Genomic DNA, 72,089 nt, shown 5'->3' with positions numbered 1-72,089 from the left:
GATGAATTTGCCTATGACTCAGTGCTAGTGTTTTGTCAACCATCTTGTGTACATCACTGCCATGTATTTTGTTTTCATGTTTGGTGGCTGTAGCATGTTCATTTCGTTGCATTTAGATGCCTACTTGCTGCAAATCGCAGACCGGTGTCGTATCTTAAAACGCTTGCCATTTCCAAACCGTAGCTCCGATTCCTATGATCTTTATATCGTTTTCAAGCGATTTCATCCCCTCTATCCAGTGGCACACTTGGTTTTCCAAGTTGATGCCAGGTTCATGCATTTCCTGTCATATCTTGCATTTTGCATCCCGCATCGCATCCCGCATAGCATATTGTCATTTCATCATATTGCTTGGTCTTGCCCGTGGTTGATTGTATCCTTGTTGCTTGTTTGTCTTGTTGGGTAGAGCCGGGAGACGAGTTTGCTACCGAGGAGCCCGTTGAGTTTGCTTGTGAGGATCCAGTCAACTCTGACAACTGTGCGGGCAAGATGATCATACCCTCGAAATCACTACTATCTTTGCTATGCTAGTTTGCTCGCTCTTTTGCTTTGCCAATGCTACGATGCCTACCTTTTGCTTGTCAGCCTCCCAATTGCCATGTTGAACCTCTAACCCACCATTGTCCTAGCAAACCATTGATTGGCTATGTTACCGCCTTGCTCAGCCCTTCTTATAGCGTTGTTAGTTGCAGGTGAAGATTGGAGCCGTTCCTTGTTGGAACATTTATTTACTTGTTGGGATATCATTATATTGCTATGTTATCTTAATGCATCTATATACTTGGTAAAGGGTGGAAGGCTCGGCCTCTCGCCTAGTGTTTTGTTCCACTCTTGCCGCCCTAGTTTCCGTCATATCGGTGTTATGTTCCCGGATTGTTGCGTCCCTTACACGGTTGGGCTATAATGGGAACCCCTTGATAGTTCGTCTTGATTAAAGCTTTTCCAGCAATGCCCAACATTGGTTTTACCATTTGCCACCTAGCCTCTTTTCCCTTGGGTTTCCGGAGCCCGAGGGTCATCGTATTTTAGCCCCCCCCCCTTGGGCCAGTGCTCCCTCTGAGTGTTGGTCCGAACTGAGCTGCCTGCGGGGCCACCTCGGGGAAACTTGAGGGTTGGTTTTACTCGTAGCTAGTCTCATCTGAGTGTGCCCTGAGAAAGAGATATGTGCAGCTCCTATCGGGATTTGTCGGCACATTCGGGCGGTGTTGCTGGACTTGTTTTAACCTGTCGAATCATCTTGTTGTACCAAGATACCGAGTCTGATCGGTGTGTCTTGGGTGGAGGTCTATTCCTTCGTTGACTATGAGAGCTTGTTATGGGCTAAGTTGGGACCCCCCTGCAGGGATTGATCTTTCGAAAGCCGTGCCCGCGGTTATGGGCGGATGGGAATTTGTTAATGTCCGGTTGTAGATTACTTGAATTAAACTTAATTAAAATGAACCAACCGTGTGTGTTACCGTGATGGCCCCTTCTCGGCGGAGTCCGGGAAGTGGACACGGTGTTGGAGTTATGCTTGCGCAGGATGTTCTTTTAGCTTCTTGCTCGTGCTTCGCCTTCTCTTCTCGCTCTCTTTTGCGTATAAGTTAGCCACCACATATGCTAGTCGCTTGCTGCAGCTCCACACATATTGGCCTTATCCATTCCTATGAGCTTAAATAGTTTTGATCGCGTGGGTGTGAGATTGCTGAGTCCCTGTGGCTCACAGATACTACAACTCCAGATGCAGGTCCAGGTGTTTCTGCTCCAGTTGACGACTACGAGCTCCAGTGGGAGTTCGACGAGGACTCTCAGCGATACTACGTATCTTTTCCGGATGATCAGTAGTGGTGCCTAGTTGGGGTTATCGATTCAGGACCTTGTCGCATGTTGGGTTCTTTTCTATTTTGGCGCCGTAGTCGGGCCATGAGTGTTTGTTTGATGGATGTTATTTATGTACTCTGATGTGACGTGGCGAGTGTAAGCCAACTATGTTATCTCCCCCTTTTATTATATATTACATGGGATGTTGTAATGATTGCCTGACTTGCGACATTGCTTTCAATGCGGTTATGCCTCTAAGTCGTGCCTCGACACGTGGGAGCTATAGCCGCATCGAGGGCGTTACAAAGTCCTGGACGTCTGCCCGGGCCGTCGGCCAATAAAAGCCTGTACGGAAGGCCTTGCTTACAAGGGACCGAGCTGCAGCATGATGACTGCCGAGTCCAGCATGAATTTCAGCCAGGAGGTTCCGCCCTTCCTCTTTGGAGATGCACCTTTGAAAGACTCCGATAGTGCTTTTCTTATAAAGCTCTCCCTCATGGACTTTATAGGCTTTAGATCGCCGCACTATGCAGCGTGCCTCATTTTGGTCCTCAGGGAGTTCCTGCCTAGTAAGGTAGGCGAGGAATGGTTCTGTCCACGGAGCGATGATGGCCATTATTACGTGGGCTAAAGGTGTTATTTCATTGGCAGAGCCTCCAATTATGTCAGAGTGTTCGGTGTCGGGCAGTGCAGTTGGGTCCGGGCTGTTATTGCCGGGTTCCCCTTCCCATACTACGGATGGCTTGAACAGCCTTTCCAGGTAGATGTTGGGGGCGACTACATCACGTTTTGCGCCGATGCGTGCCAGGACATCTGCCGCCTGATTATTTTCCTGGGCTATATGGTGAAATTCGAGCCCTTCGAACCGAGCTGACATTTTTAGGATGGTGTTGCGATAAGCTCCCATTTTTGGATCCTTGGCATCAATGTCTCCATTTATTTGGGATATTGTGAGGTTCGAGTCCCCACGCACCTCTAGGCGTTGAATGCCCATGGATACTGCCATCCGGAGACCATGTAAAAGGGCCTCATATTCGGCTGCGTTGTTGGAGTCTGTGTACATTATCTGGAGTACATATTGAACTGTGTCTCCTGTGGGGGACGTCAAAACGACGCCAACCCCTAGACCGGCCAACATTTTGGAGCCGTCGAAGTGCATGACGCAGTTTGAATATGTGTCGTACTCTTTAGGGAGTTCAGCCTCCGTCCATTCTGCGATGAAGTCGGCCAAAACTTGCGACTTGATAGCTCGCCGTGGCTTGTAAGTTATGTCGAACGGGAGGAGATCAATGGCCCATTTTGCAATCCGGCCCGTCGCGTCGCGGTTGTTTATAATATTGTTAAGTGGCACTTCTGAGGCTATTGTTATTGAACACTCTTGAAAGTAGTGTCGCAGCTTCCGGGATGCCATAAATACCGCGTACGCAATCTTTTGATAATGTGGGTACCGTGACTTGCACGGAGTAAGGACAGTGGACACATAGTAGAACGGCTTTTGAAGGGGGAATTTGTGTCCGTCCGTTTCTCGTTCGACGACGAGCACTGCGCTTACGACCTGATGGGTTGCTGCAATGTATGATAGCCTTGGTTCGCCAATGTTTGGCGCGGCCAGGACTGGGTTTGTTGCCGAGATGGCTTTTATTTCATCGAGTTTGGCAGTGGCTGCATCCGTCCACTCAAAGTGTTCGGTGCGCCGAAGGAGGCGGTAAAGGGGTAGGGCCTTTTCTCCTAAGCGGGAGATAAAGCAGCTTAGAGCCGCCACGCATCCGGTTAATTTTTTTATTTTTTTGAGGTCCTTCGGGATATCCAATTGTGACAGAGCTCGGATCTTGGCTGGATTTGCTTCAATTCCTCTACCAGATACAGTGAAGCCCAAGAGCTTTCCGGCTGGAATGCCCAAAACGCATTTTTCCGGGTTGAGCTTGATGTCGTATGTTCGGAGGTTATCGAATGTTAGCCTTAAGTCATCTACTAGAGATTCGACATGCCTTGTTTTAACGACCACATCATCTACGTATGCCTCCACTGTTTTGCCGATCTGGTTTGCCAGACATGTCTGAATCATGTGCTGATATGTTGCGTCGGTGTTTTTGAGCCCGAAGGGCATTGTGTTGAAGCAGAATGGGCCGTATGGTGTGATGAATGCCGTTGCGGCTTGGTCTGACTTTGCCATCTTTATTTGATGGTAGCCGGAGTATGCATCAAGGAAACACAATGAATCGTGTCCTGCGGTAGCATCGATAATTTGATCGATGCGGGGGAGAGGGAAGGGATCCTTTGGGCAAGCCTTGTTAAGGTCTTTGAAATCAACGCACAGGCGCCAGGATTTGTCCTTCTTTGGTACCATCACCAGGTTTGCTAGTCAGTCCGGGTGTTTTATATCTTTGATGAATCCGGCCTCCAATAGCTTGGCTAGTTCCTCTCCCATGGCCTGTCTCTTAGGTTCGGAAAAATGCCGAAGAGCCTGTTTGACTGGCTTGAATCCTTTCAGGATATTTAAGTTGTGGTCAGCCAGCCTGCGTGGGATTCCTGGCATGTCTGAAGGGTGCCAGGCGAAAATGCCCCAGTTCTCTCGTAGGAACTCTCGCAGTGCGGCGTCTACATCAGGGTTTAACTGTGCCCCAATGGAAGCTGTTTTACTGGGGTCCGTTGGATGGACCTGGAATTTGACTATTTCGTCCGCCGGTTTAAAGGAGGTGGACTTGGATCTTTTATCGAGTATCACATCGTCCCTATTCACCATGGAGCGCAGCGCAGTCAGTTCCTCAGCCGCTAGGGCTTCGAATAGTGCCTCGAGGGCCAGTGCGGCTGTCTTGTTTTCGGCGCGGAGTGCTATGTCCGGGTCACTAGCGAGAGTGATGATTCCGTTAGGCCCGGGCATCTTGAGCTTCATGTACCCGTAATGGGGTATTGCTTGGAAGACTGTAAACGCTTCCCGCCCTAGACGAGCGTGATATCCGCTACTGAACGGGGCCACCTGGAACGTGACCTCTTCGGACCTGTAATTATCCGGCGTGCCGAACACCACATGTAGTGTGATTTTTCCTATACAGCGCGCTTCCCGACTGGGGATTATTCCTCTAAAGGTTGTGCTGCTTCGCTCAATGCGGTTCCAGTCTATTTCCATTTTTTGAAGGGTTTCCTCATAAATGAGGTTCAATCCGCTGCTGCCATCCATGAGTACCTTGGTAAGACGAAAGTTGTCCACTATTGGACTGAGGACCAATGTGGTTGGTGCTCGGGCTGTTCGGAATTTAGGTTCATCACTGGCGTAAAAAGTAATAGCCGTGTCACTCCATGGGTTTATTGTTGCTACTTGGTAGACTTCGGCACGGCTGCGGAGTGTTCTTTTTCGCATATTATTTCATGCGAAAGTCTCGAAGACTGTTAATACCGTACTGGTTTCTCTGGGGTGGCTTTCTGTGGCTTCTGGAATTAGAAGATCTTCGCCAATTTTTGCCACCTGCCGGAGTATCCAACATGCTCTAAGGCTGTGAGTTGGTGTGGTGCCCTCTGCACTGTGAATTTTACAGGGTCCATTAAGCCATCCTTCCAGTACGGTTCCGTGCCCTGTAGAGGGCTTTTGCTTTTTGGTATTGAACCCGGCTGTCTAGCGATGATGCACCCTTTTATTTCGGACTGGATTTGTATTCAGGGCCGGATTGTCCCAAAATTTTATTTTGTTTTTCTAGGTGCTTTCCATCGCACAGTACTTTCGTACTATGGACGCCAAGTGAGTGAAGCGTGTAATATCACGGCACTTATGGCGTTGAGGATTCCCTTGTCCGTGCAATTATTGCAGAAGAATGAAATTGCGTCTTCCTCGCGGCAGTCCTTTATCCTGTTCATAACCAGGAGGAATCTAGCCCGGTAGTGATGTACTGTTTCTTCGGGCTCTTGCCTAATTTGGGATAGATCGCTTATGTACGGGTGGGTGGGTCGAGTCAAATCCGAAACCTCACCCAATCTGAGACCCAGGGGCCAAGGAGTTTTCAAACTCGGAAGTTCGGATTCTTGGATGCTGTCCAATGAATCTAGCCCGTCGCCTGACTTTAAGTTCAGGTCTTGAGTGAAGTCCTCCCCTCCGCGGGTATCCGGCTTGGAGGGATCGGGAATCCGGACATAGCTAGTTCTTAAGATAGATGAAGAGTCGCCGCACTGTCCCTCTACCACAGCAACGTGATGGGTGACCTGGGGAGAGTTAATCTCTCTCAGATCGGGTTTAGGCCCAATCTGGTCGTAATCCGTAGCGACTCCCAGGGCGGCGATGCGATCCAAGAGCTCGTTTAGGGAAGAGAGCTCCATTGGATCTAGCTGCTCGGCGAATTCCGAGCTAACGTGAAGATTGCTTTCGATGACTCGAGAGATCATCATCGGCGCAGCAGCCGAACAGGCGGTCATAAGGAAACCACCTAGCCGGAGAGTTTGGCCGACAGCCAAAGCTCCCTTAGCAACGGTGCTGTCTTTAAAGATGGGATGAGGCATCCTTCCTGATGGCGACGGCACAGAGGAACTCTCAATGAAAGCACCAATGTCGGTGTCAAAACCGGCGGATCTCGGTTAGGGGGTCCCGAACTGTGCGTCTAGGCCGGATGGTAACAGGAGGCAGGGGACACGATGTTTTACCCAGGTTCAGGCCCTCTTGATGGAGGTAAAACCCTACGTCCTACTTGATTAATATTGATGATATGGGTAGTACAAGAGTAGATCTACCACGAGATCAAGGAGGCTAAACCCTAGAAGCTAGCCTATGGTATGATTGTCGTTCCTACGGACTAAAACCCTCCGGTTTATATAGACACCGGAGAGGGCTAGGGTTACACAGAGTCGGTTACAATGATAGGAGATCTACATATTCGTATCGCCAAGCTTCCCTTCAACGCCAAGGAAAGTCCCTCCCGGACACGGGACCAAGTCTTCAATCTTGTATCTTCATAGTCCAGGAGTCCGGCCGAAGGTATAGCCCGGCTATCCGGACACCCCCTAATCCAGGACTCCCTCAGTCAGGATAACTCGTACTAGATGTTCCCCTTCAAAATGGCCAATTGTTGGCGCCCTTCCCGCTCATTATTTGGGGAGAGGCCCATGGCCTGTATAAATAGGGCTAGACATCACAAGCAGAGAGACATCGATCGATCTAGGGAGAGAGAGAGAGAGAGAGAGGCGACTGGACTCACCCAAACAGTTCATCGCACCAGCTCAAGAACACCTCTCGCGAGGCTGTTCTTCTCTTGTACTATTCATCATCAGCCCCTGAGGCAATCCACCACACCACGCACTGGAGTAGGGTATTACACCACAACGGTGGCCCAAACCAGTATAAACCTCGTGTCCCTTGTGTTGTTCGTTGTTTCCAGCTTAGATCACACGAGGGGATCGGACGTAGATCGGTAGGGGAGAGATCTCCGCGCGCACCCTAGTGTTCGAACCTCAAGGGTCTGCCGGAACCCAAAATCTGACATTTGGTGCGCCAGGTAGGGGTGCGCCGGAATCTTTCTTCCGCTTTTCGTGTGTGATCTTCCGTCGTGTCCATGGCTGACGCTCATCGGGCTCGCGCCGAGCTCCGGGCTGCTCTCGCCACCCGCGTCACCCAGACAGCGCCCGTCGGCGGTCGCCCTCATCGTTCCCCGTCGCTTGCCGCCAACGCCGCCACCGGTCCGGCGGGGAACGAGAAGCAGGCCTTGTCCTAGCATCCTTCGGTATGGCGGGAGGGCCACACCGCTACACCATCGCTGACTCCAGTTGCTTCATCGTCCCACCCCTATCGCGCCCCCGCAGACGCGCACGCCGCGCTGCTCCTGGCAAGGGAGCTCCTGCACTACCGCCCCGTCGATGACCTCTACGAGGACTGGCTCGCCTGCATCACCGAGCTCGTCAGCACAGCAGGGGGCTCCCCCTTGCCGTCCTTCTCACTGCCTCGCCCTCCATTCCACGCGGGAGGCGAGGATCAGGAGGTGCCTCCACCACCTCCTCGCCAAGAAGGCGCCCCAGCTCCAAGGCGCGCAGCCCCAAGGCCAGATCCCCCATGTCCGGCACCGGCACAGCAAGAAAGGAGCTGCCAAGAGATCCCTCGTCCTCGAGAAGGTGCTTGCGCGCTCCCAGCACCGGCGTGCCAAGATCACGTCCCTGCACCTCCACACCAACACCCCGCTCTGCTCCAAGCGACGGCACGCGGCAATCCCCAAGAGCAAGCACAGTACCAGCAAAGGGCACTGGTGGCCACAGCCGGCTGCCGCGCCCTCACCCCCGAGATATGTGGCGTCGCATGGCTAGGAAAGTTCAAGGCTGACCTGCCCCCTCGCTATGATGGCATGGCGGACCCCGCGGAGTTCCTGCAGCTCTACGAGCTGTGCATCGAAGCCGCCAACAGAGACGAAAGGGTCATGGCGAATTGGTTTCCCATGGCGCTCAAGGTCGGGGCCCGCACTTGGCTCCTGAACCTGGCTCCTGGCACGATCTCCTCCTGGGACGAGATGCGCGCTCGCTTCATCGCCAACTTCTAGGGCACTCACGACCGGCCCCCGGGCATGAGCGATCTGCGTCGCATCAAGCAGCAGCAAGGGGAAACCCTGCAGAAATACATCCAGTGCTTCAACAACACTCGCCTCAAGATCCCCAAGGTGACTGAAGAAGCCATCATCTCGGCCTTGTCCGATGGCGTACGCGACATCAAGATGAAGGAGGAGCTAGGAATCCACGAAGACCTGTGCACATCCCTGGAGTTGTTCAACTTGGCGACCAAGTGAGCCAGGGATGAGGAAGGGCGCCTTTCCCTCCTCGAACTCCCGGCTGCCGACCCAGAAGAGAAGAAGCCCAAGGCCAAGGACGTCAAGTGCAAGGGGGCTGCCGTGCTTGCAGCGGAACCAGACACCAAGCGAGGCAGGGATCAGCACGAGTCATCCAAGGGCAGCCGGTACTGCGTGTACCATGACCTCCAAACCCACAAGACCAACGAATGTCAAGAGCTCAGGGCCGTGAGAGATCGACGTGCCAGCCGACGCCCCGAGCGCAACGATAGGGGCTATGGCTGAGGAGGAGGAAGAGGTGGCGGACGATGGGAAGACCGTGGCCCTCGCCAAGGGTGGCGTGACCGACCTCGCGAGGATCGCTGGCAGGACCAGCCTCGCAAGGGAGGCTGGAGAGATCAGCCTCGTGAGGATCGCCCGCATGGCAATGCAGGCCTTCCTCCTCTGCCTCCACCGCCAAGGAGGAACGAAGACCAACATCAAGACGAGGGGGCTGGGGGCTTCCAGGAGCAGCGCGTGATCGCTTGAATCTTGGGTGGCGTGCAGGCCCCAGCCTCACAGCGCATCTTCAAGCAGTTTGCTCGCGAGGTGAATGCAGTCCTCCCCAAACTTGAGGCCACGCGCCCACTCAGGTGGTCTGCGTGCGCTATCATGTTCAGCTTAGCGGATCATCTCAAGTGCGCGGCAACGGCCGGAGTCCTCCCGATGCTTTGCTCCCCGGTCATCAGCAACGTGCAGGTCACCAGGACCCTCATTAATGGCGGAGCAGGACTCAACGTCCTATCCGTCGAGACGTTCGGCAATCTCCAAGTGCCGTACGATCAGCTTCAGCCAACCAAAGCCCTTCTCAGGAGTCACTGACGGTTCCACTGTTCAATAGGGCAGGTTTGCCTTCCAGTCACCTTCGAGCAGCGCAACAACTACCGCACCGAGCTCATCGACTTCGACGTCGCCCACATCCGTCTGCCGTATAACGCCATCCTCGGGTACCCAGCCCTGGCCAAGTTCATGGCAGTGACTCACCATGGATACATTGTCCTCAAGATGCCAGTAAGCGGCGGAGTGATCACTGTACCCTATGAAGAAAGGGACGCAGTGTGTTCACTTCAGCGCGCGTTCCAAGCCATAGCAATCGAAGACCCAGACCACAGGAACGGAAGACTTCCTGAGGCGACCCTTCAGAAGAAGAAGGTTTCTCCTGGCCCAAGCCACAAGGAGGCAGGCACCTTCGGAGGTGTTGCGTCAGGATCCGCGCCCAATCAGGGAGCGCCACCCTCTCTCGCATAGGAAGGCGCGCCTGGCGCCCTCCTCAGGCAGTGCTCGGGGGCTCTTTCTTGGAGAGCCACCGATCTTTCCAAGGTCGCGAGGGAGGCACTCGGGCACCACTTGGAGGGGTGCTTTCAGGCATGTTTCCCTCAGGAAGGTACAAGGCACAGAAGACCAAACCCTCAGGAGTTCATCTCAAGAAACACCCAGGAGCTGCAGGAGTCAAGAGTCATGCGCGGCAGCCGCCGCTTACCCACCGTGGCCCCACATCTAGGCGAGGATGGTGGGCCGCGCGTCTGCATCGACGTGCCAGGGCTCAACCGAGTCGTGTCTCAGGAGCGCCTCTGGCCTTCGCGCGTGGGGCGTTGCGAAGGTCCACCCCACAACTACGTTCGCATGCCTTTCGGCCTGCCGAACGTGGTCGCCGCTCATCAGCGCCTGCTGAGGAGCATTCTGGAGGCTCAGGAAGTCAGGCATCATGCGGTCCTAGCAGAGATGGAGATGGCCCTCGGAGACCCACATGCGCCTCCGGAGCCTCCTGGGCCTGGGGGCTCGTGAGGGTCGACGTCATCATCGAGCATCGCCCACTTCTTCAACATCACTTCGTCTTCAACGGCACCATGTGACATCTTTCTAAGTTCCGTTTTTAGCTAGGAGGGCCCACAGGGCCACATCATTCCCAGGTTGCGTGCGTCCGTCCCTGCGGCATGTATTCGTTTTGCTTATGCTCTTTGCTTACCTTGTTGGGGCGCCCCTCGGGCTGCATCACCCCCGAGCTGCTCGGGCCTGGCCCAGCGGCGTTGCTTTTCCCGCATGTGATTAAAATGAATTTCCTCCTGCATGCTTAATGTATCCGACCTAATCGCCTGCTTGATTGATTCCCACCTATGGAGCCGCTCGCTCTGGCACGACATTTGCGCATGGGTCCGTCCCTGCAACACCGATAAATCTGAGTGGTCGAGCTCTAGCCGCTGCAGCCCCGCAAGGCGCCACCTCACTAGGCCCTCAGTGCCCCAATCACTTCGCCGGAGCGACCAAAGGTTGGCTGGCAACCGTAACTAGAGGTCTTGTTTCTCTTCATGGTTGGTGTGCAGGACCTACTCCAAGAGCAATGCTAGGGACGTCGCGAGCTGCCTCTCCCTCTCTCCGGCACGGACCGCTTGCATGTTAAAAGGGGGCGCCTGAGCATCGGTCCTCATGGGCTCCTACTGGCTCTCCAGCCCTCACCCCCTGGCCTTGACCCACGGCATCGCAACCTGTCATACCAACGGCGGCTGAGCTCGCTCGAGGGTCGAGACCTGGGGACGTAGAGCATTAAGGAAAGTGCGCGGGAGCGGGAAGAAGCTCGCGAGGACCTAACCCAGCAGCGCCTTAGCTGCCACCACTCGGGCCGGGCGCTTCATTGAGGAACTACACCAAACTCAAGAGATAAGTCATGCCCTTACAAGAGTTGGAGCAACGCAGCGCAAAACCCTCGCCCAGTGCGGCTCTGTCATGGCGATGTTGCCTTCCTTTCTCGCCCAACGAGGGTTGCTTGAGTGCTAAAGGGGACCTCCCGAGCATCGCGACTCGGGGGCTCTTACCAGACCTCGGGCCGCTCACCTCCTGGCCTTGACCATGAAATTGCGACCTGGCATACCAGCGACGGCTGAAGCCTGCATGGGGATTGGGACCTGTCAGCGTAGAGCGCCAAGTCCTCGTGAGGATAGAAAGGGGGAGCTGAGCCGAGACAGGACAAGCACCTCGCATTGATTCATATTAAGACATAATGTTCGCAAAAGACATGGCAGGCGCCTTACATACCCCCACGGGGTGTTGCTTCGATTCCTCGCAGGGAACAAGAGTACTAATCCTAAGGAACGCTAATCGCCCGCACCTCCGTAGGGGAAGCCATCATCAACAGTGGGCCGCTCATCATCAGCGCCAACCCCATCCAGATCAGTGGCATCGGCGGCTGGACGCAGCTGCCCTGCTCCGAGCACGGCGCGAGCTCGGGGGCTCATAGCTGTCGTCGCTCGTCTCCGAAGTCGCGAGGAGCCCAGGGGAGCCGCTGGATTCCCCAGCTCCTCCGCTACCACCTGAGGAGCTGCTGGAGGGCCGATGGGCGGGCCAAGTCCTTACCGGTTCGTCGCCCCTGCCGCTCTCCCTGGGGCAGCACTCCAGCCGGCGTCCTTCAGCATCGAAGTCCTTGAAGAACATCAAGGAGGCGCCGTCATATTCAAGATGAATTATGAGGGCACCTACCGTCCGGTAGACCCGGGCAATTTCTCCCCAGACCCGGGTCATGAAAACCTTGCCCGGAGCGACAACCGCGAACTTCACTCCGGTCGCAAGGGTACTGTAGTCGGCGTGCTGCAGCCAGAGCTCCAGAGCCCCACTCGGCGGCATCTCGAAGGCGAAGGAAGGAGGGAGGCGGATCCAAAAGGTTGGACGCATGGCGACGTGGAGCACGAGCTCGCGAGAGGAGCGCTCGGCGTGGACTCGAGGAGGAACGACGCGCACCACCGTGACTCGCCAGCGTCGACGGCGGCACCATCGATGTCTCTCGACACCTTCTCCCCTAGGACCCACGACGCGGGCATGCAAGTGTAGTGGAAACCCTGGCGGCGGCCGCTCGTACCAGGGCCTCGGTGCCTCTTGCTGAGCACCCTCATCTCAGTGGCAGAGGACAAGCCGCTTCTTCGGTGGAAGTGGGTCAGGACCCTCTTGGGGGGCCTTTCCCTTCTCCTCTGCGGAGAGCCGGCGGATTGGTACCATTGGCGTAAGGGGGAGCAAGAACAAGGAAGAAGAAGGAAAGGTGCAACAGGAAAGGATGGACTCAAGGGGCTCACGCAGCCCCATACTTATAGCCGGAGGAGGCCAACCACCGAGCACCACGATTGCAGGTAATCATGACCGTTTCCTCTGCATGTAGGGACTTGTCAAGTCGTGGAGTTGAAGAGGAGTCGTGGGGAAGCGTAGACGCCCACGACCAATCAATCGCCACGCGACGCCCAAGGCCGCAGGCTCTTGGGGCCCACGGCGCTTCGCGCTTGCCCCTTCGCTCCCCTGCTATGCCAAGCCCGGGCGTGCCTTGGGCCCGGGGGCTACTGTCGGCGTTCTGGGAATGGGGGTCCCTAGACTTGCATGCCTGCTGCCTATGGCGTGGCTCAAGTGGGGGCCCAGCGCGGCCCATCTTCATCAACTCAAACTCAAGACCCTCGCGAGGGGCCAAGCGTCGTGGGGCGGACGACAGAAATCTTCCTCAGAGGCCGCTTCATCATGCAGGCTCGCGAGGAGGCGGAGAGATCAATGCAGGGGTACCTTGCGAGGAGCCCATGATGCAAGCCAGGACGATCGAGACCAGGCGGGCGCCGGCCTGCGCAGTGTCCTTGTTTCCACTTTGGTGCAAAGGGGGCAAGCACGGGCAAAGGCATCAGGCAAAGGTTACCATTCTGGTGCAACGATACCAAGACCAGCAGAGCGGCAGGATGGAGGTCACCATGGAGCCCAAGACGGCGTCATCACCAGTACTTTTGGCTGCCGAACACCACTTTTGGTCAGGATAACTCGAACTAGATGTTCCCCTTCAAAATGGCCAATTGTTGGCGCCCTTCCCGCTCATTATTTGGGGAGAGGCCCAGGGCCTCTAAAATAGGGCTAGCCATCACAAGCAGAGAGACATCAATCGATCTACGGAGAGAGAGAGGCAACTGAACTCACCCAAATAGTTCATCGCACCAGCTCAAGAACACCTCTTGCGAGGATGTTCTTCTCTTGCACTATTCATCATCAGCCCCTGAGGCAATCCACCACACCACACACTAGAGTAGGGTATTACACTACAACGGTGGCCCGAACCAGTATAAACCTCGTGTCCCTTGTGTTGTGCATTGTTTCCAGCTTAGATCACGCGAGGGGATCGAACGTAGATCGGTAGGGTAGAGATCTCCGCACGCACCCCAGTGTTCGAACCTCAAGGGTCTGACAGAACCCAAAATCCGACAGCCTCGACTCCCATTCGGGTGGACCAACGGCGTTCCGACAAAACCTATCTACTGCCATGGCACTCTCCCGGCCAGTCCGATTGTCGGTGTTCTGGGAACAGGGGTCTCTAGACTTGCCTGCCTGCGGCCCACGGCGTGGCTGAGCTAGCAGGTCTGTACGGCCCATCTTCATCGACGAGGTATTCAAGACCCTCGCGAGGGGCCAAGCCTCGCGAGGCAGACGACACAAGACCTCCTTAGGAGCGGCCTCGCCAGGCAGGCTCGCGAGGGGCAGAGAGATCAAGGCAAGGCAAACCTCGCGAGGTCCGCGTGACGTGAGCCATGACGGTCGAGACTAGGTGGGCGCCAGGCGGGCACCAGCGCGCGCAGCATCCTTGCTTCCTCTTTTGGTGCCAAGGGGGCAAACCCAGGCGCGCAGTATCAAGGCATCAAGCAAAGATTTCCATATCAGCGCACGAGACCAAGACCAGCAGGACGACAAGACGGAGGTCACCATGGAGCCCAAGACAGCGTCACCACCAGAGCCTTTTGCAGGCGAAGACTACTTTTGTCAGGATAAGTTGTACTAGTTGTCCCCTTTCAAATTGGCTGTTGTTGGCTCCCTTCCCGGTCAATATTCGGGGAGAGGACTAGGGCCTATATAAGTACAGCTAGCCACCACAGTAGGGGGGAGAGAAAAGAAGGACGACGGGGGAAGAACTAATTCAGAGGCATCTCACCCACACAAGTTCGCCAAGCACAAGAACACCTCAACCTCAGGAGGTTGTTCTTCCCCTTGTACTGTTCGTCATCAGCCCAAGAGGCAATCCACCACCACCACATTGGAGTAGGGTATTACACCACAACGGTGGCCCGAACTAGTAGAAATCTTGTGTCTTTGTCTTGTGAGTTCGTCGAGTTCATCCGCGAGATCTTAACGAGCTTGGGCGTGGATCGATAGGGAGAAAACCTTTGCGTGCACCCTAGTGTTCGAACCTCGAGGGTTTTGCCGGAACCCGTGATCCGACATTTGGCGTGCGAGGTAGGGGTGCGCCGGAGTCTCTTCCCCGCCAATCGACCCGCCGATGCTCTGCAGCCCCGATGTCCGGCGACCCAAGGGCCCACTCCGACCGCTGGGCAGCCTGGCCAGCCCAGGCGGTGCCACCTGCCCATGAAGACCTCAACCCCGCGCTCCAGGCGGCACGAGCACCGCCTAACGCTGCGGGGCGCTGGCGGCGCGGCCAGGCGTCATCCACCCTCACTCCACGACAAGAGCGAGCCGCTGCAAGGGCCGCAAGCAACGCTGCAGCAACGACACCATACACCCGGCGGGAGCAGGCGAGCATGCGGGCCGCGCTCACGGTGGCGTGGGTGTCTCTGCGGTGCCGGCTGATGGAGAGCGGCCGTGACGCACTGCAGGAACATGTCGCTGAGCTGTTGGATGCGACAACATCTAGAGCGCCGCCTTTCTGCTATCTGCTCCCTTCCCGGGCTGCTACTGGACCTCACGACGGGCCTCGCTACAACCACGCACCCTCGGGTGCGTCTGGGGGCTTCATTGACGCCAGGACGGCCGGCGGCGCTGGGGGCCCCATTGCCCCCACGCCGCCTCCGATGAGCATGGGCACGAGCGTTGCCCCCCATGGCCTCAGTGACGTGGACCAGGGGTACACGCCGGAGGACGACCACAGCTCGTTCCTCGGGCCAGGATGGGAGGAGGAGGCGTTAGGAGCTGAAGCCTTCCAGGAGCCGCCGGAGAGCCCCGCCGGCCGCGCCATTGACGACAGATACAGGGTACCATTAATCCCTCGGGGCAAGCTTACTCTAAACATGAGTCATAGATGAACCAGGTCACGGCGCCAAACGATGGTTTCGGCAAGGCAATGCCCGCCCCGATGGGAGAGACCCGCTGGGGGCTGCATGGACGGGACCAAGAGCAAGGCCCCTCCCTGTGTCGCACGGAGCAAGGCAGCGCCTGGAGGTAGGCCCTCTGCCGGGGTGGCAACGACGACCTTTCCCCCGGTAGAGGACCCATGGTCGCCGAGGGTGCCGCTGGCGTCCCCTCTGCCCTCGTTGGGTCGTCCTGGTTTCCAGTCATCCCACCGGTGGTAGGGGGTGGCGCAAGGCGGGGCCCTCGTCAGGCAATACGAAGTAAGGCTCACGCCTGTCAAGATCGTCGCCCATGACACTCTCATGTAATAATGACTGGGGCTATACACGCCCCAGAGCCTCAGGAGAGCCGCCCTCGGGCCTCGGGGGCTCCCTCCCACACCGAGTGGCAGCACTTAGCTCCGTGCTGGTGAGAAGACGTCGAATACTAGACTAGGCGCCGGACGCGGCCATTTGCTTTGGATCTCTTTTCTATAACCCTGCCATCTGGATTTGGATTTAAGTTGAAGTTGAATTTTATTTGATGCATGCGGGGGGATGCCTTTTCTCGTTCGAGCTATTTCTCGTAGTGTTGTTCTTGCCTTATTTCGGAGTTCGTGCCACTCGCTCCCCCCTCGCGGGCCCCTGCGAGCCAGGCTGGGCATGAAGCACACGAGCCACACACGCGCCAAGCCATGGCTGGCGCTTGCTTATCATGCGGCCCCCTCGCGCGTGTCGACGAACTCATCAGGAGCTCCTCAAAAACCCACAATCTCTCGGGCCGGTTTTGGGCTCGTCCAAGCTAAGGTAAACCGCAACAAAAACCTTGCCCTGACAGGCGTAAGCTCGTGAAGACGCATAGTCAATTTAGCACGGAAGGATAAAAGCTACCATTGTTTACATGAGGGGCTCCCCCTCTCAAAATGCTCTTACAGTCATCCAGGGCCACAACCAAGTTTTTACAGGGTAAACGGCAGGGGAACGAGGAATCAGCCGAATATGTCGCTCGCCGCGTCTCCCATATCATCTTTTGATGCACCGCTGGCGTCGATGTCTCCATCATTGGTGTCACCTCCACCTTCACTGGCACCGGCGTCGCCGTCGTCAACCACGACGCCTTCGTCAGCCATGACCACTACCCCGTCGCCGTCAAAAGTGAAGGCCCTGACCAGCGCATCCACATTGTCTTCAAGCCCTCAGTGCCCCAATCACCTCTCCGGAGCGACCAAAGGTTGGCTGGCAACCGTAACTAGAGGTCTTGTTTCTCTTCATGGTTGGTGTGCAGGACCTACTCCAAGAGCAATGCTAGGGACGTCGCGAGCTGCCTCTCCCTCTCTCCGGCACGGACCGCTTGCATGTTAAAAGGGGGGCGCCTGAGCATCGGTCCTCATGGGCTCCTACTGGCTCTCCAGCCCTCACCCCCTGGCCTTGACCCACGGCATCGCAACCTGTCATACCAACGGCGGCTGAGCTCGCTCGAGGGTCGGGACCTGAGGACGTAGAGCATTAAGGAAAGTGCGCGGGAGCGGGAAGAAGCTCGCGAGGACCTAACCCAGCAGCGCCTTAGCTGCCACCACTCGGGCTGGGCGCTTCATTGAGGAACTACACCAAACTCAAGAGATAAGTCATGCAATTACAAGAGTTGGACCAACGCAGCGCAAAACCCTCGCCCAGTGCGGCTCTGTCATGGCGATGTTGCCTTCCTTTCTCGCCCAGCGAGGGCTGCTTGAGTGCTAAAGGGGACCTCCCGAGCATCACGACTCGGGGGCTCTTACCAGACCTCGGGCCGCTCACCTCCTGGCCTTGACCATGAAATCGCGACCTGGCATACCAGCGACGGCTGAAGCCTGCATGGGGATTGGGACCTGTTAGCGTAGAGCGCCAAGTCCTCGTGAGGATAGAAAGGGGGAGCTGAGCCGAGACAGGACAAGCACCTCACATTGATTCATATTAAGACATAATGTTCGCAAAAGACATGGCAGGCGCCTTACATACCCCCACGGGGTGTTGCTTCGATTCCTCGCAGGGAACAAGAGTACTAATCCTAAGGAACGCTAATCGCCCGCACCTCCATAGGGGACGCCATCATCAACAGTGGGCCGCTCATCATCAGCGCCAACCCCATCCAGATCAGTGGCATCGGCGGCTGGACGCAGCTGCCCTGCTCCGAGCACGGCGCGAGCTCGGGGGCTCATAGCTGTCGTCGCTCATCTCCGAAGTCGCGAGGAGCCCGGGGGAGCCGCTGGATTCCCTAGCTACTCCGCTACCACCTGAGGAGCTGCTGGAGGGCCGATGGGCAGGCCAAATCCTTGCCGGTTCGTCGCCCCTACCGCTCTCCCTGGGGCAGCACTCCAGCCGGCGTCCTTCAGCATCGAAGTCCTTGAAGAACATCAAGGAGGCGCCGTCGTATTCAAGATGAATTACGAGGGCACCTACCGTCCGGCAGACCCGGGCAATTTCTCCCCAGACCCGGGTCATGAAAACCTTGCCCGGAGCGACAACCGCAACCTTCGCTCCGGTCGCAAGGGTACTGTAGTCGGCGTGCTGTAGCAAGAGCTCCATAGCCCCGCTCGGCGGCATCTCGAAGGCGAAGGAAGGAGGGAGGCGGATCCAAAAGCTTGGACGCATGGCGACATGGAGCACGAGCTCGCGAGAGGAGCGCTCGGCGTGGACTCGAGGAGGAACGACGCGCACCACCGTGACTCGCCAGCGTCGATGGTGGCACCATCGATGTCTCTCGACACCTTCTCCCCTAGGACCCACGACGCGGGCATGCAAGGGTAGTGGAAACCCTGGCGGCGGCCGCTCGTACCAGGGCCTCGGTGCCTCCTGCTGAGCACCCTCATCTCAGTGGCAGAGGACAAGCCGCTTCTTCGGTGGAAGTGGATCAGGACCCTCTTGGGGGGCCTTTCCCTTCTCCTCTGCGGAGAGCCGGTGGATTGGTACCATTGGCGTAAGGGGGAGCAAGAACAAGGAAGAAGAAGGAAAGGTGCAACAGGAAAGGATGGACTCAAGGGGCTCGCGCAACCCCGTACTTATAGCCGGAGGAGGCCAACCGCTGAGCACCACGATCGCAGGTAATCATGACCGTTTCCTCTGCATGTAGGGACTTGTCAAGTCATGGAGTTGAAGAGGAGTCATGGGGAAGCGTAGACGCCCACGACCAATCAATCCCCATGCGACACCCAAGGCCGCCGGCTGTTGGGGCCCACGACGCTTCGCGCTTGCCCCTTCGCTCCCCTGCTATGCCAAGCCCGGGCGTGCCTTGGGCCCGGGGGCTACTGTCGGCGTTCTGGGAATGGGGGTCCCTAGACTTGCCTACCCGCTGCCTGTGGCGTGGCTCAAGTGGGGGCCCAACGCGGCCCATCATCATCAACTCAAACTCAAGACCCTCGCAAGGGGCCAAGCCTCGTGGGGCGGACGACAGAAATCTTCCTCAGAGGCCGCTTCATCATGCAGGCTCGTGAGGAGGCGGAGAGATCAATGCAGGGGTACCTCGCGAGGAGCCCATGATGCAAGCCAGGACGATCGAAACCAGGCGGGCGCCGGCCTGCGTAGTGTCCTTGTTTCCACTTTGGTGCAAAGGGGGCAAGCACGGGCAAAGGCATTAGGCAAAGGTTACCATTCTGGTGCAACGATACCAAGACCAGCAAAGCGGCAGGATGGAGGTCACCGTGGAGCCCAAGTCGGCGTCATCACCAGTACTTTTGGCTGCCGAACACCACTTTTGGTCAGGATAACTCGAACTAGATGTTCCCCTTCAAAATGGCCAATTGTTGGCGCCCTTCCCGCTCATTATTTGGGGAGAGGCCCAGGGCGTCTAAAATAGGGCTAGCCATCACAGGCAGAGAGACATCAATCGATCTACGGAGAGAGAGAGGCAACTGAACTCACCCAAATAGTTCATCGCACCAGCTCAAGAACACCTCTTGCGAGGCTGTTCTTCTCTTGTACTATTCATCATCAGCCCCTGAGGCAATCCACCACACCACACACTAGAGTAGGGTATTACACCACAACGGTGGCCCGAACCAGTATAAACCTCGTGTCCCTTGTGTTGTTCGTTGTTTCCAGCTTAGATCACGCGAGGGGATCGAACGTAGATCGGTAGGGGAGAGATCTCCGCGCGCACCCCAGTGTTCGAACCTCAAGGGTCTGTCGGAACCCAAAATCCGACAGCCTCGCACTCCCATTCGGGTGGACCAACAACGTTCCGACAAAACCTATCTACTACCATGGCACTCTCCTGACCAGTCCGATTGTCGATGTTCTGGGAACAGGGGTCTCTAGACTTGCCTGCCTGCGGCCCACGGCGTGGCTGAGCTAGCAGGTCTGTACGGCCCATCTTCATCGACGAGGTATTCAAGACCCTCGCGAGGGGCCAAGCCTCGCAAAGCAGATGACACAAGACCTCCTTAGGAGCGGCCTCGCCAGGCAGGCTCTCGAGGGGCGGAGAGATCAAGGCAAGGCAAAACTCGCGAGGTCCGCGTGACGTGAGCCGTGACGGTCGAGACTAGGTGGGCGCCAGGCGGGCACCAGCGCGTGCAGCGTCCTTGCTTCCTCTTTTGATACCAAGGGGGCAAACCCAGGCGCGCAGTATCAAGGCATCAAGCAAAGGTTCCATATCGGCGCACGAGACCAAGACCAGCAGGACGACAAGACAGAGGTCACCATGGAGCCCAAGATGGCGTCACCACCAGAGCCTTTTGCAGGCGAAGACTACTTTTGTCAGGATAAATTGTACTAGTTGTCCCCTTTCAAATTGGCCGTTGTTGGCTCCCTTCCCGGTCAATATTCGGGGAGAGGACTAGGGCCTATATAAGTACAGTTAGCCACCACAGTAGGGGGGAGAGAAAAGAAGGACGGCGGGGGAAGAACTAATTTAGAGGCATCTCACCCACACAAGTTCGCCAAGCACAAGAACACCTCAACCTCAGGAGGTTGTTCTTCCCCTTGTACTGTTCGTCATCAGCCCAAGAGGCAATCCACCACCGCCACACTGGAGTAGGGTATTACACCACAACAGTGGCCTGAACCAGTATAAATCTTGTGTCTTTGTCTTGTGAGTTCGTCGAGTTCATCCGCGAGATCTTAACGAGCTTGGGCGTGGATCGATAGGGAGAAAACCTTTGCGCGCACCCTATTGTTCGAACCTCGAGGGTTTTGCCGGAACCCGTGATCCAACATTTGGCGCGCCAGGTAGGGGTGCGCCGGAGTCTCTTCCCCGCCAATCGACCCGCCGATGCTCTGCAGCCCCGATGTCCGGCGACCCAAGGGCCCACTCCGACCGCTGGGCAGCCTGGCCAGCCCGGGCGGCGCCACCTGCCCATGATGACCTCAACCCCGCGCTCCAGGCGGCACGAGCGCCGCCTAACGCTGCGGGGCGCGGGCGGCGCGGCCAGGCATCATCCACCCTCACTCCACGACAAGAGTGAGCCGCTGCAAGGGCCGCAAGCAACGCTGCAGCAACAACACCATACACCCGGCGGGAGCAGGCGAGCATGCGGGCCGCGCTCACGGTGGCGTGGGTGTCTCTGCGGTGCTGGCTGATGGAGAGCGGCCGTGACGCACTGCAGGAACATGTCGCTGAGCTGCTGGATGCGACAACATCTGGAGCGCCGCCTTTCTGCTATCTGCTCCCTTCCCGGGCTGCTACTGGACCTCACGACGGGCCTCGCCACAACCACGCACCCTCGGGTGCGTCTGGGGGCTTCATTGACGCCAGGACGGCCGGCGGCGCTGGGGGCCCCATTGCCCCCACGCCGCCTCCGATGAGCATGGGCACGAGCGTTGCCCCCCATGGCCTCAGTGACATGGACCAGGGGTACACGCCGGAGGACGACCACGGCTCGTTCCTCGGGCCAGGATGGGAGGAGGAGGCGTTAGGAGCTGAAGCCTTCCAGGAGCCGCCGGAGAGCCCCGCCGGCCGCGCCGTTGACGACAGATACAGGGTACCATTAATCCCTCGGGGGCAAGCTTACTCTAACCATGAGTCATAGATGAACCAGGTCACGGCGCCAAACGATGGTTTCGGCAAGGCAATGCCCGCCCCGATGGGAGAGACCCGCTGGGGGCTGCATGGACGGGACCAAGAGCAAGGCCCCTCCCTGTGTCGCACGGAGCAAGGCAGCGCCTGGAGGTAGGCCCTCTGCCGGGGTGGCGACGACGACCTTTCCCCCGGTAGAGGACCCATGGTCGCCGAGGGCGCCGCTGGCGTCCCCTCTGCCCTCGTTGGGTCGTCCTGGTTTCCGGTCATCCCAACGGTGGTAGGGGGTGGCAAGGCGGGGCCCTCGTCAGGCAATACGAAGTAAGGCTCACGCCTGTCAAGATCGTCGCCCGTGACACTCTCACGTAATAATGACTGGGGCTATACACGCCCCGGAGCCTCAGGAGAGCCGCCCTCGGGCCTCGGGGTCTCCCTCCCACACCGAGTGGCAGCACTTAGCTCCGTGCTGGTGAGAAGACGTCGAATACTAGACTAGGCGCCGGACGCGGCCATTTGCTTTGGATCTCTTTTCTATAACCCTGCCATCTGGATTTGGATTTAAGTTGAAGTTGAATTTTATTTGATGCATGCGGGGGGATGCCTTTTCTCGTTCGAGCTATTTCTCGTAGTGTCATTCTTGCCTTATTTTGGAGTTCGTGCCAGTCGCTCCCCCCTCGCGGGCCCCTGCGAGCCAGGCTGGGCATGAAGCACACGAGCCACACACGCGCCAAGCCGTGGCTGGCGCTTGCTTATCATGCGGCCCCCTCGGGCGTGTCGACGAACTCATCAGGAGCTCCTCAAAAACCCACAATCTCTCGGGCCGGTTTTGGGCTCGTCCAAGCTAAGTTAAACCGCAACAAGAACCTTGCCCTGACAGGCGTAAGCTCGTGAAGACGCATAGTCAATTTAGCACGGAAGGATAAAAGCTACGATTGTTTACATGAGGGGCTCCCCCTCTCAAAATGCTCTTACAGTCATCCAGGGCCACAACCAAGTTTTTACAGGGTAAATGGCAGGGGAACGAGGAATCAGCCGAATATGTCACTCGCTGCGTCTCCCATATCATCTTTTGATGCACCGCTGGCGTCGATGTCTCCATCATTGGTGTCACCTCCACCTTCACCAGCACCGGCGTCGCCGTCGTCAACCACGACGCCTTCGTCAGCCATGACCACTACCCCGTCGCCGTCAAAAGTGAAGGCCCTGACCAGCGCATCCACATTGTCTTCAAGCCATCGTGCCTGATTGCCCCGGATGGCTTCCAATACGGGAGTAATGGCGGCGTCAAAATCGAAGTTGGGGTCGATGTTCCTGAGGTGGCTGAAGACACGGGAGAACGCGCGCCCGAGCAGACTGCGGCTCCTCTCCTCAACAAGTTGGCGAGCCCTCTCGGAATGGTTCTGCAGGCGTGTCACCACATCCCCAAAGAAGTAGAGGTGGCTGGCGTAGTCATTCGCATGGGGATGAGGAGCATTCTCATCGCAGATATGGCCCAGGGCAGTGTTGGCCTTATTCCTGACGTCCTCAAGCATGGGGTGTGCACACGCTCCAACGCCCGCCGCTCAAGCACTTCGTGCGTGTTCTGCCGCGGGATGGAATTGGCGTCGGCGACCCGCTGCCGAAGAGAGAGCAGCTCGGCGCGGGATGATACTAGCTCAGCCTGTGCCGAGGCCAGGGCTGATGTGGTGGCCTCCTCGCGCCGCTCCACCTAGACCAGCTGGGACTTGAGGGCAGCAGTCCTACCAGCAACCACAGCTTCCACGAGCTTCAGCTTCAGGTTGTGCATGCTCTCAAGATCCGCGCGAGCCTCGGCCACATGGTGGTCAACCTCCTCCTGGGCCCTGACCTCGCGCGCGCCGACGTCGTCCTCCGCTTGAGCAACCTGGCACTCCCTCGTCTCCAGTCGTTCGAGTTCAAAGTTGCGATCCACGGCTTCCGGCGCCAGCACCTCCTCACGCTTCCGGATCTCTTCGTCCTCGGCAAGCGACCCCCTAACGACGCAAGAGTAGTCCTGCGCGCCTCCACCTGCTGATCCAAGACAACGCTCCAGGCTTGGAGCTCCCACGCACGTTTCTTCGCGGCCTCGCGACGGCGGTCAGCTTCCCGAGCCTCCTCCAAAGCTCGCGAGCAGGCCTCACGGGAGGCCACAAGGGAAGCCTCGGCCTTCCTGTTGTCTAGCTCGTGCTGATGGTGCCTGAGGTTGATGGCCACCTTCAGCTTTCTGCCACTCCTCCGCCTGCCAAAGACCCTCGGCCTCGAGGCGCACATCAACACCCGTGAGTTCTTCACCAAGTCGGCTCATCGCGCCCATCGCCTCCTGGAAGAGCTCATGACGAACGACGCTCGCCCGCGCTCGAACTCCAACGCACGACCCACCTCGTCCTCCGCCACGGGGGCTGTAGGCGGGACATGGAGCAGCGCACCCCCTCTTAGCAGGGGGCTGTGGGCTGGTGCTGCTCCAGGTGCCAGCCCGACCTCACGAGGGGCCCCGGCCAGTCGGGGCCCGCTGCTTGAGGAGGAGCTGAAGACCGAAGCCAACCATCTGCTGTCCATGACTAGATGAGGAGTCCGGGGAACGCCCGCCAAGCTCCAAGCCAGGCCGTGGAGGAAGGTCGACGGAGTCGCAGATTCAAAATGCCATGAAGGCGAGCGCACCCCCTCGACTGGCTCGGCTCTTGGTGCGGCATGCAGGCTCGGGATGCTCAAGGCCGACGGGGGTGCCGAAGAAGGCGGGGTTGCTTCTCGGGGGACTCAACGGCCCTGGCAGAAGGGGTCCTGAAGAGCCAGCGTCAGGGAGGAAAGCAGCAATCAAGAAATCATGAGGTGCAGTACTTACTTGTCGACGGTGATGTACTATCGTCGCTTCAACGTCCCGAAGATACCACTCCTGCCCGGAGATCCTTTCCTCTTGCGGAGCTCCTCGAAGTCCACGCAAAGCCGACCAAAGCGTCAAACATGGTGGCCAGTACGGGATGCAGCCAGAGAAGTGCTCGAGAGAACAACTTCAGGGGTGCCTGGCTGCGCAGAACAGTCAGGCGCTGTCTCACCACGACTTCCCAAGGCCTCCAGAGTTTCAGCCTCGGGAGCCGAGTGCTGCATCGTCCCAGCGGCCGACGTCCCAGAATCACGGGATCCTAAGGTCGACGCCCCAGGAGCCCCAGGCGGCGTCCGCACATCAGCACTCATGCTGCCAGCCTCTGGCAGCGCTTGTCCTCCTACACCCACATTCAGGACGAGCTCGGCGCCTGCGACGAAGAGGGGAACCACGCTGACAGGGTTCTCACGGGACCCCACTAGGCCGTCCGGTCGCAGCCCCCACTCGTCAAAGGGAGGCATGCTCCCTACGAATCCAGCCTTGTTCTTGCAGCAGTACCTGTCAGGACCTTGAGCACCATTTGCCACGTCCCAAGGGGGAGCCCATACTCCTGAAACCTCATATGGTGCTAACTGCTGAGCAAGGTCCACATCGGGCGAGAATGGCGCTGAAGCGGAGCAACCCGACGCTTGATGAACTCCTTCACCACCATCGGTGCGGTCACGTCGCGGTCCTTCAGCATCCTTAGCCTGAGCCAGATGGGGATAAGACGGGGGCTTGCGAGCCTCTCGTGGCCCTAGCCAGAGTGGGAAACTCGCTCGTGGAGGGAGGAAGCTCGAAGTCGATCCCCGCGCCCGCTGTCGCAGCCACGGCCTAGAAGCTCACGCACCCCGAGCTTTGCCGGGGATCAGTCAGATGCAATGAGAAGAAATGGCGGAGAAGGGCCACAGAAGGAGCGATGCCCACCATGGCTTCACACACGAAGGAGAAGACGACAAGGAGAGTCGTGGATTGGGGGTCGAGATGCAGCATATGGATCTGGTAATGTTCAAGCACCGCGTGGAAGAAGGCGAAGAAAGGGGGAATCAGGCCTGCCCAAAGGGCATCGATGAAGATTGGGACCTCGGTGGCCGCCCGAGCAATGCGAGCGCGAGACGCAGGCCAAGCCACCGTCTTCCCCCACTCGTTGAAACTGGTGGCGAGCATGGGACACACCTTGTCCATGGCCTCGTCGTTGAGCACCAAGGATCGGCCGACTACAGGCTCGGTGGCTGGAGGCGCACTTGGCGAAGACAGAAGCTTCTTCCCCTTGTTTTCTTCCACTTGGCGATGAAGCAAGCGGAGTGCATGTCAGATTGGAGAGGAGGAGCAGAGTCTCGAGGAAGCAGAGGGACTAGGGAAGCAAGGCATAGGCAATGGGAGAATAATTGTGTAGGTTGTGGGGGGCGCATAGCCACGCGGATTCCAAGGTAGCGTGGGGAAGCGGAGACGCCCATGTCCAATCAACCGCCACATGTCAACCGAGGCCGCGGGCTTTTGGGGCCTGCAGCACTCCGCGCTTGACCTTTGGCTTCGCCTCGAAGCCAAGCCCGAGCACGCCTTAGGCCCGAGGGCCACTGCTGGCGTTCTGGGAACGGGGGTCCCCAGACTTTCCTGCCTGCCGCCTACGGCGTGGCTGAGCTAGCAGGTCTGTACGGCCCATCTTCATCGACAAGGTATTCAAGACACTCACGAGGGGCCAAGCCTCGCGAGGCGGACAACACAAGACCTTCTCAGGAGCGGCCTTTCCAGGCAGGCTCACGAGGGGCGGGGAGATCAAGGCAAGGCAAACCTCGCGAGGTCCTCATGACGTGAGCCATGACGATCGAGACCAGGCAGGCGCCCGGCGGGCGCCAGCGCGTGCAATGTCCTTGCTTCCTCTTTTGGTGCCAAGGGGGCAAGCGTAGGCGAGGAGTACCGAGGCATCAAGCAAAGGTTTCCATATCGGTGCAACGAGACCAAGACCAGCAGGACGGCAAGACAGAGGTCACCATGGAGCCCAAGACGGCGTCACCACCACAGCCTTTTGCAGGCGAAGACTACTTTTGTCAGGATAAGCTATACTAGTTGTCCCCTTTCAAATATGCCGTTGTTGGCTCCCTTCCCTCTCAATATTCAGGGAGAGGACCAGGGCCTATATAAGTAGAGCTAGCCACCACTGTAGGGGGGGAGAAAAGAAGGACGACGGGGGGAGAACTCATTTAGAGGCATCTCACCCACACAAGTTCACCAAGCACAAGAACACCTCAACCTTAGGAGGCTTTTCCTCCCCTTGTACTATTCGTCATAAACCCAAGAGGCAATCCACCACCACCACACTGGAGTAGGGTATTACACCACAACGGTGGCCCGAACTAGTATAAATCTTGTGGCTTTGTCTTGTGAGTTCGTCGAGTTCATCCGCGAGATCTTAACGATAGGGAGAAATCCTTCGCGCGCACCCCAATGTTCGAACCTCAAGGATTTTGCCGGAACCGACGATCCGACACCGACCAACTCCCCTTTGGGCTATGTCCTGGGTGGCACCGTGCCTACCAAAGGCACCAACGGCCACCGTCGTGGCAAAATGGTCCCAAACAGGGACAAGGATCCATACTCAACAATGGGCACACAGGGCTTATGCCATCCTACCCGCGATTCTCGCACAACATCACAAATATCCACAACGCAGTATCCTTGATACCACGGTGATCCTCTCATGATCACATAAATATCAATCAACTTCTTTCATCATCGAACCGGGGTTGTTATTAATCCAGTTATCATTATTATTGTTGACCCATAGTGTGACAAACTATGAACTGGGCCCTTATCCGCAGGCGCGGCTATCGATAGATTTAATATACACTCTGTAGAGGTTAGCACATTGTACCCACACCACGGAACCCATGGCCTCGCACTCCCAGTCGGGTGGACCAACGGCGTTCCGACAAAACCGATCTACTGCCATGACACTCTCCCGGCAACTCCGACCAACTCCCCTTTGGGCTAAGTCCTGGGTGGCCCCATGCCTACCAAAGGCAGCAACGACCACTGTCGTGGCAAAACGGTCCCAAACAGGGACAAGGATCCATACTCAACAACGGGCACACAAGGCTTATGCCGTCCTACCTGATCAGGGTAGCGCCCGCGCATAACCTTCCCTCGTTGGAGGCACCGGCGAGAGGCATGACAATAGACCCAGCTAGGACCTTCCCACAAAGGTAAGCATGCTTGCACTAGTCAGCTCGATATGGTGGCACCATGACTTAGGCAATAGTTAAACTTGAATGTAAATATGCTGAGTCATGATACAATAACATGATCCAATTACAATGCATGAGCATGATATCAACATAAGCATGGGGTGCAACATAACTATCAACCATATCAACAATGAATCATATTCGACTGAGCATGGCATAATTACGAGCATGAATATCACAAGTATAACACTACTCAAAGCATAACAGGAAAACTAGCATCAACAATAAACACCATGCAAGAATAGAACGATAAAACTACCATGCATACTTTTAACCATCTAGATGCAAAAGAACATGCATAACAACGGTACTCGGAACAAACAATAGTCATGCACCGAAGACCATCACCAACATGTACTACTACCAAGCATGACCAATATTAAAGTAATACTAGCATGAAGAACAGAGTGCAAGAAACATAGCATGATGGTAACCACTTATCCATAGGCATAACAGAAATAACGACAATAGTAGCAAAACAAACAGTTATTAAAGTTTCAAGTTGAAAACCAATGCTACTGCATGGATATCATGAAAATGGTGGTTGTGGCTTGCCTTTGGTGAAGAAGGCTCTAGGGAGAAGTTCGGTGAAGCCGCGGAAAGATTTGCCGGAAAAGATTCTCTCTCGGAGGAGCTGATCAGGGGAAAGGGCAAAATGGTCATTTACAGTATGTCAAACCATAGTGAAAATGGTACCAAAAGTTCGGCCTCGAAGAGACGAAGATGTGGGCGTTGGATTCACCTCAATCAGAGTTACGGATGCGGAGTTATGAGGGGTAGAAGATCAGGGACTTTTCTGCAAAAATATCATCACAAACAAGTCCTTGAGTGGATAAAGCAGAAGCGGTTTTGAGAAAATATGCTTTCCAGAGAGGAAAGTGCATTCCTCGCCTAAGCCGCAAGGAAATACGCCAACGGAAATTGAAAACGCATTCGCGTGAATGCGCTTCCACTTATCCACGTCAGCGAGGGGCGGGGGCGGGCCTTGTGTCGCTTACTGGTGGGGTCCGCTAGATGTCTCTCTCTGTCCCTCTCGCTCCTTCTTCCTCCTCTCGACGCGAAGAACAGAGGAGGACAGGGGCGATCAGCCGGCGATGGAAGTGGCTGCTCTGGCGAGCTACTCCGGTCAGAGAGGGTTAAGGTGGGCACACCGGTGAGTGTCGTGTCCAGAAAGGGTCTCGGACAGGCACGGGGAGGGTGGAACACGACGACAGAGGCGGCTCTGGCCGAGCGCAGACAGTGAGGGCCCGACTGCTCTGGCCGTCTCCGGCCAAGGCGCGGCCACCCTCGGGGTCGTGGAGGAGTGACGCACCAGTCCAGAGGCATCTTGGGCGCTGGGGAGGACCGGGCGAGAGTACCTCCAATGTAGGCGGGTGAGGCTTTAGGCGAACTTCGCCACGCGGCCACGGCCGCTCCAGGGGCCAACAGAGGGGTGGGGAAGTCTTGCGGTGGAGCAGGGAGGCCTCTGGTGGTGAACGAATGGAGGGAGGGCCACCGGCTTGCCGGAATTTAGGCATGGCCGATCGACGACCGTCGAGGCAATGGAGGGGAACGGGTGTCGGTGTCAAAATCGGCGGATCTCGGGTAGGGGGTCCCGAACTGTACGTCTAAGGTCGATGGTAGCAGGAGACGGGGGACACAATGTTTACCTAGGTTTAGGCCCTCTCTATGGAGGTAATACCCTACTTCCCGCTTGATTGATCTTGATGAATATGAGTATTACAAGAGTTGATCTACCACGAGATCGTAGTTCCCCTCCATTGCGACAGGAGGAGACGTTCTTTTGGATGAATGTACAAACCGGAACTCCTATAGAGTCAGTGAGATGACCATCTTGCGAGTCACCTGTGGTAAAGGATAATGAAAAAGAAATAGTGGTTAGAAAAGAAAAGAAGGAGGTTATGGGAGTACTTGTAGGCCCGTCCGTATTGTGCCTTCGCCGATGCCCATGGTATTATAAGTGCATAGTTATGTATGTGCGCTACATATTTCGCGGTTGTATGAGGTGGATGGCGGAAGCCGAACTGCTAGTCCAGCTCCATAGTTGGTCATTCCTGCTGAATGGAGACCGGCGGCTTAGTGGTCGACAAGATATGTGGTTTAATAAGACCGATTTGTACTCCGTCTAGAGGGAAAGTAGTATGATCCTCAGTCCGGAGGGAGTGCGTCTCATGCTCCTCTATAGGGGCATGTGTCACGTATACCATGTTCACTGTTTTTACCTCAGGGGGAAATTGCTGCTGACCCTCAGTATTTTTTTAGTGAGTCTCTTCATCATCTCTATCACTGGGCGGCCTTTTCCCCTTGTGTTCGACGTTGAGCTTGCCGGCCTGCTTGAAGACCCAACAACTTCCATTGGTGTGATTAGCTGGTTTATTGGGGTTGCCATGAATCTGGCAGGGCTGATCCAATGTCTTGTCGAAATTGGATGGTTCGTTTCTATTTGCCTTGAATGGCTTTTTCCATTGATCGGGTTTGTGGCCGCTGAATCCGGCGTTGACCGTTGTGTCGCGCGTTCCTTCATTATCATTGTGACGTTTGTGTTTGCTGCGTCGAGGTGTGCCATTGCCGTTTTAGACTTCGGAAGTGCCCGGATCATTGGTGTTGTTGCTTCTACGAGCGAGCCAGCTGTCTTCTCCTACGCAAAAGCAGGTCATCAGAGCGGTAAGGGCTGAGATGGATTTTGTTTTTTCTTGACCGATGTGGCAGGCGAGCCACTCGTCCTGCACGCTGTGTTTGAAGGCCGCTAGGGCTTCCGCGTCCGAACAGTCGACGATTTAGTTCTTTTTAACTAGGAACCTAGTCCAGAGCTTCCTGGCTGATTCTCCGGGCTGTTGAACTATACGGCTTAAGTCATCGGTGTCTGGTGGCCGGACATATGTACCTTGGAAGTTGTCGCGGAAGGCATCCTCCAAATACTCCTAGCTTCCAATAGAGTTTTCGGGCAGACTGATTAACTAGTGCCGAGCTGGACCTTTGAGTTTTAACGGGAGGTATTCAATGGCATGAAGGTCATCTCCACGGGCCATGTGGATATGGACAAGGAAATCCTCTATCCATACCATGGGATCAGCTGTTCCATCATATGATTCGATATTACGGGTTTAACCCTTCTGGGAATTCGTGCTCCATTACTTCGTCTGTGAAGCAAAGAGGGTTTTAAATGCCTCTATGTTGGGCCACATTGCGATGTAGCTCCGATGGAGTCAGTCTATGGTTTTCGTCCCGGGTGTGGCTAGGCTTGTCATGTCCGAGTAGTAGCCGCCGTCACGTGTCGGGGCACGTCCTCGCGATCCGTAGATCAATGCGGTATGTCCTACTCTATTGTCCAGGTCCTGCCAAAGGTCGTATGTATGACTGTGAGCTGTTTTACCTCTGCTTTTATGATGAGGCGGGGCGGGCTGGTGTTCGGCTTGAGTTGCTGCTTTATCACGACCACGTGGTGGTCGGTCAGCCGCATTGCACGATGATGGTATGTGCTCCGGCGCCTCATCATCGAACTGAGGTAGCAATTTGCGCTTCGGGTAGCTTTTGGCCAGGCTCTTGAGGCCGTGTTCTTTGGCTGCTAGGACATCAGTCCATCTGTCATTGAGCAGATCTTGGTAAGCTTGAAGCTGCTGCTGCTTCTTTTTCAGGCAACTTGCAGTGGCTATTAGCCGGCACTTAAAGCGCTCCAGCTCCCGAGGTTCCTCAGGCACTGCCGAGGCTCACCTCATCCTTGGAGAGTGGAAGATAATTATTGTCCTCTAAGTCGTCGTTTATGACCTGTTCGTCGGGGCCAACTTGCTCGTGTTCCCGTTCCTCCTGTTCGGAGGTTATCTCAATGGGGTCTTCGTTATCTTTGGCATCGTCAGGAATATTATTTTCCCCTATGCCCGTATCGCTGTCTTTTCCATGACGCGACTTAGAGCAGCGCCGCTGATGCCGGCATTTTGGTTGTATCACAGGAGGTTTGTCCTTGATTGGATCTTCTTTGTCATCATCGTTAGTTCTTTTAGGTGTATTGATACGTCTCCATTGTACCTATAATTTTTGTTTGTTCCATGCCAATATTCTACAACTTTCATATACTTTTGGCAAAATTTTATATACTATTTTTGGGACTAACATATTGATCCAGTGCCAAGTGCCACTTCCTCTTTGTTGCATGTTTTTTGTTTCATAGAAAATCCATATCAAATGGAGTCCAAATGGGATAAAAATTGATGGAGATTTTTTTTGAATATATGTGATTTTTGGGAAGAATAATCAACGCGAGATGAAGCCTGAGGGGGCCACAAGGCAGGGGGCGTGCCCCAAGGAGTCAGGCGTGCCCTGGGCCCTCGTGGCCACCCCATAAGGCGGTTGGTGCCCTTCTTTCGCCGCAAGAAATCCAATATCCGGAGAGAAATCGTGTTAAAATTTCAACCCAATCGGAGTTACGGATCTCCGTAAATGTAAGAAACGGTGAAAGGGCAGAATCTGGAACACAGAAATAGAGAGAGACAGGGAGACAGATCCAAACTCGGAGGAGCTCTCGCCCCTCCGCCGCCATGTAGGCCATGGACCAGAGGGGAAACCCTTCTCCCATCTAGGGAGAAGGTCAAGGAAGAAGGAGAAGAAGGGGCCCTTTCCCCCTCTCTCTAGGTGGCGCCGGAACGCCGCCGGGGCCATCATCGTCACCGCAATCTACACCAACACCTCCGTCATCTTGACCAACATCTTCATCACCTTCCCCCATCTATCTATAGCGGTCCACTCTTCCACAACCCGTTGTACCCTCTACTTTAACATGGTGCTTTATGCTTCATATTATTATCCAATGATATGTTGCCATCCTATGATGTCTGAGTAGATTTTCGTTGTCCTATCGGTAATTGCTGAATTGCTATGATTGGTTTAATTTTCTTGTGGTTATATCGCTGTCCTTTGGTGCCCATCATATGAGCGCGTGCGTGGATCACACCATAGGGTTAGTTGTATGTTGATAAGACTATGTATTGGAGGGCAAGAGTGACAGAAGCTTCAACCCAGCATAGAAATTGATGCATACGAGATTGAAGGGGGACCAATATATCTTAATGCTATGGTTGGGTTTTACTTTAATGAATGTTAGTAGTTGCGGAGGCTTGCTAATAGTTCCAATCATAAGTGCATAGGATTCCAAGTCAGGGATGACATGCTAGTAGTGGCTCTCCCACATAAAACTTGCTATCGGTCTAGTAAAGTAGTCAATTGCTTAAGGACAATTTAGCAACTCCTACCACCACTTTTCCACACTTGCTATACTAACTTTATTGCTTCTTTACCTAAACAGTCCCTACTTTTTATTTACCCACTCTTTATTATCTTGCAAAACTATCCAAAAACACCTACAAAGTACTTCTAGTTTCATGGTTGTTCTAGGTAAAGCAAACGTTAAGCGTGCGTAGAGTTGTATCGGTGGTCGATAGAACTTCAGGGAATATTTGTTCTACCTTTAGCTCCTTGTTGGGTTTGACACTCTTAATTATCGTAAGAGACTACAATTGATCCCCTATACTTGTGGGTTATCATGTATCCACCATGTATACGTCGTAAGAAGGGGTGGCCATCCAGCATCCGGTAAACGGCGGGTCTTGGCCTGGCTCCTCATCGGCATCGGCATCCATACCATCGATGTCTTCGGAGTCGTAATCGAGCATGTCGGTTAAGTCTTCGACAGTGTGTATGAAGAAGCCGGTGGGTGGGAAGCAAAATTTTCAGTCGTCAGCCTCCAGTTCGAACCGAATACAATTCGACTATGAGCCCCCTGCTAAGGATAGGTCTCTTAACGAGTTTAACACGTCGCCCAAAGGCGAGTGCCATAAGATATTTGTGGAGCTGAATTCGATGATCAATGACCGATCAAGCTCAGCGTATGTGGATGCGCATGGTTCGGAGCCTATAGCCGGAGACGAGTCAATGGTTCCGGTGACATAGATATCACCCGAAGTCAAGTCTTTGTGCGGCTCCAACGCCGCTGAGTCTGCGGCTTCCGCGGCGGGGTTGAGCTTCCCATCCTCGAATGGCGCGATCTGCTCCGGATCTAAAGCAGGAGCAGCTACAGGCAATGTTCAAGAAATCGTTAACTCATAGCTGCTCGGTCAGTTTAGGAGTTGCGATTAATCGGTGAATTGGCCTATTAACCAGATTAATCGGTTGAGCATTAATCGGTAGATCGAATAGAAACTTGCCAACATATATCTAGTTTTTTAATGTATTATACCATACTCTCATGCTCCCAGCTATGTAGTATACCAAAATATGCTTCCATACACATATGAAAAGCATAGAGAGGAGGTAAAATTAATAATCCTATATATTAAGGAGCGGCATGGGGCCGGAAGGGGTTATGTGCCAAAATTTTGGGCTTTGTTTACCAACCCGTTAATGAGCCAGCACGGATTAATCGGCATGACAACTCATTAATCGGTCTAACTGGCCAATTAATTGGCCTAACAAGTTAAGGTGACGAATAGGTGTTATTCGATTCGGCCATGCTATGAGTAGTGATTAACTGGACCATTAACTGATTAATCGGGTGAATTCTTGAATAGTGGCTATAGGTACTATCTCATGTGTATGTTCCGATGACATATTTACGTCATGTTCATCGTGGCGGCTGGGAGCGGCTGCCGTGGTCTTGAATCCATCAAAGATCAAGTCTCCACGGATATCTGTGACGTAGTTCAAGCCTCCAAATCTGGCCTGATGGCTAGAGGCGTAGCTTTCGATCTGCTCCAGATGGCCAAGTGAGCTGGCCCGTAGTGCGAAGCCGCTGAATAAAAATATCTGTCCAGGGAGGAAGACTCCCACTTGGACAGCGGCGTTCAAGATGGTAGAAGGAGCCATCAATCCTCTTGACGATGGCACAGTGGAACTCTCAATGAAAGCACCAATGTCAGTGTCAAAACCGGCGGATCTCAGGTAGGGTGTCCCGAACTGTGCGTCTAAGGTCGATGGTAGCAGGAGACAGGGGACACAATGTTTACCCAGGTTTGGGCCCTCTTTATGGAGGTAATACCCTACTTCCTGCTTGATTGATCTTGATGAATATGAGTATTACAAGAGTTGATCTACCACAAGATCGTAATGGCTAAACCCTAAAAGTCTAGCCTGTCTGACTATGATTATGAGGATATGTCTACAGATCTAGCCCTCCAGTTTATATAGACACAAGAGGGATCTAGGGTTACATAAGGTCAGTTACAGAGAAAGGAATCTTCATATTTGGTCGCCAAGATTGTCTTCCACGCCAAGGAGAGTCCCATACGGACACGGATAGAGTCTTCGGCCTTTGTATCTTCACGGCCCATCAGTCCGGCCCAAATCCTATAGGTCGGACCTCCGAGGACCCCTTAGTCCATGACTCCCTCAACGGGAGCAGCTCGAGCTCAATGCATTGGTCAGGGAGGTCCAAAGGAGTGAGGTGAGGGTGATGGACTGCTCGGGAGGGGCTCGGGTGGTCTTTATATAGGCGGGGCGAGGCGGTTCGGCCCGTTTGCTGCCGTGAGGGCTCGGGCAAAGCTCTGGCGACGAGCAGCAGTCATGGGAGGGCGCGGGAAGACGACGATGGGCAAGAGGACGAGTGGCAGAGGCTCACGGAGACGAGCAGGGCTTAGGGACACGAGGAGGAAGACGCCGCGGTGCAAATAGAGCCGATCGGCTACAACGCTCCCCTGGGCGCTCACTGTTCGGCGACGAGGACAGGTCACCGGACAAGCAAATGAAGGGGGAAATGGCTCTAGGGGGACGGAGACAACACGGGAAACACACTAGACATGCACGGGCAAGCGAACGCGACGACCGAGAGACGTGCCCGAGAAAAAGGACGCTCTAGACATGACCAATGCTGCCAGAGCTCGTGCAAACGACGTGGTCACCACTGTTCCTGGCAAGGACGGGACGCAAGAGACTGTCGCAAGTTGTCTAGTGATGAGTCCTTGTATCACTGAGGCTGAGGGCGGTGATGGATCGACAGAAGAAGTTCTGCAGCAGAGTTAGTCTTCGATTAAAGTTTGCTATATCAAACTTTATCAAGCTACTGTGCTCAACAGAGAACTGATTGGGTCAAATGGTGTTGTCTGGAACGATAGACTAAGGAAAGACAAGAGTCCTGGGGGTTTTGGAGGCAAATAGATCAATGCTTAATAGAGTTGCTTTGCAATTGATCAAAAGGGTCCAGAATCAAGATCATCATGATGCTCTCACATGGGGTATCCACTTGAGCTCAAATTGGGCAAGGCTCATTTATTTGGTCATATGAAGATGCTGCAAAAGGTTTCATACCAATTGGATAAACCAAAATGGTACTTGCTTCACAAGCATTTCCACTGACCAAAAATTGCAAAAATTCTCGAGGAATAATGGCTAGATGAAATATGCCTAAATTGGGTGTAAATAGGTTATATCAGTAGGAGAAGGCCTGAGAAAATTTTCAGACATAATGGAGCAAGATAAAATATACTTGCTTCACAAACTGAAAATTTGGACAGAATAAAAGAATTGATGCTCAGCTCACATGGTTGCATTGTATGAGCTCAAATCTTGAGGAGGGATTTTATTTTATAAAATGAAAGACCATGCAAAAATTCAACTCAATTGGATTAACCTAGCTAGTACTTCCTTCACAACCAATTCCCTCAGATAGGAACTTTGAAAACTTTCTCGGGAATATTTACTAGGCAAATTAAGTTGAATTTTGTCATGAGGCAATTATTTCCACATGAAAAGATGTCCAAGAAGTTTGGATTCAATTGGGAAACGTTAAATAGCACTTGCTTCACAATGTGCTATTTAGGATAGAATAGTGAGTGAATTATTTGAGCATGATGGAAAAAAAGGAAAGTGAAATATTTTGCCATATTTGAGGAAGATATGACCCAAACAATTTATGAGAATTATTTGGGAATTTTAGGAGTGATGGAAATATAGGTTGCTTCACAACCTAGGGCAAATTGAGTTATTCCTTTAATAGAAAAGGAATATTCCCAATAAAAAGAATAGTGGGATTGGTCCAAGATGGAAATGGAAAAGTCTTGGGAAGGGTTTGAGGATGACAGCTCACTTTGGAAATAAAGAAGAGGGCATCTTCTTCAGTTTCCAGACCACAAAGCCACGGAAAAAGGAAACTCGAGCAAAAATCTCAGAAAAACAAATGAAAAAGAAAGGGCCAAAAATCAGGCTGTGACATGGCACATTATCATCAAGCAAGGTACTAGCATCATCACGAGTAGCATTCATAGCAGAAGTAGCATCATCAATAACTTGCGACATATCAGAACTAATTGCATGTGGTGGTGTTGCAAGTTTACTTATAACAGAAGGTGAATCTAAAGTGGAGCTGGATGGCAGTTCCTTACCTCCCCTCGTCTTAGAGGGAAAAATCTTTGTCTTAGCATCCTTCAGATTCTAAATAGTGATAAATTGATAATAATACCATGTGACTCAACAAATATAGCTATGCTCCCCACCAGCGGCGCCAGAAAAAGGTCTTGATAACCCACAAGTATAGGGGATCGCAACAGTTTTTGAGGGTAGAGTATACAGCCCAAATTTATAGATTTGACACAAGGGGAGCCAAAGAATATTTGTAAGTATTAGAAGCTGAATTTTCAATTCAACCACACCTGGAGATTAATTATCTGCAGCAAAGTGATCAGTAGCAAAGTAGTATGATAGTTTCGATGGTACTTGCAACAACAATAGTAATGGTAACAATGATAGCAATGATTTTGTAGTAAGTGCAACAGTAACAATAGTAGTAGTAACTTAGCAAGAACAATATGAGAGAAATTCATAGGCACTGGATCGGTGATTTGTTGGATGATATTCATCATGTGACAGTTACATCCTAGGGCGATACGACACTAGTTCCAGTTCATAAATATAATGTAGGCATGTATTCCGTAAATAGTCATACGTGCTTATGGAAAGAACTTGCATGACATCTTTTGTCCTACCCTCCCGTGGCAGCGGGGTCCTATTGGAAACTAAGAGATATTGAGGCCTCCTTTTAATAGAGAACCGGATCAAAGCATTAACACACGGTGAATATATGAACTCCTCAAACTACAGTCATCACCGGGAAGTGTCCTGACTATTGTCAGTTTGGGGTAGCCGGATCATAACCTGCAGTAGGTGACTATAACTTGCAAGATCGGATCTAGAACATAGATATAATGGTGATAAAATAAATGGTTCAGATCTGAAATCATGGCACCCGGGCCCAAAGTGACAAGCATTAAGCATGGAAAAGTCATAGCAACATCAATCTCAGAACGTAATGGATACTAGGGATCAAGCCCTAACAAAACTAACTCGATTACATGATGAATCTCATCCTACTCCTCACCGACCAATGAGCCTACGAAGGAATTACTCACTCCCGATGGGGAGCATCATGGAATTGGTGATGGAGAAGGGTTGGTGATGACGAAGATCGAAGAACCCCCACTCCAGAGCCCCAAACGGACTCCAGATCTAGCCTCCCAATGAAGAACAGGAGGCGGCAGCGGCTCCTCGTGAAATGTGATAATTCTTTCTCCCCGATTTTTTCTCAAAATATGTCATTTTATAGCGCCGGTTTCAGGGTCTGCGGGGCCACTAGGTTGGGACAACCCACCTGGGCGCGTGATACATCTCTGTCGTATCTATAATTTTTGATTGTTCCATGCCAATATTCTACAACTTTCATATACTTTTGGCAACTTTTTATAATATTTTTGGGACTAACATATTGATCCAGTGCCCCCTACCAGTTCCTGTTTGTTGCATGTTTTTTGTTTCGCCGAAAATCCATATAAACGGAGTCCAAACGAGATAAAAACTGACGGAGATTTTTTTGGAAATTATGTGATATTTGGGAAGAAGAATCAACGCGAGACGATGCCCGAGGGGGGCACGAGGCAGGGGGCGCGCCCCAGGGGGTCAGGCGCACCCTAGGCCCTCATGGCCACCCCGTAAGGCAATTGATGTCCTTCTTTCACCGCAAGAAATCCAATATCCGGATAGAGATCGTGTTAAAATTTCAGCCCAATCGGAGTTATGGATCTCCGGGAATTTAAGAACTGGTGAAAGGACATAATCAGGAACGCAGAAACAGAGAGATAGATCCAATCTCAGATGGGCTCTCTCCCCTCCCATTCCATGGAGACCAAGGACCATAGTGGAAACCCTTCTCCCATCTAGGGAGAAGGTCAAGGAAGAAGAAGAAGAAGAAGAAGGGGGCTCTCTCCCCCTCTCTCCCGATGGCGCCGGAACGCCGCCGGGGCCATCATCATTACCGCGATCTACACCAAGAACTTCACTGCCATCATCACCAGCTCTTCCCCCCTCTATGCAGTAGTGTAACCCCTCTTTTATCCGTTGTAATATATACATAAACATGGTGCTCAACGCTATATATTATTTCCCAATGATGTATGGCTATCCTATGATGTTTGAGTAGATCCGTTTTATCCTATGGGTTAATTGATGATCATGATTGCTTTGAGTTGCATGTTTTATTATTTGTGTTGTCCTATGGTGCTCTCTGTGTCCCGCAAGCATGAGGGATTCCCGTTGCAGGGTGTTGCAATACATTCATGATTCTCTTATAGTGGGTTGCTTGAGTGACAGAAGCATAAACCGGAGTAAGGGGGTTGTTGCGTATGGGATAAAGAGGACTTGATGCTTTAATGCTATGGTTGGGTTTTACCTTAATGATCTTTAGTACTCGTGGATGCTTGCTAGAGTTCCAATCATAAGTGCATATGATCCAAGAAGAGAAAGTATGTTAGCTTAGGGATATCCCTCAAATAAAATTGCAATAATGATTACCGGTCTAGTTATCGATTGCCTAGGGACAAATAACTTTCTTGTGTGAAAAAAAGCTCTCTACTAAAACTAACTTAGTTGTGTCTTCATCTAAACAGACCCTACTTTTTATTTACGCGCTCTTTATTATCTTGCAAACCTATCCAACAACACCTACAAAGTACTTCTAGTTTCATATTTGTTCTAGGTAAAGCGAACGTTAAGCGTGCATAGAGTTGTATCGGTGGTCAATAGAACTTGAGGGAATATTTGTTATACCTTTAGCTCCTCATTGGGTTTGACACTCTTACTTATTGAAAGAGGCTACGATTGATCCCCTATACTTGTGGGTTATCAAGACCTTTTTCTGGCGCCGTTGCCAGGGGAGCAATAGTGTGGAGTGAATATTCTCGTGTGTGCTTGTTTGCTTTATCGCTAAGTAATTTTTCTTTGCTGTTCTAAGTTGTTCTCTATCTTTAGTTATGGATATGGAACACCAAATACCAAAAAAATAAGTTTACTTGCTACTCATGGAGATGGGGAACCTCCTAAAACCCTCGATGCTCATTATGTGAAAGATATTATGTACTACTTTGATAATCCTGAGAAAACCCCATTCAACTTTATAATGGGAGTAATGTTGGATCAACGTGAATACTTTAGGGATTATCGCTTGACTCAAAAAGGGAAACTATTAGGGGATCAAATTTATATGTTGCATTGTTATGCTCGACAACTATGCTTGAGATATGATTATACTTGTTGCTCTAGGATGAAGGCTCCACACCTTCCCTTTTCATGTGAATTTAATGATGATGAAACCTTGGCTTCTTATTGTAATTGTATATATGATTATTATGATGTGGAACGAATAGAAGAATTCATTGCTTTTATGGGTGCTTATGAAATTGAATCTTTCTTTAAAGAGTTTGAAGATTTTGATGATTCGGTTTATAGACCTGAAAATTTAGCTATCCTTAAATATTGCTATGAGAATTATAAATACAATTATGATATTGATGAATTTATTGAGAAACTCTCCGCTGTCCGAGAAGAGACTAATATTTTGCAGGACTCTATGGAAGAAGAAATTGATGAAACTGTGAGCTCATTGGATGAAAAAGATGACGAGGAGAGCGAAGAACAAAAGGAGGAAGAGCGGATTAGCTACCCGTGCCCGCCTTCTAATGAGAGTAACTGTTCAAATGATACATTGTTTAATTTCCCTTCCTGCTTATCAAAGGATGATTGCTATGATAATTGTTATGATCCCATTGATTCTTTCGAAATATCCCTTTTTGATGATGCTTGCTATGCTTGTGGCCAAGATGCCAATATGAATTATGCTTATGGGGATGAATTTGCTATAGTTACTTATGTTAAACATGAAATTGTTGCTATTGCACCCACGGATGATAGTCCTATTATCTTTTTGAATTCTCCCGACTACACTATATCAGAGATGTTTGCCCTTATTAAGGATTATATTGATGGGTTGTGTTTTACTACTACACATGATGATTTTGATAGATATATAATGCATGTGCTTGCTGCTCCTACTTGCAATTATTATGAGAGAGGAACTACATCTCCTCCTCTCCATGTTTCCAATATGATAAAATTGCAAGAAACTTCTTATACTATGCATTGGCCTTTACTATGTGTGCATGAATTGTTCTTTTATGACATGCCGATGCATAGGAAGAGAGTTAGACTTCGTTGTTGCATGATATATGTTACTTTGTGCTCACTACTAAATCACAAATCTCTACCTAATAATAAAGCACAGATTGACTTTGTCGGGTTCACCGTCACAATACACTTTCTTCTTATGTCATAATACACTTCTACAATTTATCGTAATATAAACGCAGTGGTACAAAAGCGTCAATTTCGTTCAGATTGTTCAGCATCGAGAAAGCGAACGAAACAGCCCATCGAGAAAAGGCCGAGTGAACGAAATAGCCCATGAGCCATCCTCTATAACCCACGTGATTTCCGTACGTCGCACATCGCTAATTTCATACACAAGCTCACCACTCACACGTACCGCGCTACAAGGCTTTCTTTGCATCGAATCAATGAACTGTTGGGCTATCTTTTATGGGCCGAAAGCCACACTATATAATTTATTTCATAATAACATGCATGCATCTTTTTTTGTTAAATAGTCCCACCTTGCTCTCTTATATCAATTTTCACCAATTTATAAACGATGGCAAGTCCCTTGAAACATCAACAAGCAGCCTACACAAGAGGGATACACACGAGAATCCATTGGTACAGGGATTAAATAAATATAGAGGGTTAGTAAAGGTGAGACATGCATGGACTACACCGACCAGCGGCTGAAGGTGGGGGTGAAGGCAAGAGCAGGCAGGCAAAAGGGAATGAGGAGAGCAGCAGGGTGACGCAAGGGATCTCCGCTCCTCCCCAAAGGAAGGCGGCGGTGGCGCTGACCGCATGGCTAGGTAGAAATGGCGCAGGCCTATCAGTAGAGGTGGAGAAGGGCGGTGTGCTCGCTGGCGTCAGCTGATGGCGTAGCAGCCGGGGTCGAGCTCCAGGCCAGGTGATCGGTGCGCGTGGAGCTCTTCTCCTGACGCGATGCGTGCGCATGTGGGTGGCGCACCAAACGAATCGAGAGGGAGAGAGATGAGTGGAAATCGGGGTGGGCTGCGGTTGGGCCGGCCTGGCGGGCTGCTCTCCTCTTCTCTCATTCTCCTTTCTTTCTATTTATTAAATATAAACAGAGAGAGCAAAAATGAGAGGGGGTTAGGAATGGGTTTTTGGCAAGGGGCTATTTTTTCCAGAGTCACAAAAATGTGCTTGATCCAGAAAAAATAGAAATGAGCACAATCGAAAGTTTTAATGTCAAACTCATTCGAATTTAATTAAATGGGTTTGAACTGGAAGTTGGATTTAGGATTTCCTACAATTGATGAAAAATTCCATGTTGATTGCACTTTGCACAATCTAAATATTGTTAGATCAATCTAAGTATAGGTGAAGCCTCTAGGTTGCCACATTTACATGTATGAGCGGTCGACATGGCCAATGTTCAACCTTTAGCAACGCACGGGCCTTTTTTCTAGTCATTGATAATTAAAATTGTCTTTGATATACCTTGGGATCCAGGTGGATTCATTACTTGAGCACCTTATGCCTAGCTTAATGGCTTTAAACAAAGCGCTACCAGGGAGACAACCCAGAAGTTTTAGAGAGTCATTTATTTCTGTTGAGTGCTTCTATATAGTTTAAAAACAAAAAAAATAAAGAGGGGAACCCAAAACTTTTCAAAAAGGAAAGTGAAAGTGAGAGAAACAAGCATTGTTGAAGTGGGGGAGCTCCTTGAACTTTGTTCATGCTCACGGAAACTTTGTGAATCTTGATTATAGAAACTTTTCAACAAAAATAATTATCCCGTTGTAAAATTCCATTGTATTATAGAAATAATGTGCCAAGATTTGCCTTTAGGATGTTTACATTGCTTGTTGGTTTGTGCGGTGCAGAACAGAAACTTTGACTATAGTGCGCAATTTTACATTTTTTACTGGAACGTCAAACAGTTCTGAAACTTTTTGCACTATCTTTCTATAAAAATTGTTTATGTTTCCTATTTTTTCAGAATTTTTAACCACCAGAAGTATGGTGAATGTTCAGATTATTACAGACAGTCCTGTTTAAGACAGATTCTATTTTTGATGCATAGTTTGCTTGTTTTGATGAAACTATCGATTTCTATCAGTGGATTAAGCCATTGAAAAGTTATATTACAGTATCTAAAATGTAAAAACAAAATATGAATTGGTTTGCAATAGTACTTAGAGTAGTGATTTGCTTTATTATACTAACGGATCTTACCGAATTTTCTGTTAAGTTTTGTGTGATTGAAGTTTTCAAGGTTTGGGAGAGATCAAGATGGATGAACGAATAAGGATTGGCACCCCAAGGTAATATTCAAGGACTCCAAAGCAACCAAGCTTGGGGATGCCCCAGAAGGCATCCCCTCTTTCTTCTAACGACCATCGGTAATTTCACTTGGAGCTATATTTTTATTCATCACATGATATGCGTAAATCTTGGAGCGTCTTTTGCATTTAGTTTTCACTTTTCTTTTATGCACCATGATGGTATGAGATAGTCCTTGGTTGATTTATATAATGCTCATTGCACTTCACTTATACCTTTTGAGTATGTCTTTATAGAATGCTTCATGTGCTTCACTTATATCATTTGAAGTTTGGATTGCATGTTTCTCTTCACATAGAAAACCGCCATTTGTAGAATGCTCTTTTTATTCACTTATATTTGTTAGAGTGTGTGCATATATTTTGTAGAAAGAATTAAACTCTCTTGCTTCACTTATATCTATTTAGAGAGATGACAAGAACTAGTCATTCACATGGTTAGTCATAAAATCCTAGATAAAACTTGTAGATCACTAAATATGATATTTTTGATTCCTTGCAATAGTTTTGCGATATAAACATGGTGATATTAGAGTCATGCTAGTGGGTAGTTGTGGATTGTAGAAATACTTGTGTTGAAGTTTGTGATTCCCGTAGCATGCACGTATGGTGAACTGTTATGTAATGAAGTTGGAGCATGAGGTATTTATTGATTGTCTTCCTTATGAGTGGCGGTCGAGGACGAGCGATGGTCTTTTCCTACCAGTCTATCCCCCTAGGAGCATGCGTGTAGTACTTTTTTACAATGACTAATAGATTTTTGCAATAATTATGTGAGTTATTTATGACTAATGTTGAGTCCATGGATTATACGCACTCTCACCCTTGCATCATTGCTAGCCTCTTCGGTACCGTGCATTGCCCTTTCTCACCTCAAGAGTTGGTGCAAACTTCGCCGGTGCATCCAAACCCGTGATAGGATACACTCTATCACACATAAGCCTCCTTATATCTTCCTCAGAATAGCCACCATACCTACCTATTATGGCATTTCTATAGCCATTCCGAGATATATTGCCATGGAACTTCCATCATCATCATATACATGACTTGAGCATTTATTGTCATATTGCTTCACATGATCGTAAGATAGCTAGTACGATGTTTTCATGGCTTGTTCTTTTTTCATGTCATTGCTACACTAGATCATTGCACATCCCGGTACACCGTCGGTTCATATAGAGTCATATCTTTGTTCTAGTATCGAGTTGTAATATTGAGTTGTAAGTAAATAAAAGTGTGATGATCATCATTATTAGAGCATTGCCCCATGAAAAAAATAAAAATAAAAAGAGGCCAAAGAGGCCTAAATAAAAAAGGGGGGGCAAAGAAGCCCACCAAAAAAAGGAAAGGAAGGGGCAATGTTACTATCCTTTTACCACACTTGTGCTTTAAAGTAGCACCATGTTCTTCATATAAAGAGTCTCTTGAGTTATCACTTTTATATACTAGTGGGAATTTTCATTGTAGAACTTGGCTTGTATATTCCAACGATGGGCTTACTCAAATGCCCTAGGTCTTCATGAGCAAGCAAGTTGGATGCAACTCTTAGTGCATCCGTTGCATGGCAATCCCTACTCCTCGCATTGAAATCAATTTATGGGCATCTCCATAGCCCATTGATTAGCCGCGTCGATGTGAGACTTTCTTCCTTTTTGTCTTCTCCACACAACCTTCGCCATCAAATTCTATTCCACCTATAGTGCTATGTCCATGGCGCATGCTCATGTATTGAGTGAAATTTTAAAAGGTTTGAGAACGTCAAAAGTATGAAACAATTGCTTGGCTTGTCATCAGGGTTGTGCATGATTTGAATGCTTTGGGTGGTGAAGATGGAGCATAGCCAGACCATATAATTTTGTTGGGATAGCTTTCTTTGGCCATGTTATTTTCAAAAGACATAATTGCTTTATTAGTATGCTTGAAGTATTATTGTCTTAATGTCAAATGATAGACTATTGCTTTGAATCACTCGTGTCTTAATATTCATGCCATGATTTGATTACATGATCAATATTATGCTAGGTAGCATTCCACATCAAAAATTATCTTTTTTATCATTTACCTACTCGAGGACGAGCATGAATTAAGCTTGGGATGCCGATACGTCTCCATCATATCTATAATTTTTGATTGTTCCATGCCAATATTCTACAACTTTCATATACTTTTGGCATGTTTTTATACTATTTTTGGGACTAACATATTGATCCGGTGCCCAGTGCCAGTTCCTGTTTGTTGCATGTTTTTTGTTTCGCAGAAAATCCATATCAAATGGAGTCCAAACGGGATAAAAACTGACAAATATTTTTTTGTAATATATGTGATTTTTGGGAAGAAGAATCAACGTGAGACATTGCCCGAGGGGGCCACGAGGCAGGGGGCGAGCCCCAGGGGGTCAGGCACGCCCTGGGCCCTTGTGGCCATCCCATAAGGCGATTGATGCCCTTCTTTTGCCGTAAGAAAGCCAATATTCGGATAGATATCGTGTTAAAATTTCAACCCAATCAGAGTTACGAATCTCCGGGAATTTAAGAAACGGTGAAAGGCCAGAATCAGGAATGCAGAAACAGAGAGAGACAGAGAGATAGATCCAATCTCGGAGGGGCTCTCGCCCCTCCAATGCCATGGAGACCAAGTACCAGAGGGGAAACCCTTCTCCCATCTAGGGAGAAGGTCAAGGAAGAAGAATAAGAAGGGGGCTCTCTCCCCCTCTCTCCCGGTGGCACTGGAACACCGTCGGGGCCATCATCATCACCGCGATCTACACAAACAACTTCACCGCCATCATCACCAAGTCTTACCCTCTCTATGCAGCGATTTATCCTCTCTTTTACCCGCTGTAATCTCTACTTAAACATGGTGCTCAACGCTATATATTATTTCCCAATGATGTATGGCTATCCTATGATGTTTGAATAGATCTGTTTTTTCCTATGGGTTAACTGATGATCGTGATTGGTTTGAGTTGCATGTTTTATTATTGGTTTTGTCCTATGGTGCTCTACGTGTCGCACAATCATGAGGGATTCCCGCTGTAGGGTGTTTCAATACGTTCATGATTCGCTTATAGTGGGTTGCTTGAGTGACAGAAGCATAAACCCGAGTAAGGGGGTTGTTGCGTATGGGATAAAGAGGACTTGATGCTTTAAAGCTATGGTTGGGTTTTACCTTAATGATCTTTAGTAGTTGCGGATGCTTGCTAGAGTTCCAATCATAAGTGCATATGATCCAAGAAGAGAAAGTATGTTAGCTTATGCCTCTCCCTCAAATAAAATTCCAATAATGATTACCGGTCTAGTTATCAATTGCCTAGGGACAAATAACTTTCTTGTGTGACAAAAAGCTCTCTACTAAAACTAACTTAGTTGTGTCTTCATCTAAACAGCCCCTACTTTTTATTTACGCGCTCTTCGTTATCTTGCAAACCTGTCCAACAACACCTACAAAGTACTTCTAGTTTCATACTTGTTCTAGGTAAAGCGAACGTTAAGCATGCGTAGAGTTGTATCGATGGTCGATAGAACTTGAGGGAATATTTGTTCTAGCTTTAGATCCTCGTTGGGTTCGACACTCTTACTTATGGAAAGAGGCTACAATTGATCCCCTATACTTGTGGGTTATCAGCGCTTGGAGAGGGGCGCGCCCTGGTGGGTTGTGCCCACCCAGGTGCCCCCCTCCCGTGGTTCTTGGTTCTATAAATTATCTTTATTCATATAAAAATTCCCCGCAAAGTTTCGTTCCAATCCAAGAACTTTATTTCTGCATAAAAACAACACCATGGTAGTTCTGCTGAAAACAACGTCAGTTCGGGTTAGTTTCATTTAAATCATGCAAATTAGAGTCCAAAACAAGAGGAAAATCATTAGGAAAAGTAGGTACGACGGAGACGTATCAGTTTCCATGCGCTTTTTTTTGCATTGCAAATCCTGTAATGCAAAGGAACTTCGCATTATATTGCCCCTTATGATAGCAACCTTTATTATGCAGTCCATCGCTTTTATTTCTTTGCCATCACAAGTTCGTACAACACTCAATTTTCTCTTACACTAAATGGTCCAACACATTGAGAAGTAATTTTTATTGCCTTATTGCACCGATGACAACTTATTTGAAGTACCTTACCCAATCCATAGGTAGGTATGGTGGACTCTCAAAATAATATTTTGGGATTAAGGATTTTTTGGATGCACAAGTAGTATCTCTTTTTAGTGCGGAGTTTTTGGCTAGCAAAGATATTGAGCAAGCACCACATGTTGAAGGATCTATGACAATATAACTTTTATGTGAATGTGAACAAACATAAATCATTACGTTGTCTTCCTTGTCCAACGTCAACAATTTTGACATATAATATTTAATGAGGGCTCACAATCATAAAAGATGTCCAAGATAGTGTATTTGCATGTGAATCTTCTCTTCCCTTATTAGCCTAGAATATTTGATATGATTTAGTTGATTAAACATAAGTCTGGAATATTTGACAAGTTAAAAGAAATTCAGACTGAAGTTTAGAATCATTATGACAAAATATAAAAGGTTCTTCAATCATGAAGAAAGATATCTAAGTCATGATATTAGCAAACATCTGAATAATTGTTGAATTATTTCATAACTTATCGATATGCTTCTATATTAGGGATATGCGCTTGAAACAACAACATATACACTAAACAAAGCACAGTCTAAAAGTCTGGGAAGACAACACCATATGAGTTATGGAATACTCGATCCAGACAAATGTTAATTTGTAGGTTATCCCAAAGAGACAATTAGGTATTTCTTCTACCAAACATTCGAAGACAAAATGTTTGTTGCAAAGAATGGACACTTTCTCGAGAAGGAGATTCTCGCTAAAGAAGTAAGTGGGCGCATAGTACAGCTTGATGAGATTACTAAATCTCCGACAAAAATAAATAGGACTAACAAAATGAAATTTGTTTCGGAAACTATCTGCACAACTGAACCATAAGTTACTACACCATATGTAGAAACTCCAGATAAGGTTGTAACTGAACCACATAGGTTAGGAAGAGTTATCAAACCTCTTGAATGGCTTCACAATGAAATACTCATCTTAGAGGAAGATGGACCCGCACACTACAGGGAAGCGATGACAGCGCCAGCTAAAAAGAATGGCTTAAGGCCATGCAATGCAAGCTAGAGTCCATGTATGAGAATCAAGTTTGGAACTTGGTTGATGCTCCAGAGGGTATGAAACCCATACAATGTAAATGGATCTTCAAGAGAAAAACAAACACGGATGGTCATCCTACTATCTATAAAGCAAGACTAGTTGTGAAAGGGTTTTCTCAGGTTGAGGGAGTCGATTATGACGAAACTTTCTCACCAATAGCCATGATGAAGTATGTGCAGATTAAGATGGCAATTGCTACATATTTCAACTAAGAGATATGGCAGATGGATGTCAAGACTGCTTTCCTAAATGGAAATCTCAATGACGATGTATATATATGATTCAAACAGAAGGTTTTGTCGAATCTAACGATGTTGTTAAAGATTGCAAGCTTCAAAGATCTATCTATGGTTTGTAGCAAGCATAAGGAGATGGAATCAACATTTTGATGAAGTGGTTAAAGAGCTTGGCTTTATTAAAAATGATGAAGAAGATTGTGTATACCAGAAGTTTAGTGGGAGCTCTATAACATTTATAATCTTATATGTAGATGACATATTGTTGATTGGAGATGATTTAAAGTTTCTTAAGAATCATTGAAAAATGTGTTTTCAATGATGGCCTTAGTCAAAGCAGCTTATATAGTAGACATAAAGATCTATAGAGATAGATCAAGATGTCTGATTGTGCTAAGCTTGAAAATGTACATTGACAAGGTTTTCAAAGGGTATAAAATGGAGAATAAAAAGAAAGGTTTTTCTCCCAATTCCACATGGCACGACACTTAAAAATGTCCTAAGATAATTGATGAGAGTTTGTAGATGACTAGAATTCCATATGCCCCGGCAATTTGATCCAACTTGTGTGCCATGATATGTATGAAGGCCAAATGATTCTTATGCGCTAATTTTTAGTAGTAGATAGGAAAGTGAACCTAGAGTAGCTCACTTTGTAGCTGTTAAATTATTCTTAAAGTTCCTCAGATGGACAGAGGACTTGCACCTCGTCTATGGAGGAGATAAAGAGCTTGCTGTAAATTTTACACGAACATAGATAACTATAGGGCTATGATAGGATAATAGTTTGGAATAATTTCAAGCGAGAACACTATTGTGGATTCTACAATGAGAGCTGAATATATTGAGGTTTCAGAAGCTCCAAAGGAGTAAATTCGGATGAAGAAGTTTCTTGATAAATTTAGTGTGGTCCCAAGTGCAGTGAACTCAAATGGCACTATATTGTGATATGGTGGTACCATTGATCAAGCAAAAGGAACCAAAATCACACATGAAGACCAGGCATAACAAGCATAAGTATCACATTGATTTGAATGCGTCAACCCGATAACGAAGGCTCTACCATGAGAAACACCGGATAGCCATATGTGTTAAACAAACCATGTAACTAGATTATTGACTCTATTGCAAGTGGGAGTCTGTTGGAAATATACCCTAGATGCAATAATATTGTATTATTATATTTCTATGCTCATAACTAAGAGTTTATATTCTATGCTATAACTGCTATGATCCTGGAATGTGCAATTCGTGAAAAACTCATATTCATTTGTGGAATAATGAATGGTATAATAAGATTCCTATTCTCGCCTCTAAGACTAGCTCAATTGTTCTTCATTAAGTGTAACGGTAGTCTCAAAACAACATTGAGAATATGACATTAGAAGAACAATCGTGTTGAATCAAACCAAACTTGTTTGTTATACTTTGAGATACTATCGTTACAAGTCAATTGTTATAACACGTAGAGTTAATGTGTGCTTTAGCTCCTTCGATCCCGCCACCGGCGACGACCAAGCCTCCTCCTGGCATGCCCCCTTCTCCTCCACCATCGGCCGGCCACCAGCGAGGCTTCGTCATCGAGTCGTCCGACCATCTTCTGCCGCTTCTCGGCCTCCTGCCCGAGTCCAGGACGCCCCCGCGCCTTCTTGCCTCCTCCGCACCCCTCCGTCGTTCACCACCGGCATCCTCGACGGTCAGAGCAAGCATGGTGCCACGTGCACCCTCCGTGGGACATGGACGCCGCCGCTCCAAGCCACAGTTCGGCCAGTGTGCCTTCCCACCTCCTCGTCACCTTGCTGCACGCCAACTACCTCCCGCACAACGATGCCTCAGTTCACCCTCTTGGCCTCTTCCTCACGCGGCCCCGCTGTCGGTCGCATGGTCGCGAAGACCCGCAACTCTCTGTACTGGTCCCCGGTTAGATTCATCACCACCATGGCCTCCTTCATGCAAGGTTGTTGCTGCCCTGCCCATGCATCCACCAGCTCTACATGCGTTTCGGTGAGACGACCAGGACCGCAAGACCAAGTCCCGCACAGACTTGAGCGTCCCTAGGATTCGGCAAGTTCAACTACTGATGACCACCTCTAGATTCGCCAAGTACACCGCCAGCAAGACCTTGGATGCCCGAACGAGTGTTGACCGAAATGCTAAGTACCACTATCCATCTTCGAGGATTTCACCAAGTATCGCACCGGATGACAAGTACAACAATGATCAGCTAAGACCCTAGTTGCGCCAAGTTCCTCTTCGACCAATGTACAACTACCGGTGCATTCCTCAAGTCCGACTACAACGTGAATGACTACCATCGAGCCTCGAAGACCCCGTGGACGTCAAGGTCCTCATTGTAACCCCGAACATCTATGGAATGTGTACGACTACGAAACATGTACCACTACTTCCACTACATCGTTGTGTACATCTACCGTCACCGTGAACAACTACTTCCACTACCGCCATCGCGAGAATGCCTACTTCCCTCTACGAACTTGATCTGTTCCCATAATGCACGCTATGAAGGTATAAGCAAGGTTGTCAGAATCGCGATTTTGAATCGGATCGGAGTTCTGATGGTAGGATCTCAAATCGTAGAATCGTCACTAAACGTAGATTCTATGAACTAAAATCGTAGAATCAGAGGGGTTAGTTTGGATCATAAAGTCGTAGAATCATATAACAGAATCGTTATTCTGACAACCTTGGGTATAACCATTGAGACGATCGCCCGTGGACCGAATGCATGTGTGTTGAATGAGATGCCTGTGTTTGCACTGTGCCCGACTTGTTCGTTGCACGTCGTCACTCATTTCCTTGCCACCGTCATGTGGGACACCCAGTAACCGGGATCACCCCACCATCTTTTGCTTGTTCCATATGTCCACATTTTCTTTGCCACCGACATCTCAATCGAGATTGTCGGATCATCGGAATGTTGCCGTGACATCATTTTCGGATTCGTTGCCGTGGCACCATTCCCGTTTCGTCGCCGTGGCACCCTTTCATTTCGCCACGGCAACAAATGCCTCATATCATATAATACCAACATTTTGATAAAATTGCACAAAACTAGTTTATGTCATCCGCATCATGTTAATAACATTTTAAACGCTTAAAAATTGTTGCTTGCATTAAAATTGCTAAATGCACATGAGGAGTTACCGGAATTGTTGTTTGATGTTCCACCCGCCTTTAAATTTGTCTAGTTAGATAGTTTCTTTACACTTCACCCCTTGCCATGTTTAATAACATTTAATTGTGTTGAGTAGCATAAATGGGAGAGAACTAAAGAAGTCATGTGGTGTTTCGTCAATATGCAACTCGTTGCATATTGAACTCCACTTAATTTGTAGTATTGTTTATTGCACTTTGCCATGCCATGCCTCTTTAAACCGGACATGCATCATACTTGATTGTGCATCATGCCATGTTTATGCTTGTTGGTTTACCATGTTGTTTGCTCCTTTACGGTGTTGCTTCTTTTTGTTAGTTCCGGTAACGTTGCGTTTGTGAGGATCCGTTCGACTACGCCTGTTTGTCTTCTTCATGGACTCGTTCTTCTTCCTTGCGGGATTTTAGGAAAGATGATCATACCCTCGATATCACATCTATCTTTGCTTGCTAGTTGTTCACTCTATCGCTATGTCGCGCTACCTACCAATTGTTATATCATGCCTCCCATATTTCCATGTCAAGCCTCTAACCAACCTTCCTAGCATACTGTTGTTTGGCTATGTTACCGCTTTTGCTCAGCCCCTCTTATAGCATTGCTAGTTGAAGACGAAGTTGAAGTTTGTTCCATGTTCGAACATGGATATGTTGGGATATCACATTATCTCTTATTTAATTAATGCATCTATATACTTGGTAAAGGATGGAAGGCTCGGCCTTATGCCTGGTGTTTTGTTCCACTCTTGCCGCCCTAGTTTCCGTCATATGGTGTTATGTTCCTTGATTTTGCGTTCCTAACGTGGTTGGGGTTATGGGACCCCCTCGACAGTTTGCTTTGACTAAAACTTGGAAAGGCCCAACCTTTGTTTTACATTTGCCTAACAACCTAAGCCTTTTTCCCTTTGGTTTCCGGAGCCTGAGGGTCATCTTTATTTTAACCCCCTCGGGCCAGTGCTTCTCTAAGTGTTGGTCCGAACTGGGCAGCCTATGGGGCCACCTCGGGGAAACTTGATGGCTGGTTTTACTCGTAGCTTGACCTATCCGGTGTGCCCTGAGAAAGAGATATGTGCAACTCCTATCAGGATTTGTTGGTACATTCGGGCGGCTTTGCTGGTCTTGTTTTACCATTGTCGAAATGTCTTGTAACTGGCATTCCGAGTCTGATCGGGTTGTTCTGGGAGAAGGAATATTCTTCGTTGATCGCGAGAGGTTGTGATGGGCTAAGTTGGGACACCCCTGCAGGGTTTAAACTTTTGAAAGCCGTGACCGTGGTTATGTGGCAGATGGGATATTGTTAATGTCCGGTTGTAGAGAACTTGACACTTGACTTAATTAAAATATATCAACCGCGTGTGTAGCCGTGATGGTCTCTTTTCGGCAGAGTCCGGGAAGTGAGCACGGTTTGTGTTATGTATGAATGTAAGTAGTTTCAGAATCACTTCTTGATCACTTCTAGCTTCACGACCATTGCGTAGCTTCCCATCTTACTCTTATTTTCGTATGTTAGCCACCATATATGCTTAGCACATGCTGCAGCTCCACCTCATTACCTTATCCTAACAGTAGCTTAGATAGTCTTGATATCGTGGGTGTGAGATTTCTGAGTCCTCATGACTCACCGATACTTCCAAACAATTGCAGGTGCCGATGATACCAGTGCAGGTGACGCAATCGACCTCAAGTGGGAGCTCGATGAAGATCTTGATCGTTGTTTTGTGTCTTTTCTAGTTGATCAGTAGTGGAGCCCAGTTGGGACGATCGGGGATCTAGCATTTGGGGTTGTCTTCTTTTATTTTGGTTCCATAGTCAGACCTTGATTGTACTTTGGATGATGTATGTTTAACTTGTTATTTGTGTGAAGTGGCGACTGTAAGCCAACTCTTTATCCCTTTCTTATTAAATACATGGGATTGTGTGAAGATTACCCCTCTTGCGACAAAACCACAATGCGGTTATGCCTCTAAGTCGTGCCTCGACACGTGGGAGAAATAGCCGCATCGTGCGTGTTACAAGTTGGTAATCAGAGCCATCCCCGACTTAGGAGCCCCCTGCTTGATCGAATCACTGACGTTATTGAGTCTAGAACAAAATGTTTTGAGTCTTAGGATTGTATATATCAGAGAGTAGGATTCTTTTTACTCCTCAGTCCCGTCGTCGCTCTGGTGAGGTCTCCTGACGTAGATATTTTGTCTTTCTTCTCCTCAAATTTAACTAAAAAATTTAGGATCATGCGGGTATCTTGGAATCATTCCAATATTCTTGTGACAAGAACATTGTTCTTGGTGCCTCCTAATATTTAGGGGTTGTGGCAGTGTCCCGGGGAGTTGAGCTCCGAGGTGTTGTCGTCACAATTTTATTGTTGCAGTTCTGGAATACCTGAGTTCGCCGACATCGAAAATCTCTTTTATGCTGTTGTTGGTGAGACAACCTCGACGCCACCCAGTACTGGGGCAGGAGTTCGGGAGTATTTCCATAACTCGTATAACGTATTCTTTTCGAAGGTTGAGGTACATGATTTCCAGAGTTTTCTTGGTTATGTGTTGACGGATGGATACTGCTGGATGTAGGGTTTGTTAGTTTGGGTGAGATATTATGCTTTCCATGTATCCCCAACACCTGATTGCATAACCAGGAAGTTTCAGGAGTTTATAGGTGGGAACTCAAGTAGCTCCTATAATATCTTTCCAACAGACACATGATACGATATGGGATCTATCATATGTTTGTTTCCGGTTTATTTTGCAAGCCAATCCTTTTTTGTTTTGGTTTGTGGTATTCGAGTTGCTTCAATGTCAAGTGTGGATTCCATACCTTTCCTAAGCGGTGTTCTCATGTTCCCATGTGAATACTAACCCTTCTTATTTATCGAGATTGTCATCTCAATTCTATTTCCAACCGGTGCGATTCTCTTCAAGATGATCCTATCATTTTTCCCATTTGCAAGATCTAATATCATTTTTCTCACCGGTGTTTGTTTCATCCGTCCCAAGTTGCCTTTGTTTTCCCACCCTCCCACCCTTTTCTTCGAGGATTTAGATTTCTTAATCATGTATCCTTTTAATTGTGAGAAGTCTCTTCAGTCTTTTCTTTCAATTTTTTACCCGATGTTTTTTATGAAGATGCTAAGGAAGCTTCGAGTTCATTATTCTTCATTCTTTTCTTCTCCGATGGATTCAATTCAAGCTTTGTCGATCATACCCTTTTCCCTGATTCAAATGTTTTCTCATGTCGGTGCATCTCTTAATCATCCACCTCTTGCTATTCATTTGTTCCAGAGTGCAAAGATATCTCAGAAGATTCGTTTCCATTCTCAATCCGTTCAAGCTATTTCGAGGATGTTATCTCATTCATGCCATTTAATTCAACCGGCGCAATCTATCTTTTAAAACGTTCAACGATGTTTTCTTTTGTGTGGGCCCTAACCCACAGGTCTTTTCCCTGGATCTTACTTAATCTTCTAATTTTTCTAGAGTTATTCTCAAATTCTTTCAAAGTGTGATGTAAGAATGTATTATCATCAGTCATATATCTTTCTCCAAGATCTTTCAAATTCTTTTCATCGTTGGCCCAACCTTTCTATTCTTCATTCCGGAGTACCTCAAGAATTCTTGGTGGTGTTTCTCATCATCATTCTTGGATTTTGAAGACCAAAGAAGAGTTTCTCTTAAATCTTGATCCGTTCTCTTGAAGATGCGTAGTTCAAGCTTGATGCCATCCTCTCATAGTTGTTTTTGATTGTGAGAATTCTTTTCACCCATACGGAGCAATTCAGGAGTCTTTTTAGTTTGAATCTCCGAAGGCCATCATTCCAGGATTATTCATTCCAGCTATCAGCTCTCATTCTCCAAATCTTACATGCGCATTATTCAAGTATTCTCTAGTCCGCTCGTGATATCTTCGTTCTCATGGATCTATATTCACTCAAGTCTCTTCGTCTCATTTTCTAATTCTTTCTGGTGAATTGTGCCTTGCAACTTTCATTTTCAATTCTTATGGTGGTTCGTTCAAGATTTTTCTTCCTTCGTAATCATATCAATTTATTAATTGTTTCAATCCTACCGGTGGTTCATTGAAGACCTTCTCAAGTTTGCGCTATATCTCTCTTAATCCTTTCTACGAGTATGTAGTATGCCAAATCCATTGCTTGTCGTCAATTTAAATTGGTGAAGGATACGCATAACGTAATTCTTATTATTGTCTCCTTCAAGTGATATAGTTTCTTCTTTCCAGAGTTGTTCATCATGTCACATTCTCGCTTTCAATTGTTTCATCTTTCTTTTTCCAGAGTTCCAAGTTTTCTCAATTATCTCTTCGCGAAGCCCCATCTAAATCATTGCAAGGCTTAAATCGTGTTTGTTTCAAACCTTAAATTCTTTTATGTCATCATTTCCTATCCGGTGTTCTTCATGGAGGCTCAACATGGTGGCTCATCAAGGATTCCTTTCGTTCTTCATTCGTTCTTCAAGATTTCTCTTGAAGTTAAGATCCGCCAAGCTATACTCTAAAATAAACATGGCGCTCAACACATGTTATGTTTTTGAGGAGTTCAAGCATTCTTCATCTTACATTCAAGTGCAATTCTTTCAACCGTATCTTTTGAGGTGGTCTTATGTCATTCTTGACAATTTCCCTTCATATTTCGCATTTCACATGTTGTCAAGAATGAGGCATTTTAAATCCACTAATATTTTCGTCTGAGCTATTTTGTGTCATATTTCACCAAAGCCTTCCCTAAGGAATGTTGCTATTGTGGTGCTCATCAATGAACCAAGTTGTCTCTTTATCATCTTGGTGGAAGAAGTGTTTCATCTCTTCGGTGCTCTCAATCAAATTAATTGATTTTGGTTGTGGCTGGTCTTCACCTCATAATTTTGGGATGTATTCCATAAAACCATTGGCAATCATATTCTTTTGTTGTTGATTTTCCAACAACTCTGTTCAATCCTTCTTGGGAAGGATGCTTTCCAAGTTCATTTGTAACAGAACCTATCATTTTCTTCTCCATTCTGTTATTTAAATGATCTATCTTTTATTTTTCTTCCAGAGGCATTGTCATGTTGCTCTCTTCACTCATCAACTTGGATTGTGAGGACCGTGTTCTTTTCGTGCTTATCCATTTCCAACCGGAGTGTCGTGCCCTCTTTTAAAGTTCTTCCCATTTTGTCAAGCTTTGCCTCCCTTCTCAATGAGAGTGATGTCTGAAATCTTTCTTACCCATTGTGCCATTCTTTAAATAATTTCGAAGGCAGTGTGTTGTTGATTTCATCAAGTATCTTCTCATCTGGTAAAGTTCATGTTCAATTCCTTCCATTTACAGTTAGAGTGTTGTACAAATTATATCATTCTTTTTGCTTCTCTATCTTGTTTTAACCGGAGTGTTGGGTCTATCATTCCTCTTCTAACTTGAGTCTCATCCAAGTGCTTTCATTTTGCCAAGTTCATATGCTATGCCTTCCATTTCCGACCGTAGTGTTGTCGTAATTGATCTTTATCGTTCCTTGTACATCTTCTTTCAACTCGATTGCTTGCATGTACTTCTTGTCCATTGCAACTGTTTTCTTATGTCTTTCAACATACAAGGTTCTAGTAATGTTCCTTGTTCCTATTTTCTAATTGGGTTTTTTCAACTTTGTTCATCTTCGTTGCATTCTTTCTTTCAATTTGTTCAACCTCTCAAGGTTCGTGGTTTCACTTGTTTGTCCAAGAAGCAACTTAGTTTTACTTCTTCTCTTCCTCTTCTGTTTCTCTCCGGTGCCATCCCTAGGATCTCGGGTCGAGATCCTCTGTTAGTGTGGGAGAGTTGTGATGCCCCAAGACCGACACTCCAGAAGACTTCCCACTATTCTGAGTTTCATCATGTGATTTGGTTGTTTGTGCATTGCATCATGTCATCATGTATCATATTATTAATTTTTTTTGCAACTCAACTAAATAAATCGTATGGATCTTCGGTTCATTTAAATCGAGGGATATTCACTATGGTGATTTCTCTTTAAAACATATTCTCCCAATATTTTAGGGCACTACTATTAAATATTTCATTGATTTGGAATTGACCAAAACACACTTGTATTTTAAATACCTTCTGTTCCCAAATATTTAAATCCTTGATCTTTCTCCCTTTACTCCAATCTAGTTGTGGAGATTTGATAATATGTCAAAGTAGTCACATGCCATCTCCGGCAATTTAGGTTGATTGGTCCTCCATATAAATCCCTTGGACCTCTTCTCTTTTCCTCTTTCTTTTCTAAATTATGGAAAAGAAAACCCCTTCTTTTATTTTTTTTGTCAGCCGAGCAGGCCTCCCGGCCTTTTCCACGTCCTTCCGAAATGGGCCAGAACCCAGGCCGGCGCATCCAACCCCTAGGCCCACTCCTTCCTAACCCTACCCCGTTTCCCTCGACCCCCACTCTCCCTCGTCTCCACCTCTAGCGCCGCAAACGCACGTGCTGCACCCCATCTGCCCGATCCCCACCTTTCCCTAGCGAACCCATCCCTCGATCCCATCTCCCTCTCCCTCTCGTCCACCGTGATGCCACTCCGCCGCCGCCCAATTCCCCAGCGCCTGATCCCCACTAATCTCTTCCATCTTGCGCGGCCAGAGGAGCCCCTCGCGCCTCTGCGTTGCCCCACGCGCAAAGGAGCGGCGCCCGCGCATGGCTCCTTCGATCCCGCCGCCGGCGACGACCAAGCCTCCTCCCGGCGCGCCCCCTTCTCCTCCGCCATCGGCCGACCACCAGCGAGGCTCCGTCTTCGAGTCGTTCGACCATGTTCTGCCGCTTCTCGGCCTCTTGCCCGAGTCCAGGCCGCCGCACCTTCTTGCCTCCTCCGCACCCCTCCGTCGTTCACCAAATGCATCCTCGACGGCCAGAGCAAGCACGGTGCCACGCGCACCCTCCGCGGGCCTTGGACGCCGCCCCTCCAAGCCACAGTTCGGCCAGCGTGCCTTCCCACCTCCTTGTCGCCTTGCTGCGTTCCAACTACCTCCCGCAGAACGCTGCCTTAGTTCACCCTCTTGGCCTCTTCCTCGTGCGGCCCCGCTATCGGTCGCATGGACGCCAAGACCTGCAACTCTCTATACTGGTCCCCAGTTTGCCTCATCACCGCCATGGCCTCCTTCATGCAAGGTTGCTATTGCCTTACCCATGCATCCACCAGCTCTACCTGCGTTTCGGTGAGACGACCAGGACCACAAGACCAAGTCCAGCACAGACCTAACCGTCCCTGGGATTCGCCAAGTTCGACTACTGATGACCACCTCTAGATTCGCCAAGTACACCGTCGACAAGACCTTGGAAGCCCGAAATGCCAAGTACCACTATCCATCCTCGAGGATTTCACCAAGTACCGCACCAGACGCCAAGTACAACGATCATCAACGAAGACCCTAGTTGCGCCAAGTTCCTCTTCAACCAACGTACAACTACCGGTGCATTCCTCAAGTCCGACTACAACATGAATGACTACCGTCGATCCTCGAAGACCCCGTGGACGTCAAGGTCCTCGCTGTGACCCCGAACATCTACGGATTTTGTACGACTACGAAACATGTACCACTACTTCCACTACGTCATTTTGTACATCTGTCGTCGCCGTGATGTTGGTGTACAAAAGTAGGGGCTCTTCTTTTGAACCCTTTACTTGTGCACGAGCAGTCAGAGCCGTGCGCCACGGCCACACTTCGTAGGGCAGAGGAGAGAAGCCGGAGAGAAGCCGAAGCACGAGACAACCAAGGCAATGCCGAGACCAGAAGCACAGGAGAGCAAGAGCGCGAGGTGAACTTCCTCAGAAAGATCCTTGCCGAGGCAGCCTCCGCAGCCCCGTCAAGAGCCTTGCCGGGGCAACTTTCCCGATGCCAGCGGAGCAAGCCACCCTTGAGCCCACCGGCTCCAACCCAATCAACTACATTGGAACCAAGGCTCGGGAGGCGCCTATGTGGTGGCATGCAAATCTTCGTCAAGATCATAAACATGTGATTTCAAATGAGGACCAGAAGACGGCAACCCTTGGCGGGATCCTAGCCGAGGAAATCCACAAGACCCCCGACAAGACCCTTTCCGGGACTGACTACAACGCCACGGCAATACCCTTGCTGGGCCCCCGGCAAGACCCTTGCCAAGGGCATCAGCAGGGCCACTGCCAGGCCCGCCCAGTCAAGACTCCACCACTGTCCCCAAGAAGCTGCTAGCTCAACCAGCTGGGCAGGCACCTGTGTGGCGACGGGCGGCGTCTACACCGACTCAGCAAGCATCTGCGTTGCGGCATGCGACCCTTCATGAAGGCTGCACCACCGCACCAGCCCAGCGGCCAGCCAATGTGGCACCATGATGCCTCATCAGCTCGGACGCGTGTCTAGGCCAGGAGAGGCGGCGACAGCTGGGACGTGCTTCCCTGGCGTCCCCGATAAAGCAAGAGGGGCACGTCGGCAGCGCATTAAATGCGTTTGTCTGACGGTCCCAGAGGATAGGCTCATCGACTGTAGACCTTTCCACCACCTGTGTGCCACTGTGGTAACCCCTTTTCCCTATAAAAGGAGGCCTAAGGCGACCGGGAGAGTGATTCGGCTCTTTTGGGCAAGTTGCACCCCGTAGCTAGCTCAAGAACACAAGAACACACTCAAATACATCCACCAAAGCAGTACTTGGGTATTACACTTCTTCACGGCCTGAACCTGGGTAAATGACCCAAGTGCTTCATGTCAGACCCACTTTTTGCAGAACCTCGCGCTCGCCAACCATAGAAGGGATCCTAGTGACCTCATTGGTGTCGTTTCCATCGACATCTTTGGCGCGCCAGGTAGGGGCGCAGTTGTAAAAATTTGGTCTGGCAGTCAGCCTAGCGGTTCTTCATCGTAATTGCTCCCAAGAAGAAGGCGACCATGGCGGTCGGTTCGTCGGGAGCCGGACGGCCCGTACCGGTGTGGGCGAGCAGCGGGCTAGTCGTGGACAGGACCCGAGGCGCGGCCCGCGAGCACCAACATCGCTCTGGCAGTCAGAGCCTGGCGAGCGGCATCGTTCGTGCGCAAGGCGACGGGCCGCACGCCGCGAAATCCAGAGACGGAGCTGGGCCCCCCGCAGGCGGCGCGGGACCCTCCGGGGGCGTCGCCGTACCACCCACGAGTGGCGCGGCGACCTCCAAGACGCCCACCCCGGCGCCCATAGCGCACCCTTCCCAGGTTGTGCGCGACGAGCAGCGTCACCATGTCGGTGACCCTGGACACCACCGTGGGAAGAGTCTTGTGCGTCATTTACGGGACGAAGGAGGCCAACATGCCGGCCGAAGTGCTGGAGAAAATTGTACACAGCCGCCGGGCCATGATAGAACTCCTTCTAACATGGATAGAAGTCGAAGCGCGCCGCGCTCCACGTAGCTTTCGCCGCCACCCCCTGCCGCGGAGAAGCTCGAGGAGTGGAGAGCCACTATCCGGAGCCTCGTCGGCGTCGCCAACGAACACGAGCCACCGCGAGCGGATCCCTTAGGCCGGCGCTCCATCGAACCACTGCACGCCAGCGATGGAGGGGCCGGAGGCGCCGTGACCACGGTGCACTCTCCTCCTCCACACCAGCCACCGCAGATGTCAGTCCGTCATGATGATGCTTGTGATAACATTTCCATAGCATCATTCAACCCACGGACCCACCGCGACCAACGCCAGGTTCTTCGAGAGCAAGCCCATGAAGACGCTCGAACCACCATCGAGCGTCTACGCGATACACGCCACCAGTCAGATAGGCGGGCGGGGACCGCCATGGATTGCCCAGCGCCGGGAGGCTCCGGTGGCCTACCTTACGAGGTGGGTTGCCCCGTCTTTACCCATGAGCTGCGACAGTTCTATTGGCCATCCCACTACACGTTCAAGCCTGATGTCGGCGAGAAGTACAATGGCAAGACTCACCCGTCGGAGTTCCTCAGCATCTACACCATCGCAATGCAAGCCGCTGGGGCTCGCGACGATAAGGTGCTTGCCAATTACTTCCCGTGGCCCTGAAACCGAATGTCATGTCTTGGTTAATGCACTTGCCGGCGGATTCCATTTCTTCCTGGTCGGACCTGTGTCATGAGTTTGTTGGTGCCTTCACTGGAGGCCACCAAGCTCATGGCCAGGCGAGTGATTTCCATATCATTCCCCAGAAGGAAGGAGAAAACTTGCGCAAGTACCTACAGGGATCCAGTCGAGTGCAATACAACATCCCAGATGTTCACCCTGCCGCCGTGATTAGCGCATTCCATCAGAATGTGCGCAACCGCAAGATGTGTGAAGAGCTGACAATGAACAAGGTCAAGGATGTGGTTGAACTTTACGTTCTGGCCGATAGATGCGCTCGGGAAAAAGAGGGGAGGAAGTACCCCGGCGAAGACGCTGGCGTGGAAACCGACTCTACCGACAAAGACACCGCCGCCCCGACGAAGAAGGGTCGGCGTCGCAACAGGAAGCGCAAGGGCAATCCCGTGCTTGCCGTCAAGGGATCTGACGACACCGTACCCCGGCAAAGACGCCAGCGCGGAAACAGACTCTACCGACGAAGACACCGCCGCCCCGACGAAGAAGGGTCGGCGTCGCAACAGTAAGCGCAAGGGCAAGACCGTGCTTGCCGTCGAGGGATCCGACGACATCGGCGCCGCCAAGAAGGCCAAGGCTGACGACCCCAACAAGGATATTGTCGGGTGCGCCGCTTGCCGGGACTTGGCGGTTGCCGACAAGCCAGGGGGCTCCGACAAGCAGTACTGCAAGATCCACCGCGCCAAAGGCCATGACCTCCAGAACTGCCAACAGGTCGAGCTCCTTGCTGAAAAGCAAAAGGCCGAGTATGAGAGACGGGATAAGGAGAAGGGCCAAGAAGGCGCTGAAGGATCCGACAATAAGCGTGGCGGCCAAGGAGGTCGCCGCGGCAAGGATAACCAGCAAGAGAGGCCCGCTCGGGGCCGCGACAAGAACCTGGAAGACAATGATCATGAAGAGGAAGACGAGTCCGGTGAGCATGAGTTCCAGAAGGCTACGAAGGCCATGTGCGTCGATGGTGGCGCATCACTGCATACTTCTCACTGCCAGCTCAAACTATGGGCGCGTGAGATCACAGCAGCGGAGCCCATGTTCGATGCTCAGAAGCCACTGAAGTGGTCCAGCATGCCCCTCATCTTTGACGCCGAGGACCACCCTGATCGCACAACTACGGTGGGGTGTTTGCCGTTGTTGGTCTCACCAACGATACGCAACCTCAAGGTGAACAAGATGCTAGTTGATGGCGGGGCCGGTCTGAACTTGATCTCACCCGTTGTGATCAAAAGGCTGCAAATTCTAGATGGAGACCTCGAGGAAACGAAAACGTTTCAAGGGGTCAAGCCGGGAAGGAGCCAGCCGAAGGGGAAGGTCACATTACCTGTGATGTTTGGAGGCGAGTTGAACTACAGGACGGAGAAGATTGTCTTCGATGTAGCCGAGATCCCCTTGCCCTACAACGGGATCCTCAGCCGACCGACACAAGCCAAGTTCATGGCGGCGTTGAACTACGCCTACAACACGTTAAAGATGCCTGGGCTGATGACCATCATCACTGTCCCCTCCGACAAGAAGGACGCGCTGATCTGTGCTGACCAACTCTACCGAGAAGCAGTTGTAGCAGCTACCGCTAAGGCACTTGCTCCTGCCATTGAAGGACCGAGAGGGAAGAAGAAGACCGGCAAGACCTCTCGCACCCACTCCGGCAAGCGCACCTCTTCAGAGTGTTATGCTACCGTCGAGGACGTGCCAGAGAACTCCACCGGCAAGAGCAAAAAATCTAGAGCTGCACCACCAGAGACCAAGAGGGTGTCCGTCAAGGAGGATGGCAAGGGAGGGGCTTTCACCATAAGCTCCACCCTCAATAGCAAATAGGAAAGCGAGCTTGTCACTTTCCTGTGGGCGAATGTCGATGTGTTTGCATGGCAAGCATACCGACATCCCCGACGTTCCCAGGGAAGTGATTGAGCACCATCTTGCTGTCTGTCCCCATGCGCGACCCGTCAGGCAGAAGGTCAGGAAGCAAGCCTTGGAACGGCAGGGATTCATCACAGAGGAGATCAGGAAGCTGGAAGCGGCAAGCTTGGTGAGAGGAGTGATCGATCCAACGTGGTTGGCCAATCCGGTGGTGTGCAAGGCGAACGGGAAGTGGAGGTTGTGTATTGATTACACATATATCAATAAGGCTTGTCCTAAGGACCCCATCCGGTTGCCGCACATTGACCAGATTGTTGACTCCATGGCCAGGTGCGATCTGTTATCATTCCTCGATGCCTACTCGGGCTACCACCAGATCTTCATGGAAAAGGAAGACAAAGAGAAGACATCATTCATCACCCCATGTGGTACGTATTGCTTTTTACGGATGCCTTTCGAGTTGAAGAGTGCTGGCTCGACTTTCGCAAGGGCGGTCCAGATTGGTTTTGAGCCCCAGCTACATAGAAATATGGAAGCTTATATGGATGACATAGTGGTCAAAATCAAGGACGAGGCAACCCTTGTACAAGACTTAGAACACACGTTTGCCAACCTACGCAAGATCAACCTCAAGCTGAACCCTAAGAAGTGTGTCTTCGGCGTTCCGTCCGGCAAACTTCTCGGGTTCTTTGTGTCGCAGCGTGGGATCGAGGCAAACCCAGACAAGATCAAGGCTATTGAGCAGATTGAGGCACCCAAGCGGATTAAGGATGTGCGTCGGCTCACTGGCTGCGTTTCCGCCATGAGCAGATTCATATCCAAGTCCGCTGAGCGTGCCCTTCCCTTTTTCAAGATCTTGAAGAAGGCGGGCCCAATGGAGTGGACCCCAAAGGCCGAGGCAGCGTTGCAGGCTCTAAAGAAATACATTTCCTCTACACCAATAATGGTTGCGCCTAAACCACAAGAGCCGTTGCTGCTGTATCTGGCGGCGACGAATGAAGTGGTCAGTGCCATGCTAGTGGCGCAGAGGGAGGTCGGTAAAGAGGCAGTGGCGACGGCAGGACTGGCGGATGGCAAGCCAGAGATTCCCCGGCAGAGTCTGACGCCATCAGTACAGGCCCCATGCAATCAAATGAGGTGGTACAGAAGAAGAAGATGATGCAGCACCCGGTTTACTTTGTCAGCTCCCTCCTGCAGGGGGCTAGGTCAAGGTACTCTGGTGTGCAGAAATTGCTCTTTGGCCTCCTTATGGAATCGAATAAGCTACATCACTACTTCCAATCACACGAAATCACCGTCGTCACCCGCCTCCCATTACAACGGATACTGCACAACCCAGACGCAACCGGAAGGATTGTGGAGTGGGCCTTGGAGCTTTCGAGCTTTGGTTTGAAGTTTGAAAATACTTCGACAATCCAGAGCAGGAGTCTTGGCAAAGTTCATTGCAGAATGGACCTCAACGCCTGACGAGGAAATCCAGGACACAACCCTCCCCCGCAAGGAAGCAAGTCGCAACTGGATCATGTACTTTGACGGGGCTTTCTCGCTGCAAGCCGCCGGTGCTGGTGTGCTGCTCGTCGCACCTACCAGAGAGCACCTCAAGTATGTAATCCAGATACACTTTCCCAGGGAGATGTCCGCCAATAACACTGCTGAGTACGAGGGGTTGCTTGCCAGCCTCAGGATCATGGCAGACCTCGGGGTCAAGAAGCTCATCGTCAGGGATGATTCACAACTTGTCATCAGAAAAGTTAATAAAGATTATCAGAGCCCGTTGATGGAGGCCTATGTAGATGAGGTAAGGAAGCTGGAGAAGCGCTTTGACGGTATACAAGCGGAGCACGTTCCCCGAGCAGAGTACGACATCGCCGATTACCTGTCAAAGCATGCTGTATTCAAGCTACCTATGGAACCAGGTACTTTTTTGCTTCGGTTAACTCAACCATCCATAGAACCATCAATGGAGCAGAACAAACGGAGGAAATCAGGCGCCGACAAGTACTTTCCCGCTAAGCCCCCAGGGGCCGCTGGAAAGGGTGTTGCCGCGGATTCTGAGCCTGCCGAGGAGCGACTGATTCCGACGGGCCGTCAAGCCCTGGCCGTACAGACGGCCGCTCCCATGGCAGAAGAAATGCCTTTGATCCTTGCCGTCGAGCCCTAGGCTCCGGCATGGGCACAACATACCGTCTGATTCCTCCAAACAGGGGAACTTCATGAGGATCAGGAACAAGCGGAGAAAGTAGCCCATCGGTCTGCCATGTATCAGTTCGTCGATGACGTCCTGTATAGGAAGAGACCGGACGGTGTGAAATTGAAGTGCATTCCCCGGGAGGAAGGACTAGAGCTGTTGGCGGAGATACACGGAGGCATATGTGGCTCCCACATAGGGTCGAGGCCCCTTGCCAGCAAGGCATTCCGGCAAGTATTCTTCTAGCCCACTGCACTCCAGGATGCAACGACACTAGTAACCAAGTGTGAAGCCTGTTAGTTCCATTCAAAGAAGCTTCATCAACCAGCTCATGCCCTTCAAACAATTCCTCTTTCCTGGCCATTCTCGGTCTGGGTGCTCGACGTCCTGGGCCCTTTCCCCCATACTGTCGGGGGCTTTGAGTACTTGTATGTTGCGATTGACAAGTTCACAAAGTGGCCAGAGGTGGAAGCAGTGAGGAAGGTGACAGCACGGTCAGCCGTCAAGTTCTTCAAGGGGCTAGTTTGCCATTTTGGTGTGCCAAACAGTGTCATCACCGACAACGGCACGCAGTTCACAAGCCACACCTTCATGCAATACATCGAAGACCTCACAACAGGGTCTGTTTCGATTCCATGGCACACCCACGGAGCAGCAGACAGGCGGAGAGGGAAAATGCTGAAGTGTTGCGAGGCTTGAGAACAAAGACTTTTGACAGGCTGCACCAGAGTGGAAAGCGTTGGATTGATGAGTTGCCGGCGGTTCTTTAGTCAATTAGAACGACGCAAAATCGAGCCACCGGTCATACACCCTTTGCCCTAGTATATGGGGCGGAAGCAGTTCTCCCCAGGGAACTCATATACGGGTCACCTTTAGTGCTCGCTTACGACGAGCTTGAGCAAGAGCAATTGTGGCAAGATGACGCAACGCTCCTTGAGGAAGAACATCTTCGGGCGGCTGTCAGAGCAGCAGCTACAAGCAAGCCTTGTGCCGCTACCATAGCCGCAAGGTTTATGCCCGAAGCCTTGAGGAAGGCGACCTTGTTCTTCGGCTCGTTCAGTTGGCCAAGAATTCCAACAAGATAACGCCAATGTGGGAGGGCCCTTATTTGGTAATACGAGTCACTAGGCCTGGTGCAGTCCTCCTGGAGACCGAAGATGCTGTTCCAGTGAGCAACTCCTGGAACATTGAACATATTCGCAAGTTTTACCCCTAAGGCTCGATTGCCGCCCCCCCGGCAACCGACCTTTTGTACGAGCCTTGCCGGCAAGGCATGTAACCCTCTATACAAAGCCAGGCGCAGACCCTGAGCATAAATAAATGAAGCGCTGGTGCCCTAAGTTTTAGCATGCATGCTAGGTTAAGTCTCTCCCTCGGTTAGGGTTGATAGTGCATAGCGGCGACAAACCCCTAGCCTAGAGGTTGAGTATGCGTCTTTATGTCTTCTTTGGTTCGTAGGGCACGTGGACACTTCTGTTGAGCTGCTTGGGAGAATGAAAACGAACCGGCGCTCTGGCCCCGGCAAGCCAAGACTGCTGGGGGCTGAAGACACAAGGATCTAACCATGGCAAGACAAATTTTTCGGGGGCTGTGGATTCAGATAAGTCCTTCATCCCCTGTTGTGAATTTCTGTATGGAACTGGGACAAATGAAACCTCGTTTTGCTCCAAGACCACTGTGCTCCCCCTTCTTCTTGTACCCAAGTCCCTGGGACTGAAAGTGCTAGTGATCGACTAGAGGGGGTGAATAGGCAATTTTTATGAAAGTCTTCAATACATGGAAGTTTCGAAGACAATCAATAGAATTGAACCTATTAACATGCAGCAGAAGCTAGACTACACTAGGCAAGCCATAGTCAAGTATTCAATGAAGTGAAAGCACAAACACTAATAGCAGCTAGGCAGTATAGATCAGGATGGAAGACATTATGAAGCCAATCAGAACAAGGAGTCACACAGTGAAAACAAATAGATAATGCAAACAGGCAATGACTTCACAAGGACCAACTGTGAACAAAGAGATGGGAAGGATTGAACCAGTTGCTCGTTGAAGACAAGGATTTGTTGGACCAGCTCCAGTTGCTGTGACAACTATACGTCTGGTTAGGGAGGCTGAGATTTAACGCGGAAGACCGTGTCTTCACCTTATTCCCCTTGAGCTAAGGACACCCAGTCCTCGCCCAATCACTCGGGTAAGTCTTCAAGGGAGACTTCCAAACCTTCACAAACTTTGTTCACTAGCGATCCACAATGACTCTTGGATGCTTAGAACGCGACGCCTAACCGGCTGGAGGATTCACAGTCCTCAAGTGTAACAAGTCTTCAGATCACACAGACAGGAAGACTTCAGTGATGCTTAACACTCTTTTGCTCTGGGTGTTTAGGGCTTTGTCCTCACAAGGATTTCTCTCTCAAAGGCTTGGAGGTGGGTTGCTCTCAAACGACAAAAGTCGTGCACTAACTTTGAGCAGCCAACCAATTTATGGTGTAGGGGGTGCGCTATTTATAGCCACTAAGCAACCCGACCTGATTTGTCCGAAATGACCCTGGGTCACTAAGGAACTGACACGTGTTCCAACAGTCAGATTTCAAACGCACACGACAACTTTAATCGGGCTACAAGTAAAGCTGACTCATCCAGCTCTGGATAAGATTTGCTCTCATTGTCTTCGCTCGAAGACATAGGATTTTGGTTAAGCATCACTTCAGTCACTCTGACTTTGTTCACTGGGACCCCACTTAATAGTACGGTGGTTCCTATGACTCAACAAAGAAGAAAAGGACACAACGAAACAATTAAGTCTTCGTGCTCCATAGTCTTCACTCAATGTATTCTCTTGTCATAGTCTTCAATGTGAATATCTTCACATAGCACCTTTCTCTTCAATATCTTCATACATTTTTAGGCATCATATCCGGTAGGAAAACCGAATCGTTGAGGGACTACTACCTGTGTTATCCTGCAATTCTCACAAACACATTAGTCCCTCAACCAGGTTTGTCGTCAATACTCCAAAACCAACTAGTGGTGGCACTAGATGCACTTACAATCTCCCCCTTTTTGGTGATTGATGACAAACTGGTTGAAGTTTTCAACGGGGATAAAAGTATGTGAAATTGTAAAGGATTTAGACATTGTCTTCGTAAGTAGCAGAAAGGCTCCCCCTGAAGATGTGCATATAAATATTTTGCTTTTGAATGCAAATGCACATGGCAGGTTGTACTTGCGGAGCTCCTCTTCTACTTATGAAGACAATTCATCATGCATGAAAGGATATAACGAAGATAATGACATGCATAATGAAAAATGGACGTCTGCAAAATGACTTCGTGCGGAATTTATCGTCGCACATGCGGAATTTATCATCGCATCACATAGTGTCGAAAAAGGTAGCAGACGACCATCAAGTTTAAGTGTTACAACTCAAAACGAACCAAATGTTTCAAAAGCGAGAGTTGTAAGCACTTGGCAAATGTAGCAAAAGTAAAGCAACCACCCATATGGACCCGCTTGAAGACTATCAACTCATATGCTTCTCCCCCTTTTGTCAGTAATGACCAAAAAGGTTTGAAGACATAGAGCTTCTACTCGTTTCCATGAGGAGTAGGTGAAGCAGCAAGGTCATCGTTGAGGTTCGGTGGTGCGGAAGAACTTGGTGCAGTGACGACACACGCTGAAGTTGGAGGAGGTGAAGTAGTGTCATCTTGATCATCTATGACACTGGCAGTCACCCTTGCAGCTGAGGATGAATTGTTAGAGTCTTCAAGTGAGGGAGTCCGACGCAAGTGAGCATTCCTTGGAGGAGTTGAGTCAAACTTGAATCTTTCTGTGAAGCCATCGTCTTGCAGATCAACTTCAGCACTGAGTAATGTCAAGCTCTTCCAAGACCTCTGACAGGTTTCATGTGTAACAAAGGCATTCTTGGTGGCAAGATTGCGAATGTGATTGACATCCACCAAGAGGCTTTGCATCTCACGCTTAAGCCAGTCATGATGCTTATCCTGTTTCTGATGTAGATCGACGAGAAGCTCTCGGTCATTGAGAACACGAGATCGCTTCTGAGGCCTTTGGGCAATGGTGCTCACAGTGGCTTCAGTTTGGGTGCGAGGGGCACATGTGTTGCCAGCCAAGGGATAAGCACGAGAAACAGCCGAAACTCCTTCAATGGGCTGGGTGAAGCTTTGACGATCAACATTGTGAAGATAAACTGGCTCCTTTACAGGCTCTGGGTAAATAGCTTCAACAGACAGATCAACCTCTGGCAAGAACATGAGATGATTGTGCGCAGACGACTGATAGTTGAAAGCAGAGTGAAGCTTGATAAGGCGCATTAACCATGGAGCATAGAACTTCAGACCAAAGATGTCAGAGCCAGATGCAGCTAACAGCCTGATGAAGAAGTCTTGAGCATTGAAGCTGATGCCATTGAAGATATAAAAAACTAGAGTCTTCATTGCTCCTTCAAGCCTCGCTGCAGATGAATGTCCTTTGACAGGCCATAGTGTTTTCCTGATGATATGGTAAATGGTGCGGGGCAGATACTCTAGGTCTTCGACAAAGAATTCCATTGGGTATTCAGCGTCGCGTGGCAGAGGCTTCATCATGCTCAGCATTTGGCTCATGTTAGGCTTTGACTTCTGGAAAATGCTCTCCAAAGCATTCTAGTGTTGCTGACAACCTGGTTCATAATATTCGCCAGGAGTGGGCAGGGCTGTAAGCTCAATGATGTATTGGGATTTAGCTTCGTGATGGACATCGCCCGTCATCCACTCAAGGATCCAAGTCTTCGGATCCATGTTGTATCCACGAATGTGGAGGGTAGCATAGAATTGAAGCAGAAGTTCTTCATTCCAGTGTTCCTTGGCAGTCACAAAGTTGAGCAGACCCGCATAACGGAAGCAGTCAAGAGCTTCTTCAAGGCAAGGCAATCCAGCAATGGCTTCGCAGTCTAGACGCATGTGAGGGAAAATGCGCCCCTGATTGTATTAGATGCAAGAATAGTAGCTGTGTTGCTGATAACTCCAGAATCGATCCGAGGAGATTCTTGGCCTTGTGTAGGGGTTCTTGTCATTGTCAAAGAATGTGTTGTGTGCCTTGAATCCATTCAGATTAAACGATCCTAGTGACATTGCAGTAGCTGGAAACTGTGGTAGCCTTGGCTTTGGCTTCTGGACCTGAGGCCTGTGCTCCACATGATAGTCAAAATGAGGTCCGGGAGCAGGCGGAGGAACCAGAATTGGCCAGTGGATGGTAACAGGGTGTCCATGATCATATGCTTGCTCGATGGTGTGTGGCCTGGGAGGTGGTACAGGAGCAGAGGCATTGACTTCAAGCTGCAGATTTGCATCAGGTGCAATATTAGCTTCACGTGCAGTGACATCTGGCACCACATTAGCTTCAGGCGCCACATTAGCTTCAGCCATGACAACGTCATTGGCTTCAGTGTTGGTGGCACCCTCTGTATTGGTAACCTCCACTTCAAGAGCTGGAGGCTTAGACACGTTCTCCTCGAGAACAACTTCAGGATTGGACGGGGGTGTAGCAACTCTTTCTTTAGCTCTTGGTTCTTCTTCTTGGTCATCGGCTGATGCAGCCAGAATATCTTCAGCCGTTTTGGCTTCAGATTCAGGGATGTTTGCAGTAGGGGAGGCTTCAGGAAAGACTTTGCGTGAAACGGATTGGCGCTCTTCTCCTTCCGGAACACTTGACAATGTGACCTGTGGCCTCGGTCCTTTGCGAAGCCTGCGAAACGCTGGCGACGCCTGTGGAGATGGAGTTGGTTGGGCCTAAAGGTCTTCACTGTCAGTCACTGGAGTGGTGACCTGGGTTGGGGGAGTAACTCGTGTTTCTTCGTCACGAGGGGATTCTTGAGGGTGATCAGCCCA

The sequence above is a fragment of the Triticum aestivum genome, chromosome 5A (genome assembly GCF_018294505.1).
Source record: "Triticum aestivum cultivar Chinese Spring chromosome 5A, IWGSC CS RefSeq v2.1, whole genome shotgun sequence".
Taxonomy (NCBI): Eukaryota; Viridiplantae; Streptophyta; class Magnoliopsida; order Poales; family Poaceae; genus Triticum; species Triticum aestivum.
The sequence above is the reverse complement of the archived record's forward strand: the minus strand, read 5'-3'. Positions refer to the sequence as shown.